The sequence below is a fragment of the Peromyscus californicus genome, unplaced genomic scaffold (genome assembly GCF_007827085.1).
Source record: "Peromyscus californicus insignis strain IS unplaced genomic scaffold, ASM782708v3 Scaffold_15__1_contigs__length_86483966, whole genome shotgun sequence".
In the NCBI taxonomy this organism is placed as follows: domain Eukaryota; kingdom Metazoa; phylum Chordata; class Mammalia; order Rodentia; family Cricetidae; genus Peromyscus; species Peromyscus californicus.
In genome coordinates, this window is record NW_026294447.1 from 62,258,526 (window position 1) to 62,311,574 (window position 53,049).

Consider the following 53,049-nt stretch of genomic DNA (forward strand, 5'->3'; position numbering starts at 1 on the left):
AGTCTCAGTTTTAATATAGGAAACTATAGAAATACATGCAAGTATATTCCTGCTATGGAAATGAGGCTACCTAGGGAGGGGAGGCATCCTACAGCCCAGATCAAGGTCTCTACCCATTACATTATTGAGAAGACCATTCCTCCTGAGAACAAACACCCAGATGACAGCTGAGAAAACCCAGTGTTGTATGCAGGAAGGGAAGTGGTGGCAGGTTAGACCAGTCAGAGAAACATAGACCCCAGCTGAAAGCACAGGTGGTGGACCTCCGGTGAGCCTGATTAGACACAGACAAGCGTGGACGTGCATGAACGCAGGAAGCAGACGGGGGCGGGGCTGATCTCATAGAGTCTATCTCAGATTCTCCCCAGAAACTGCTTAAGAAGTACATTAGTTAATGGATGCAAAATGTTTCCTGAGTAATCTGACAGTGGGATCTTGGCTGACCCACCTCACCCAGGTGAAGCTGTCATCACTATACGTCCATTGGTACCGTTGGTTTGAACATCACTGGAAATGTGGAAGTCACAGGAAACCAGCAACACTGAGGGGAGTGGCCTGAGTTGGAGACATTGGCTCTATGGACTGGATGGGCTTTGGCAAAAGCCTTGCTTCCTGATTACTGAGGTTGACTGTGGTTACTAAGTATCAGTGAACTTTCAAAGTACTTTTTTTTTTTTTCTTTTTGAAGACAGGGTTTCTCTGTGCAGCCCTGGCTGTCCTGGAACTCACTCTGTAAACCAGGCTGGCTTCAAACTCACAGAGATCCGCCTGCCTCTTCCTCCCGAGTGCTGGGATTGAAGGCGTGCACCACCGCTGCCCGGCCCTCAAAGCACTCTCAGAGGTGTCAGGAGCAGCATGTTGCTTGCCCCCTTTGCTCTGCTGGTGCAGGAAAACAAAATAACCACATGGGGATGAAAGAGGGAGAGCCATGTTAGGACACGCGTGATAAACTAAGTTCAGTGTTAGGAGCTATCTGTACCTGTGGAACCTGTATGTCACTTTTCTATGATTTGGAAATACAAATGTGGGTAAAAACAGCTGATCTGCAGAGAGCAGAAGTGTGAGCACTGTGTGAGGGCAGGATTGCAGAAGTGGGGCCAAGACACGAGGTATGAGCCTGGGGGCTCCACACACATTGGGGTTCAAAAGAACCTCCCACAAATCCTATGAGACCCAAGGAGAGGAGCATGGAATCAGTACCAGTGCAGAAAGGCACGTTCTGGGAGATGAAGGTTTTCAGCCCTCTGATCTAATCCTTAGCGTCATATCCAGCAGAGAATTTCCACACAGGATCTGCATATATATATATATATATATATATATATATATATATATATATATATATATATATAGTTACTACTGAGTTTTAGGGACTTGGGAGATGAATCTATGGGTAGAATACTTATGTACAAGTGTGAGGACCTGTGTTTGAATCCCCAGAACCATGTAAAACCATATGCAGCAGGGTGTCTGTGATCTCAATGCTCCCATGCCAGGATGGAGGGCTGACAGGGAGATTTTCCAGAAGCACTTTGGCCCGCTAGCCTGGTGTATGCGGTGGAAAACAAGAGAACTTATCTCGAACAAAGTGAAACTCAAGAAGTTTCATGCTGTGCTAAGGCAGAAGACGAAGAAAGAAGGAGGAGGAGGAAGGGGAGGAGGAGGAGGGGGAGGGGAGGAAGAGGAGAAATCAAATAATAAATTTACATTCAGAAAAAAAAAAGTATATGTAAAACAAGACTCCAGGCAGGTAGCTGTTTAGAAAATGTTTGAAAGGGTGTGTCACAGAAAGGAAAGGCATTGGCCTGCTCTGGCTTGGTGATGCTGCCCCCTGGTGGCCCCGGCAGGACTGGTAGCTTAGGGTTTCTATTGCTTTGATAAGGCTGCAAGACCAAAAGCAACTCGGGAAGGAAAAGCTTTATTTCGTCTTACAGCTTGTAGTCAATCATCAAGGAAAATCAGGACAGGAACCTGAAGGCAGGAAACTGGAGACAGGAACTGACAGGAAGACCGTGGAGGAGTACTGCCTACTGGCTTGCTCCTCATGGTTTGCTCAACCTACTTTCTCAATAGCATCCAAGACCACCAACCCAGGGGTGGCACTGCCCACAGTAAGCTGGGCCTCCCCACATCAATCGCCAATCAAGAAAATGCACCCAGGCTTATCCACAGGCAAATCTGGTGGGGGAATTTTCTCAACTGAGGTTCCCTCTTCCAAAATGGTCCTAGTTTGTATCCAGTTGACATAAAACTGGCCAGCACAATTGTCAGTTTGATACACAGACACATCACTATTCAACTAGAACCTTTCCTTTCTCATTTATCCTCAAGATGGCATGTTAATATTATATAGTAATATAAAGCACAAATAACTTTAAAAACCCTACAGTCTTTAAAAGCTCAGTCTCTTTAAAACAGCCAAAATCCCTCTCAAAGTTTAATCCTCTCTAGAATATCCATAGTTTCTCTAAAACTCCAAAGTATCTGTAAAATTCCAAAGTTTCTTTAAAAGTTCAAAGTCTCTCAACTGTGGGCTCCTGTAAAATAAAAATAAGTTAAATAGCTAGGCATGATAGCACATGCCTTTGGTCCTTGTGCTCCGGAGGCAGGGCCAGCAGATCTCAGAGTTCAAGGTCATCCTGGTCTACATAGTGAGTTCCAGGACAGCCAGGGCTACACAGAGAAAACCTGTCTCAAGATGATGATGATGATGATGATAATGATGGTAATGATGATAATGAGCAGGAGGAGGAGAAGGAGGAGGAGGAGGAGGAGGAGGAGGAGGAGGAGGAGGAGGAGGAGAAGAAGAAGAAGAAGAAGAAGAAGAAGAAGAGGAAGAAGAAGAAGAAGAAGAAGAAGAAGAAGAAGAAGAAGAAGAAGAAGAAGCAGCAGCAGCTACACACTTTCTTACTCAAAGAAGGTAAAAAACAGGAAACAGTTACATTCAAATAAAAACAGACCCAAAGTCCAACAGCATCAAGATCAGCACCAGACTTCTGAGACTCACAGTATTTTAGGCTCCAAAGGGTTTGCCACAGGACACAAATCTCCTAGGCTCAAGCCAGCTCCAGTACACACATCTGCACCTTCCCCTAGAGGTCATCCCTTGGTGCTGGCGTCTCCCAAATGGAGTTTCTTCTGCCCCTGGCCTGCATCTTCACCAACAGCCTCTCCAGGCCTCTCTTCAGGGATTCTAGCCCCGATACACAGTGCCACACAGTGCCAACCTCAGCTGCTCTCCATGACCTCTCATGTCTTCAAAACCAGTACCACCTGGGAAACTTACACATTACCAAATTCTGCTGCCAGCACAACGTAAGTGAGGCCCCCTGTGGACCACAGCTTCTGTGTACTGACCCTAAGGAGTTGCCAGGCATGATGCTGCATGTCTTTAATCCCAGCACTTGGGAGGTGGAGGCAGGTGGATCCGAGTTCAAGGCCAGCCTGGTTTACAAAGCAAGTTTCAGGACAGTCAAGGCTACATAGAAAACCCTGTCTGGAAAAAACAGTAAATGAATAAACAAACAAACCAGTGAATGAATGAATAAAGGAAGGAAGGAAGGAAGGAAGGAAGGAAGGAAGGAAGGAAGGAAGGAAGAAGCTGAACAAATCAGGTAGAGCAAACCAGTAAGCAGCATTTCTCCATGGCCTCTGCTTTAGGTTCTACCTCTCGGTTCCTGCCCCGACTTCCCTTCATGATAGACGGTGATCAAGACACGTAAGCTGAAACAAACCCTTTCCTCCCCAAGTTCCTCTTGGTCATGGTGTTTTGTTTCAGCAACCCTAAGGTACTCCCCATTGTCCACCCCTCCTGCGTGACCCCAGGACGGCATGATGAGCTTCACCACGTCCCGCCTCCCTCACTACTGGACTGCAGCGGCACTTTGTGGAGTGGACGACGGACCAAAGAGGAAGGAGGGAAGGGGAGAAGGGAGAGCAGCAGTGTGCAAGAGATAGAGGGAGTGAGGAACAGGGAGAGAGTTAGCCAGAGAGGGAGGAATGGGGAGAGAGTATGGTTTGTGAGAAAGGAAAGAGGGACGGAGTAAGTGAATCAATGAGTGAGTGAGTAAGTGAATGAGTGTGTTTGTGGTGAGTGAGGAGTGAATGAGTGAGGGAGTAGCTGAGTAGGTGAGGAGTGAGCAATGAATGCAGAGGAGGGATGGCGGAAGTGAGTATCTGACCCACTCACTAGGCTCTTAATAACCCCGAGCTAACTCCGGAAGTTTCCACGACCAGATGAAGGTGTTTGAAAGTTTGTGGTCAGTGATGACAAGACGCTGACTTGATCTTTGCTAACATGAGGGGGAAGAACAATAGACAAGAGGCAGGTGAATGGGCTGAGCTCACACTCCCCACCAGCCCCTCCACACACCAGCAGGACCAGGCACTTCACAGCTTAGCATGCAACAGGCGCTTGGCTTGCAGCCTGGTACATTCCTGGATGGACCAGGCCCTTGGAAGGTGGGAGGTTCCGCCGGCTACTGCCCCCTTGGGTAAGCACCACCCTTCCTGCAGGGTCTACGCTCTTGTCTCCAAGCTGGGGAGGCCCAAGCTGGTTGGTGTGTAGAGAGCTCCCGTGTCCAGGCTGCCCAGGTCCATCTGGGTCTCCTCAAGCACCCATTTTCTAACTTCCCCTGCCTGCCCCACACACCCCTCATAGGAACCTCCAGAGACACACCCACTCCAGGCCCCTTCAGGCTGCCCTCTGGGCCCCACCCTCTGTCTGTCTCCAGCCTCCCTCCCTGTTGACTTTAGCTACTTCCCTGATAACCCAGCAAAGTGGGGATTCCCAGCTGGGGATTTAGCTCAGTGGTAAAAAAATTAAAATGTCTGTATTCAGTCACTCACACATGTGCTCACTCATACAAAAGTGGGGATTCCCACCCTGGTTGAACAGGCAGCCGTGGATCTACTGGGAAATCCCTTCGGTGGAATGTACGGCAAACACCCACACGGTCGGTAGCCATGGTGTCTCCAGTGGGAACATTCTCTGGACTCTTTTGTCTTTTATTTATTTATTTTTATTTATTTATTTATTTGTTTATTTATTTATTTATTTATTTATTGGGGGGGGTGGTTCGAGACAGGGTTTCTCTGTGTAGTTTTGGAGCCTGTCCTGGATCTCGCTCTGTAGTCCAGGCTGGCCTTGAACTCACAGAGGTCCGCTTCCCTCTGCCTCCTGAGTGCTGGGATCAAAGGCGTGCGCCACCACCACCTGGCCATCTTTTGTCTTCTTAGTCTTTCAAGAACATGTGCTTTCCTTAGAAGTAAAATAAACTCCATTGGCGTTTCCTGGTTTAGCCCCTCCCCACTGTGCGTATTTTCCTGATCAGGGTCAAGATGAAGAAGACCACAAGGGTGGGAGCCACCCGGGAATCACCTCTGGTCACCTGCCTTCCCACAGAGCCTGCCCAGGCCAGCCCATATGGAACGTGCAGGATTCCAACGATACTGTTTTTCTGGAGTGCTGGAGGGGATGCTGGCCCAGGGGTGATGTCAGAGCCCTAAGGCTGAAGGGAGGAGAGGGGCTAAGGCAGGTAGAAGCTGCCAGAAAGGGCACCTGGGGCCTGTGGAGGAAGGATGGAGGAGGCCCCAGCCCAGAGTGGGGTCAGATTAGTGCTTTAGAGAAAACAGGGTGTCCGTCCCTCGCCATGCTCTCCTTTGTGGATGGCTATGGGAATGAGAGACTGTTCAGTTTCACTTTGCTAAGGGCAATACAAAACCATGAGGCCCCAAAGCCTGCTCCATCTGCCTGCCCTTCACCACTGCTGGAATACACTTAGAGTCCTTGATCCAGGTCCCCATATTCCAAGGGTTCATCTTCCAGTCCTAGGTTTGGCCCTCCAACAGGAAAAAATGTCTACCTAGAGAGGTAAAAATGTCTTATTTTAAAAAGGAAATAGGCCAGGTGGTGGTGGCACATACCTTTAATCCCAGCACTCGGCAGGCAGAGCCAGGTGGATCTCTGTGAGTTCGAGGCCAGCCTGATCTACAGAGCGAAATCCAGGACAGGCACCAAAACTACACAGAGAAACCCTGCCTTAAAACAAACAAACAAAAGGAAATAGAGAGGCTGGGAATATGGGTCAGCTCAAAAAGTGTTTGCTTCACAAATGAGGACCAGAGTTGGGACCCCAGCACCCACATAAAAGCGGAGACGGGCCCTTTCCTGTGCGGCTCGTGTGGTTGAAGCGGCGATCTCGGACCCGGGTCTCTCGTTTTCATCGAATAGACACCTCTACTGCAAAGATGGTCAACGTACCTAAAACCCGGAGGACTTTCTGTAAGAAATGTGGCAAGCATCAGCCTCACAAAGTGACCCAGTATAAGAAGGGCAAGGATTCCCTGTACGCCCAAGGAAAGCGGCGCTATGATCGGAAGCAGAGTGGTTACGGTGGACAGACAAAGCCAATTTTCCGAAAGAAGGCCAAAACCACAAAGAAGATTGTGCTCAGGCTTGAGTGTGTCGAGCCCAACTGCAGATCCAAGAGGATGCTGGCCATTAAGAGGTGCAAGCATTTTGAACTGGGAGGAGACAAGAAGAGAAAGGGCCAAGTGATCCAGTTCTAAAACTTGTGTTTTCTGAGAGGAAAATACTGAAGCAGTAGGAAAATTGCCTGTTAGAAAATAAAGTTATTGTTACTGATAAAAAAAAAAAAAAAAAAAAAAAAAAGCGGAGACGGGGACTGGGTGTGGTGGCGCACGCCTTTTACCCCAGCACTTGGGAGGCAGAAGAAGGTGGATCTCTGTGAGTTTGAGGCCAGCCTGGTCTACAGGGACAGTTCCAGGACAGCCAGGGCTGTTACACAGAGAAAAAAAAACAAAAGCAAAAAGCTGAGGCACGAGGACATGCATGGTGGCCTGCCTGGACTGCCTTTCTGCTTGCCAAGCAGAGATAGGGATTCCGGGAGCAAATAGGCTGACTAGTCTAGCCAAATTGGTGAGCTCTGGGTTCAGTGTGAGACCCTGTCTCAATAAATACAGTGGAGAGCAATGGAGGATGACATCAGGTGTTAACCTTTGGCCTCCATACATGTCTCACACACACACACACACACACACACACACACACACACACACACACACACACACACAAGCAAACAAAAAAAAAAAACCACAAAAGAGGAAGTTAGGAGCTGGTGCTTGTGATCCCAGCCCTTGGGAGGTGACAGAGGAGGATCAGGAGTCCCAGCTCATCCTCTGGTAGTGAGCCGCAGGAAACCCTGTCTCAAAGACATAAAAGATAAGCAACAATAACAAAAGGAGGCTAGGATCAACGTCTGTTTTTGTGTTTTTATTCTCAGGTTTTCTCAGTACTTCTTACAATGAAGAACAAAAGGTAACCTCGGATGTCACTTATCACCATCTCTGAACAACCCCTGTGGGGCGTGCGCGCTTCAGCGGCATCGGCTCCAAAGCCCGCTAAGCTCGCTGCCTATAGCCCTTGTACTCCAAGTATGTTGGGAGTCTCTTGGGGAAGAGGGTGGTCAGCCCCAATGGTGAGTGACCCGGTGAGGTAGCTAACAAAAGTATGCGTATGACTGGGCTGAGACAAGGCTCTTAAGGAGTAGCTGGGATTTGACTCAGAGCCCTGAGGTCTTTGTCTCTGATCCAACGCTGGAGAAAACGGGGCAGAGAGGCTTGCTCCTGACTTGCCCTTTCTGGAGTCCCAGCCTACTTCCCCTGCGACGCCAAGGCCAGAAGTCGCAAGGCACAGAAAGGCATGCCAGATGCCAGATGCCAGATGCCCCCTTATTTGCTAGCAGCTATGCCAACCTCTTTCTGGGGTGTCCACTAGCATTTCCTAAAGTAAATGGTAGAGGGTTCCCTAGGGAGGATATATGGGGCTACCAGGAGCTGGAGCAACTGGCCACCATGCCCCATGGCTCCCCTAGAAGACAATTATGTCTACGCAGAACAAGCCCCACTGGGAGTCCTCGGGGTTGGACTCCTATCCCCCATGGCTCTTTGGCTGTGTCACAGCCCCTAGGCAGCATATTGATAACCTTAGATGCAGGTCATGTCTACCTCTGTGGAAAGCCCCAATATATACTGCAGTAGCCACTGGACAATGCAGGAAAGCATAGGAAATAAAGTCGTCATCCAGTGCTCTGCAAAGTGCCCTGCCGATGGCTCTCCTTCCAGCCACATCCTGCCTGAGTCCCTGGCAGCCTAAGGTGCTCTCAAAACACGGCTGCTTTCCACATAGGAGAGCCTGGAGGTTCTGGACATCCAAGGAGTAGATATCTACAGAGTTGAGTGGCCTTAGGAAGGAAAGATCAGCAGTGTATCTTCCAGAAAGGCATCTACCATGTGGTGGACACTCCAGATGGTGGCTCAAAGGACCAGGAATATGTGACTGGTGCTGGTTTCGAGGCTTAGCATCCTCCCCTGAGGCATAATGGGCTTAGCAGAATTCCTCAGGCAGTCTTTCTGGGGAGCACTGTAAACCCGGCTCAGCCGGCTGTGACCCTGGAGGATGCACAGGCTTGGGGAAGGTGTAGGTGTGTGCAAGCGCTGTGGGTGAGCGTGTCTCCTCTGAGTCCTTTAAGTATATAACCTCCGTCTTTGTGGACCACTTTTTCCACCCCGTGTGGATTCTGGACACTTCTTGTCGAGAATGGTCTGTCGTTAGCACATAGATGATGGGGTCGGCCACACTATTAACTGTGGACAGGCACAGGAACACCACGGAGACGGTGTACAGTCTGCCTTCAAAGGCACACACAGCATCCATGGCTCCTCTGAAGAAGGAAAAGCTGACAGCCTTGACGAGGAGCACCAGGTGGTAGGGGGCAAAGCAGACCAGGAAGATGGTGACGACCGCGATGGCGACGTACTTCACCTTAGCCTTCTGGGCCGCGCTCAGGCTCGTGCTCAGCTTGATGCTCCTGAAAACTCGGTAGTTGGTGAACGCTAGAGTGACAAGAGGGACGGCAAAGCCAAAGGTAAACCGCAGGTAGTGGTAGGTGGCTATGGTAGCGTTCACCCTCAGGGGCTCAAAGCAGGAGCTCTTCTCCATCGGTAAGTTAAACACCGGGTAGTTCACCAGTCCAACAAGAGCAAACACGCCGGCAGAAATGAAGATGGCCGTCTTCTGGTGGCGGTGGCCTCGGCTCTCCAGTGCATAGACCACTGCCAGGTAGCGGTCGCAGGAAATGCAGCACAGCAAGAGGATGCTGATATAGATGTTGCAGAAGAAGATGTAAGCCGTCACTTTGCAGGCCTGCGGACCCAAGCTCCAGTTGTGCTGGTTCCGGATGTAGATGATCCAAAGCGGCAGCGTGCTAATATAGAGCAGCTCGCAGAGTGACAGGCAGAACAGGTAGACTGCTAGCACGTTTCTCTGCAGCACCTGCAGCAGTGTCAACCATGCCGTGAGGCAGTTGGCTGGCAGGCCCAGCATGCACACTGCGCTGTACACCACCATCAGGACCACTCTGCTCTCCTCATAGGGTGTGTGGCAGGTCTCAGAGGACCCCAGCGTGGTGTTTCCTGTGAGACAGAAATGGCAAGGTGGATGGGAGTCTAGGGAAACCCCCAGGGAGATTCATCATACCAAGAAAAAGTTAAGACACTCGGTGGCGGCGGGAGTGGAGAGCTGACTCGGCAGGTAAAACGCACCTGCTGCCAGGCCTGGTGACCTGAGCTTGATCCCAGGATCCCACAGGAGAAGGAGAGGACCAACTCCTGGAAGTTGTTCTCTGACTTTCACATGTGCACTGTGGCAAACACACACACACACACACGCACGCACGCACGCACGCACACGCACACAAACGCACACACAAATAATAAATAAACATTTTAAATAAAATAGAAGCTCCATAGACTCCAGACTAGACACGTCAGGAGTTCAAAAGGACTCCAGCTGGAGGGAGCCAGTGGGACCAGAGACTGGCTAGCACAGGCATCAGCCCCAGGCCTTGACTGCTGTGGTTCTTTCTCTGGCCACAGTGGCCATCTGGTGGCAAAACCCTCAGCCATGCCCTGGCTCTGATTCAAGGGCCTCAGGGACACTGTCTTCTGGTCCCAGGTTGATATCTGTTGCTTGGCCTCCCACAGGAATTCAGGGCCCGTTAATCCCTTGACCTCTACATGGACATCCAACTGTCCAGAGAAATAATGTGTCCCACATGCTGGCGTGGCTCTGGGTGTTCTGGCCAGCTGTCGCAGACTCCCTGTGACCTCAGCTGCCCACGTCATCATCCTCAGCCTGGACAGATTCCATAAGGGCAACTTTGGCCATATGAATGGTCATATGAGATGTCACAGTGGTCACAGATGTCAGCTGAGAACTGTACTGTCCCTCAGGTGAGGGCTCCTTGTCAAGAAGGTGGCTTGTCCCCAGACACAGAGCCTGATACCTTCTTATTCAACTCATGTATTTTCCAGGCTTGCTTTTTAAAAATTCTGATGAAATGCACATAGTACAAAACATTCCATCTGAGGCATTGCCCGGCATGCAGTTCACTATCACTAAGTACATCCACAGTGCTGAACCCAGCCACTACCCACCTCTAGACACTTCTCAGTCTGCAGACCAAAGCTTTTCTAGAAACACTGATACTCCCATCCCCAGTTCCCTTTTCCCCCATTCTCCCTAACTCTGTAGAGGGGCTCACACAAATAGAGTCTTCATTAGTGCAGATTTACTCTACTGAGCGTAGTGTCCTCACGGTTCATCCACCTTGTAGGGTATGTCAGAACATCTCTTCTTTTTAAGACAGAATAGCACCCCATCAAGACACTCCATGCAGGATGACATTCCACAGTGCACATACACTCCACTATCCGTCATGTGTCCATGGACCCTAGGCTGCTTGCCACCCCTGGGCTATTATGAATAATGCTTCTGTGAACACGGGTGTACTCTGACTTCTGTCCCTGCTGTCTCCTTTTTGGGTATGCACAAAGGCAAGCTTACTTAGGTCACGTGGCCACTCCGTGTTTTCTCTTGAGGAACCCTGGGCTACTTCCCATAGTGTCTGCTCTGTTTTACGTCCCCACCCACAACGCTCAGGGCTAGCCAACATCTGTCTTCTTCTTCTAATTCCTTTTTGACAGTGGCTGTGAGATGCAGTCCTCTCACAATCCGGGTGCCCTTACTCACCACCCAAGGCATGCTGTTATCACATCTGGATAGAGAAACTGAGACTGAGGTTCCAGAGGTGGTGAGCTGCCCTGGACCCCAGTGTCAAATCTTGGCATCAGAACCAGCAGGCAGTGAGGGTGAGGACTGAGCCACGGGCAGCTACAGGTCTTTAGACGACTCCTCACCTGGACAGCTCCCTTACCACTGTGAAAGCAAAGCACCCTCAGCCACACATGGGAGTCTGTCCACTCCCTGGTTCAGTCACCCCTCTGTCCTTCTGTCCTGTCTCCAGTTCACCGCTTGATCCCAGTTCAGACACTCCATCTCTGTCCTCCACCCCTACCCACACAGTCTTACTGAAAACTACAATAAACACAATCTGGGACCAACCTGGGCCCTGGCGTTTCACAATACCACACAGTCCAGCCACAGATGCCCTGGTGTGGCTCTCTCTGTCCCTTGCCACCTGATCAGGCCCACCGAAGCCTTCAGGTCTTCTCTATGGACACTAGGTCCTGTCACATAGACCATCTGAGCATGATTGTGGCCCTCACAACCCCACACCCCTGCAGGTGACCTTGGTAAACAGACCTGGAGTAGGAGGAGCCTCTGGAGTGGAAAGAAGGATGAGAAGGCCATGGGAAGCTCCTGGTCAGCTGCTTCCTGGGACCTCCTGACGGCTCTCTTGGGCTACCAGATGGCTCATGACTCACCACTGGTCACTCTCATAGGAAGTAGACATTCAGAGTACCAAATGTCCCCTCACTCCTGTACCTGGCTTTTCCTAGCACTTATGAAGTGGGTGTGTCTTGAGCCCTATTTATTGAATGATTCACTGATGAACTGACTGACTAGGCTGGGCTCACATGCACTATTTAGCTTGCACCACTTACCACACATGGGTTTATGTGATGGTGGAGCTTGAACCCACAGCCTCATGCCTGTTCAACAGGCACTCTACCCAGCGGAGCCGCATCCCCAGCCCATTGCGTCTTGAGTTTGTTTTGTTGGTGTTTTGGTTTTTGTTTTTCAGGACAGGGTTTTTCTGTGTAGCCCTGGCTGTCCTAGAACTAGTTCTGTAGACCAAGCTGGCCTCGAATTTGGAGACCCACCTGCCTCTGCCTCCTGAGTGCTGGGATTAAAGGCGTGCGCCACCACTGCCCTGCTTGAGTTCTTGATGGAACATTTCTGAGTCTGTTTTTCAGTATATAAGTCTGCACATTGATTTTTTTTTTCTGGTTTTTCGAGACAGGGTTTCTCTGTGTAGTTTTGGTGCCTGCCCTGGATCTCGCTCTGTAAACCAGGCTGGCCTTGAACTCACAGAGATCCGCCTGCCTCTGCCTCCCGAGTGCTGGGATTAGTTGTGCGTGCCACCACTGCCCGGCTGCATGTTGATTTTTGAATGGTGAGACCAGGTATACCACAGAGGAATTCCTGCGGCCTTCTTACGTGTCAGAGTCAAAGGAGACTTTCTCACCTGCTGCATGGGTGGGCTCTGTTCTCATGGCAGCTCCGATGCGGGCTTTGTGCCCCTTGTGAAGGCGGCTCTGGCAGCAGCTTCAAGGGGCCTGGAGAAAGGGCAAGTTGAGAAGGATTTGGGTAAAAATGCAAAACAACAACAACAACAACAACAAGAAACCACCCCGCCAGCCAGCCAGGCATGGTGCTGCGTGCCTGTAACCCCAGCACTTCAGATGAAAGCACGCAGGCGAACTCATTCAACAAAGATGCTAGAGCATCCCACAAGCAACGAAAGGTAACCCAGGAGAGAGCCGGGCACCAGGGAAGCCAATGAGCATCAGTGCATCACCCCGGGTACCATAGTTAAAATTGTTGTTTGTCATAGTTGGCAAAGCTGGAAGGCACATGAGCGTCCACAGAAGAGTTAAGAAAAGCTCCCCAAAGGCCAAGAAATACAAAAATAAGCACGAGGAAGGGGGTTCTTGTTTTTGTTTTGTCTTTTCTTCCTGTCAGGTTGGCAAAAATAACTAAGTCGGTGTTCTGGAGACTGGAGACATGGTGCCCTGAAGCTCTATGATGGGATTGTTGGTGGGTACAAATATTTCACAGCCCAATTTTGCAGTCAGTTTCCAACAACCTTAAGAAAATTTAACTTTTAACTTGCTAAAATTCTTCCTAAGGGAATTTTTTTTTTCTGATTAAATAATGACCCAAAAAGTTAAGTATGTGTGACCCAAAAGCTATATTCAAGCACATCACCAGGGTGAAGGGGACAAGGACCCCTCCCGGACCCTCTGAGGGAAATACCATCAGTGCATGGAGCTGTGGACTGGGGAATCCAGTGGATCCTTCTCTGACTGGCAGGGGTGCTTCTGAACGGGCTCTGTGTCACCTAGGTGAAGAGGTTTCGAAAGGAGGCTCTCAGTGCATCGCCAGTGTTGGGGAAGCCTCATCCAGAAAAGCCCGAGAGACAACTCAGACCTGTCAAGACCCATGTGTTCCACAGACCTGCAGATGGAGGGCAGGGGCTGGGCCTCGAGGAATTCCTCACTGGATTCATCCCACCTGTTCCCACAACACAGACCACGGCTGCCCCTTAGTCAGGCAGATAACCACAGTATCTGTCCAAAGTACATTGGGCCTTCAGGAGTGGCCACTGGAATTCTCTAGAAGCCAGTCCAAGTGAAGCTGAGCCCACAGACATCCACACCAAGCCCTGCAGCTTCACAGGTGGAGCTACCAGTTCCCAGCTTCCCTGTTCCCTTCTCAAACCATTCACCTGAGATTACAGAAGTTCACCAACCTCTGAAGAAGTCTGAAGTAACACCTCAGCACCATTAAAGAGAGGCGGGGCCAGGAAGAGCAGGAAGGGCCATTGCCAGGCCATGTCCTCAGCAGGTTCCTTGCGTGTTCCCAACACACCTCGACCTGCTGGGCACAGAACAGGTGTCTGTCTGTCCCTCTGGGTCTTAGGCATGGTTCAAGGACCCTGCCAAGGGTCTCTAAGACCCTCACCTGAACTCTGGGTGCTGTGACAGAGGCTGTCCCAGGTGGGTACTGTGTGTCCACTCATCCTAGCTGCTGTGCCCAAGGCCTGGCAAGAGATTTGAGACTCTCTGGCTACTCCCAAAACTGGAGTTCCAGGGTGGGGGAGAATTGAGATGCACTACAGGAGTCCCCAAATCTTGACAACAGTTACATGGGCCAGGGCCCTCAAGAGAAGAGCTGAAGGGAGCCAGTCCTACCTGGGATCAGCACAGTCAGAGTTCTTTGGTACAGAGGGGAGACATCACCTCAACCGAGCACCACCCATCTGGGGTGCCACCTTGTCTGATGTATTGCTCTACCTAGGGTCACACCACACGTCACCTGGAGTCCCACTTCCTTGCCAGTTGCTGAGCCCCTGAGCCCCTGAGCAGGCTGTGGACCTTAAAGGCCTGCCCTATATCTGACACAGCAAGCTGCCCTCTCCTTCCAAATTCAAAATAACAGTAATCATGACCCTCACGCTAGTGAATGAACACGTGACCACACGGACCGGAGCCTGAAGCCCCAGAGTGCGCAGTGGGAGCTGCACAGCACCTGCCCTCCTCCCAACTAGAAATAGAGTTCTGAAGAGCCAGCAGAGCCAGCCTAGAAAGACAGGCCTGTCCCCTGCACCAAGCAGCCCTGAGGAGGAGGAAGAGGGTGGTGCTTAGCTTTCAGCCACTTTGCAGAAAGAAGCCAGAGGAAGCAGGGGCTCAACCGAAAACGTGACACACACTTTCCTCCTGCGGTGAGGACGCACTGGGGGAGACCGCCCTAACTGCCAGGCAAGTCCCAGTCACCTGTGGACAGAGCCTGGCCAGGGAGATCGGGTAGGCGGTTGGGACTATCTGCTCAACCTAGACAGGGAAACACAAGGCTCCCATATCCACATCTGGGTCATGTCCCTAAACCCCAGGGCATCAGCACCCATAGCAAAGGAGGCCAACCATGAGTCTCAGGCAGGAGCAGCCTGGGACACCACAGAGAGGGCGCCTCTTGAACCCCCATGCTATGATGTGGCCCCCTCACCATGGCTGGCTTTGGGTACCCCCAGCCCTGACCAGCCACTGGCCTTGCAGTCTGGTCAATGTCTTGCTCTCGGAGCACACTGTGCCTTGGGCTTGCCCCTTTCCCAGCCTGCCAGGCTACACGCCATTCCCCTTTCTGTTATCAGTCTTCTCCGTTATAAAAGGGGTCTTGCTCAGGACCCTCAGGGCTCCTCGCCTAACCTCCCAGGATCCCTAACCCAGCTAGATCAGTTGTTGTGGACATCTTGCAATAACTGGGCTATTTCTTCCATAGGAAGGGGCATGCGCCAATAGCCCCATGCTCCATGCTTGTCTCAGAGAGTATAGCCGGGCCAGGCCATCTTATGAACCCGAGCAGAGTGCTTAAAGTCCAGGGAGAGAAGGATCCCAGTGTCTGTCCACTTCAAGAAGTAGACACTGCCCTCTCAGCTTACTATGGGGTCTGGCCTGGCTGTGAGTAGTGAATTTTTTTCCTCTGGACCATCTTTAGGGCTGTATCTCATTTGTGAGGTGGTTGAGAATGGTTGACCCCTGGTGGGAGAAGACCGTGGCAGACTTTCATTAGAACTCAGCAACAGCATGCTCCCAAACATCATGAGACTCTGGCAGAGGAGGGTCTACCATAGCCACAGGGCCCACGACATCCACCAAGACCATGGCCACATGGTTTACCGTGCTCATGATGTCTGCTTGGACTTGGTGGACTCAGTCTCCCTCCTTGGTATGTACTCAGAGGGACCCGTGACAGACTGAACCCCACCAGGCTATGTGATGAACGGGCCCGCGTCACCTGGGTGTCCCTTTCTATCTGCCCTGAGTTCCAGCCACACCTCTACTTCCCCTTGTCCACCCTCATGCTCAGGCTGATGCTATCTAGCCTGCCTTCAAACCACACCTTCCTCCTGGTCACCTAGCTCTCATCATCCTTCCCACTTCTACTTTCCTGTCTCCAGCCTCCTGCAGAGTCATCCCCATCCCACGCAGCCTGTGGCTGCACAGCCCCTTACGTAAATCCACCTTCTGGGGAGAGTGGTGCTCTGGAGAGAGAGTCCCCGAGGCATGCACAGGCAGTATGCCCCATGTGATGGCCACAGCCCTTGAGCCCTGTGCTCTGCCTGCACTGATGCCCGTCCCTCCAGTCTTCAGAAGCATGCTTGTCACCTTTGGATTATGGAGCTTTCCAAACAGACAAGAAAGCACAAAGGAAGGACACACCTTGTCTCTGCCACCTGCTGGTTCTACCTGCTTGTTTCACTTGGGACTTGTGAGGTGGGTTGTAGCCGAGGGCCACTGGACCATCCCATCGAGTCACCAGCATGCGGTGCCCCATTTCTCTGCTACAGGCATGTCTGGTTGTTTTGGTAATTCGCTTTCCCATCCTCCTACAAGACTCTCCTGGGTGACAGCTCAGTGGTAAAAGTGCTTGTCGAACATGGGTTCAAATATGAGGACCTGTATTTGGATCCCTAGAACCCACATAAATGCCTGGTGGATGTGGCAGTCCACATTCCAGCCTTAGAAGGTGGAGATGAGATCCCCAGAGCAAACCAGCCAGCAAGACTAGCCATATCTGCAGACTTCGGGCTTGACTGAGAGGCCCTGCCTCAGTGAAGGAGGCAGAAGAGCAATTAAGATGATTTTGGGCATGGATCTCTGGCCTCCACATCCATGTGCATGTCCACTCACACGTGTCCACACACATGGAAACACACACACACACACACACACACACACACACACACACACACACACACACAAAGAAAAAGGCAAGAAAAAAAATCTCCAACCTCTTTCTGTTCTCAAATTCAGAGTGCCCGTTGGGCAGGAACTGTTAAATTACTGGTGTGGACCATATGTCATGTGGAGCTGATGGCCCATCCCCCACACCACGCTTCCCAATTTGAAAGGTTAAAAAAATGCCAATTTTAAATGCACATTTCAGTTTGACTGATGTCTAAACCGAGCGCCTGTGCCAGCTAGTCTTCCTCACCCTCCCTCGGTTATCTCCGTCTTCAGTCCTCTGCGTGGTTCACCCCCTAAGAGGTTGTGCCATGTGCCCTCGTCTGTAAGACCAGGACAACTGTTCGCCTCACTCTCCAGTCCTTGGTGGCTAACCTAAACACTTCATGAGTCTGTCCGGGTGGCCTCACAAACCCAGTAGAGGTTACAAGATCCGCTCTGCGGGGCACGCGGAATGCCTGGCCTCAGAAGTCTGTTAGTGGCTAGTCCCAGGATCTTGCCCCATGACCAGCTGAGCCTCCCCTGTCCTGTCCATCCCTCCTCAGAACCTGACTCCAACCCTAGGTAACTCCTGGAAAGAGGACCCCCCTCACCCCACCAACCATACTGCCCAGGATGTTCCCAAGGCCTTCGTGGCCCTCAGTTCCCTGTCAGAGGAAGTCTAGTCCCTCCACTCTTGTCTGTACCTACAATTGGAGTAAGGATCTTTCAGAAGTATCCAGGTAGGTCAGGGCATGGGCAGTATGATGTATGCTATTATCCCTGTGCCCCAACGTGGGTGAGTATGGTGCCCCTGCGTTCCCTCTTGGGGACAGACCTTGGTTAAACATTTCGGGCCAAGCCCCATTATTGTACATCAAAGCACATCTCTCTCAGACACCACTGTGGAGGGACTGGCTCCCCCAGGCCCACTCCCCAGACCCAGGACCCACTGACTTACCTAAGCCCGTCCTGAGGCAGCACTGAGCAGGCCCGTCCTGGGGCGGCACTGAACACCCCTCTGCAGGCCCAGCTGAAAGGTTTCAGGAAGTAGTGGGGGTCTGAGCATGCTCACTCTGAAACTCCCCTAACCACAACGCAGGCTGAGCCTAAAGGTTACATCACTGTATGACAACGGGTTGGGATGACAGGAAACAGCTCCAGACTGGTTTGATCTTGCTCTGAGGACACCCTCAGCAAGGCCTCACCTTCGCTCAGGAACTGAGAGCTCAGAGATCCAGGCTAAAATGGCTGGGCCAGGCCTTTCCATATGGACTGGTCCTCGCCTGCTCCTCAGCCAGACAGGGCAGGTCACATAGCCAGTTCTTTCCATCTTGGGCCTGGCATTGGGAGTTCCTGTGCCAGGAGGGCACTGATTGGACACACTGCTCCTTGTTAGAACACCCACCTGGTGCCCTGAAAGTACCCTACCATCCCAGCCTATCCCTTCCTGGGTGCAGAGCCCTGCAGGGGTACACCTCCACCCTGGCTCTGTTTGAAAAACCGTCCTTTATTTCAGAACAAAGTCCTCACCCAGTTGTTCTACAAGCAGTTTTCCTCATGAGGGCCCCGTGAAAGCTGGAGAGTAAGCAGGAGGCATTACTGGGGCAGCCTCCTACACTGAGAGCTGCCTGGGCTGGTGGGCACAGAAGCTTCTGGGGCTCATACATCTCACATCCAGTCGTAGCCCATTTTTCCCGGAAAATGCCAGATGGAAACTGTTGTGACCCACCCCAAACTCAACCGCCCTCCACCCAAAAGGCTGGCTCTGGGCCTGGGGATACTAGCCCTGTCCCTTGTCAGCCCTCGATGTCCCCAGTTCAGTCTTGGCTCTTCCAGCAGCAAAGGCAAAGTCGGCCCTGAAAGAGCGTGTGCAGGGGCAACTTCAGAAGAGCAGAAAGGTCATGACCCAGACATCACATCCCTGGGTGAGTCCAAGGATAGGAGTTTCTCTGCATCTCCACTCCCACCCCGCCCAGACCCATGCCAGGCTCCGAGGCCGTGCCGCTGGAGGCCTCTTTCTCTTTCACCCTACCCCAACAGACATTTACATATTTGTGTGGGTGGCAGCACAGTCCCTCGAAAGCTGGCCCTCGGGGGTGTGGGGCAGGCAGCTGACAAACGAGCACAAGACAGAGTTCATCGGAACTTTCGAGCTGCTCATGGGCTGTGACCTTCCAGGAATCTCATGCACAAGCAAGGTTCTCCTGGGTCACTGGCCACGACACCACTGCCCCCCGCAACAGCCCTCTCCTTGGAGGGCAAAAGGGTTCGGTGGCTGAGGCACAAGTGGACATGGCCTCCTGCAGCCTGATGGGCCTTCCCGGGAGCTCCACCTTCCACCTTCCACTCACCACGAGTAGTGGCAGCTGTCTTTTCTGATTCTACAGGTGGCCGTTAGCCTCCTTCTCACATTTACTAATTCTTGTGAATTGGGGTGAGCCGCACTCTTGCCTGCCTGCCCCAGAGGTCTCAGTGTGGCAAACCACACAGCTCTCACAGCATTTAACTTCAACAAGGTTGAAGTTCATTACAAAATGTCCATTTGACGACTCCGTTTTCTTTGTTTTGTCTTGTTTTTGTTTTGTTTTGTTTTTTCCCCCCAAGGTTTCTCTGTGTAGCCCTGGCTGTCCTGGAACTCATTCTGTAGACCAGGCTGGCCTCAAACTCACAGAGATCCTCCTGCCTCTGCTTCCCGAGTGCTGGGATGAAGGTGTGCACCACCACTGCCTGGCCCATTTGACCACTCTTGAATGAGTACTTCCAGTATCCACCGTCATCTCCAGGACTTTTTCACTTTGTAACGCTGGAAGTCCTCCTTCAGCAACACCACCTGTGGTAGTTTGAATGTGATTGGCCCCCATAATCTCATAGGGAGTGGCACTGTTAGGAGGTGTGACTTTGTTGGATGGGTATGGCCTTGTTGGAGGAAGTGTGTCACTTGGGGGTGGGCCTTGAGGTTTCCTATGCTCAGGATACCGCCCATTATCTCAGTCAACTTCCTGTTACCTCTAAGATATAGGACTCTCTGCTACTACTCCAGCACCACATCTGCCTGTATACTGCCATGCTCCCCGCCATGATGATAACGGACTGAACCTCTGAAACTGTGAGCTACCACCTCAGTTCAATGTTTTCTTTGTAAGAGTTGCGATGTGGCCGGGTGGTGGTGGTGCATGTCTTTAATCCCAGCAATCGGGAGGCAGAGCCAGGCAGCTCTCTGTGAGTTCGAGGCCAGCCTGGCCTACAAAGTGAGATCCAGGACAGGCACCAAAACTACACAGAGAAACCCTGACTAGAAACAAACAAACAAAAAGAGTTGCTGTGGTCATGATGATGTCTCTTCACAGCAATAGAACTCCTAACTAAGTTACCACCCTACCCAGTTGTGGCCACCATGATTCAACCTCCTGTGTCTACAAAGGCAACCAATCTAGGGACCTCAGCATCAGTATCATCAGATGCTCTTTGGCCCGTGTGCCTTGCTCACGTTGTTCATTACAGTGTCCTCTGGTTTCACCAGCTACAGCAGGTGTCTGAACACTTCTTCCTTATGACTGGATACTGCTCCACCATAAGATGAATGCATGCTGCTTATCTGTTGTCTGTAGACAGACACGTGTCCTCCACAGATGGACTCATGGGCCACTTCTCCACTGGGGCCTCTGTCTTTGTCAGGGTTTCTCTTGCTGTGATGAAACACCATGACCAAATGCAAGCTGGGGAAGAAAGGGTTTATCTGGCTCACACTTTCACGTCGTAGTCTGTCATCAAAGGAAGTCAGGACAGGAACTCAAGCAAGACAAGATCCTGGAGGCAGGAGCGGATGTAGAGGCCACAGAGGGGTGCTGTTTACTGGCTTGTTTCTTTTGACTTGCTCAGCCTGCTTCCTTGTAGAACCCAGGACCACCAGCCCAGGAATGGTACCACCCACAATGGGTTGCCCCATTACAGCTGGGTCTCATGGAGGTATTTTCTCAATTGAGGTTCCCTCCTTTCAGATGACTCTAGCTTGTGTCAAGTTGACATAAAACCAGCCAGGACAGCCTCTTAACAGGAGTGCAGGATTGATGGTTTTTTACTCTCTTGGTATAGTCTTGTCAAACAGTTCTTCTTCTTCTTCTTCTTCTTCTCCTCCTCCTCCTCCTCCTCCTCCTCCTCCTCCTCCTCTTTTTAACATAGGTGTTTTGCTTTCAAGTATGTCTACGTACCATGTGCATTCCTGATACCCAGAGGCCAGAAGAGGACATTGGATCTCCTAGAACTGAAGTGACAGCTCTTCTGGAACTGGAATTCAGAAGGCTGTCAGCCGCCATGTGGATGCTGGGAATCGAACCCAGGTCCTCTGCGACAGCAGCCAGTGCTAGTAACCGCTGAGCCATCACTCCAGCCCCAACAGTCATTACTTTCGATGATACTAAAGTTGCCCCACATTTGACAAGCTGCCTCTGTGCTGATGACCTTATGGTCTGTCTCCTTAGGTTCGTCATCATGCTCATTTGTTTCCAGACCCCTGGCTGTCTGTTGGGTGTGCTGTGAGTTAGCGGGGCACCTGATCCCACAGCAGAGATGGGAGTCCACAGGGTACAATCTCAGCCCCTCTGCCTTGTTCTTGGTATCATCTGTGCCCCCAAGAACAGTTCTGTTCTTGCTTTTCCCACCTTTGGGCCTTACTGATGCCAAGGGGCGAAGGTTAATGGAGTTTTCTGTGGAATTGGCCCTCTCATTCGCCAGAGGGCAGCAAGAGGTCCCCTGTCTCAGCAAGGGAAGTGTTGAAGGGACCCACCCAAAACAGAAGAGGGAGGGGAAGGAAAGGGGCTTTTGAGACACAAGGGCTTGCCAATTCTCAGCGCCCTGGTCCCTTTGAGATGGGCACATTCCAAGCAAGAATCACAAGTCACTGTGCTTTCGACAACATTCCACTGTGTCCCAGCTGGGCCCAGGCTGCCCTATCCCTTATCAGTGTTGCCCTGGTAGCTTCCGAGACCTTCAGAAACCAACCCCAGGTCTTTATCTCATGATCAAAGGCAGCTTCTTGAGTCCTGGCCTTGAGAGCTGTGTTCCAAGTGTTAGGAGAGGAGGGAGCCGAGGGCAGTAAGGCCTCTCCCCTCTGGGCTGGCCGGAATCTCTCAGCAGCTCTTCTGCGGCCTCCTCAGCAGAGTGGTTAAGGGGATCAATGGATAGGGGCCAGAGGAAGCATCCAAGGGCATGGAGTCACTGCCTGTGTCCAACCACACTCTCCCAGGGCCGCAGGGGTCAAGGGGCTCCAAGGCAGGCTGGAGAGCCCGGGGCACTCAGAAGGACTTAGGGCAGCTGGGGCTGGGTGCAGGAACCTGCCTTGAGGCATCTTAGAAGCAGTGTTCCCACCAGCTACCCTCCTCAGTGTGGGAATCTGGAACATTCCATCTCTACCTCTGGAAATAACCCAGGAAGATTCGAGGTTGGCCCAGTCAGGGTCCAGAACCTACCCCGACACCTGCCAAGCCAGGGCTGCAATGAGCAACCCTAGAGACTAGAGCACAACTGAGTCCTTAGCTGGGACAAGAAGGACATTCCTCAGCCTAGGCTCCAGCCCTGCCTGGCACCTGCTCTTCCTCCCCCTACACTCCCATCGCACTTGAACTCACCACTGGTCACCTCAGCTGAGGAAAGCCCGTGTCCATGCCTCTCCTGGGCCCTACTCTTGACTTTCTCCTTTTCTCCGCTTTGTGATGGAGTCAGCCTGTCCCTGAGAACTGGGAGTACCAGTCAGTTGTGTCCCAGGGACCACAGCTTTGGAGCTCAGCTTCCATGTGTTAGATGCAAGCCCTTGGAGGGCTGGAGGCAACAGGGAGGGTCTGGGAAACCTAAGTCTCCTTCAGGACCAGAGCCCTGGCTCTGTGGTCCCCTCATCTGGGTCCAATCCACTTTCCCGCACATCTCTTTTCTGTCCCTAATTCCATCTCTTGGCCACTCCTGGCCATCCTTGATGCTCTCTGATATGAGTATCAGCAGGGATGCTCCTACAAACAGTCTTTGGGCACTCTGTGCCACCCCAGCCTGAGACCCAAAGCTGTTTGGAGCTAGTGGTGTCTTGTAGGACCAGCTCCCTGGACTCAGGGAGGAGTGAGGCAGAGCACTTTTCAACCAGGTGGCAGGAGAGGCCTAATCAGTGACCACCTACTGTAGCTAGAGTTTTCCTGCCTGGCCCACAGTCAGGACAAATCTCTGTCAACCACCAGTCCCACAGCTGCTCAGACCCAACCAAGTAAACACAGAGACTTATATTGGTTACAAACTGTATGGCCGCGGCAGGCTTCTTGCTAACTGTTCTTATAGTTTAAATTAATCCATTTCCATAAATCTATACCTTGCCACGTGGCTTGTGGCTTACCGGCATCCTCACATGCTGTTTGTCATGGCGGCGGCTGGCAGTGACTCCTTCTGCCTTCCTGTTCTTTCTTTTCTCCTCTCTGTTAGTCCCACCTATACTTCCTGTCTAGCCACTGGCCAATCAGTGTTTTATTTATTGACCAATCAGAGTAATTTGACATACAGACCATTCCACAGCAACCTACCATGTGCCGGGCCAAGCAAGACACATGTTCTTTCCTCCCCCAGGAAAGACCACTGCCCTTTCCACCAAAGCCCATCTCTGGTCTCTATGATCTAGGCCAACAGCCCATCAGTGGACACCCTCAGCCCCCAGATCCATTCTGAGCAGCTTCCAGGAACTGTGCCTATTTACCCTAAAGTTCCCCTGAGGCAGGAAGAACCCGAACACAAAGGCCACCCCCAGACATTGGGACTGCCTGCTCCAAGGGTCTTTCCCATGACTCAGCTTGGAGCCTGTACTGAAATGCAGAAGTACACTCTAGAGTACATGCCCACTCCTGTTTACCCAATCCCAGGCCACCTGGAGATAAGCACACAGAGAAAGCAGCCTTCAGCATCCTCTGCTGGAGCAATCTGGCCATGCTCCAGACCTGCAGATTCAGCTTCTGTGTCATCTGGATGTCAGCCATGCCAAAGGCCTGAGGCAGACTGGGATTCAAACACTGGAGGCACGGGCAGCCCGACCTTCTTCAGCCGGTCCCTCTATGCCCTGGGAACTTCCCTCCACCCACCCCCACACCAAAGCCACCCAACCCTCACCTGAGAGCACAGCCGGTGGCCTTCACCCAGCGTGGGGTGACCACCATCGCCTCCACCACCAAGGGAGCATGTAGCATCTCCGGAGATACAAGGGGAGGTGCTGCTGGTGTTGGGTGGAGACCAGTGACACTGCTGAATGCCCTGCACGGGAAGTCCTGCTGAATGTCCACACCAATGACTGTGAAGCCCAACGGCTGTTGGCGGCTGGCACGAAGTTTGGTGCAGGCTCTACAGATGACCCAGGTAAGATGATGAGACCTGGGAGACTCTTGCATCATGCCCTGCCTCCTTACCACACCCAGCCAGGGGAACCCACAAAGCTGGGGGACCTCGGCTGGAATTTAAGGCCAGAACAGCCGTAGGAACGCGCAGAGGGGAAGGCCCAGCAATCTGGGACAGTGTCCCTTCTCTCCCTTTACCACTGAAAGCAGAAGTGACCTGGGTTGGGGAACTCCAAGGCCCAGGGTTGCCCTGCTGTAGTACTGTGGTTTGGCCTCTTCTCTACACCACATACCCATGACACCACCCCAGACATAGAGACATGGTAGTGAGACAGTCCATAAAGAAAAGCAGCCCAGCAGCGCGACCTCTCTGTACTCACCAGAAATAGGTTGTTGGAGCTGTGGCCACCTCAGTTCCCAAAGCTGGGCATCACACAAGGTTGTTGTCTGCTGTCTTGTGGGGTCCCCTCACCTGTAACTAGCAGGGGAGGTCTAGGGCTGAAGTCACCAAGTACCCCAAACACTGCAGCTTCTGGAGCTGATGAGCTCTCTGCCCTGCAAGAAACCCCCCACCCCACCCCAGTCACATGGGCAGACCTCATCCTAAACCTGGAGTCTTACACCATATGCTCATGAAGCAATCCCTACTGCAGGGACTCATGGGCTTCGGGACAGCAAGGGATACACTTTCCACCAAGGAGAAACATTGATCAGGTGAGCCACCTCTACTTCCTGCCCCCTCACCTACAGCTAGCCAGGCTCTGACACTTCCTTCCAGCGTGGTGGGTAAGTCATGCACCCCAAAGTCACACCTTCCTCCCTGACTCCCACTAGAACCCCAGCTGCTTCCACACTTGCTCACGTGATCAAGATGGTGATGGATGAACATGTGAGCATAAACAGACACACACCTGTCACTCACACCCACAGCACACCCACCTGCAGAAGCCTCCCACGTCACCAGGCCAACCGAGAGAGTACTCAGTGCTCGGGACACAACCCTGGGCTGACCTTACTGCCCTGTGACTTCAGACAAGTTGCCTTATTTCCCTGGGCTGGCTCCCTGGGGACAGAGTAAATGGGTGCTCAGCAGGGCAGGCTGTGGGTGCTCCTCCCAGCTACACCACCTCTCCAGGGCTGCCCTCTGGTCAAACCACCATCTTGCCAGAGGGCTGCACTTGGTTCTTAGTCCAGCATGCTGTAAGGTTGCAGATTGCTGTCTGCTAAACCTTCCGCTTACAAAACAGGTCCTTCCAGCCTCCAAATTGGGCCCAGGAATGTTTGAACTATTACTTCAGTCTGTTTGATAGAGAACTGTTGAGGTGTTGTGTTCTTCTGGGAGCCCTGTTTCTCTAGTGCCTGGTCCATTTCATCGGCTTCCTACAATGTGGATATACAGTTGTATACGCTAATATCTTTCTTTGGGATTTCTTTTTGTTTAAAAAAAAACAATTTGGTATTTATTTATTTATTTATTTATTTATTTAGTGTGTGTGTGTGTGTGTGTGTGTGTATGCATGCCACAGAGCTTGTCAGGAGGTCAAAGGACAACTTGCAGGAGTCGGTTCTCTCCTTCCATGATGTGGTGTCCCGAGATTGAACTCACGTCATCAGGTCTGGCAGCAAGTGCCTAATGTACGAAGTCATCTCAACTGGCCAGTTGTTCTGCATTGTTTTATTTGCACAGAGAAAACCCACCCTCCAACACTCACGTCTACAGATTTAACAGTGACAAAGCTGTGTATCCCCTACCACGGTCTTAAGAGTTCCACAGGCCCCAAATGCTTCCACGTGCTCAGTCCTCCCTAGCCCCGGTCGTTTTTTCCCTTCTCTCTGGTTTTGCCTTTGCAGAAGCCTGTTGGTTCTGGCTTTTTGTGTAAGAGAACTGCATTTAAGAGCTGTCCATGGGTGCGAATTCCTAGATCTTCCCCCCACCCTCTAAGCAGTGCTCCATTTTCTGGATGGACTACGGGCCTTTAGCTACAGTTGAAAAGGTAGTTTCTAGCTTGGATCAGTGAACTGCTGTAAGATTTTCAGCACCATCTCTGGGTAGTAAAGGAGTGGCAAACAGCTCCACGCTCTTTCACGGCACTCCTTTTGCGGCATGACTGTCCGGATGGGCTGTGTCTGTTGATTTGGATAGTAATGGCTTAGCCATTCTAACGGGTGGTTTGGCTTGATGATGATGTCTTCCTGTCACTTGTCACCTGTGTACCCTCTGCGGTGCTGGGTTTGTGCAGATCTTGAGCCTATTTTAAAACGGGGTTGTTTGTTTCTTTATTGTTGAATTCTGAGAGTTCTTTACATATTCCCCATAACACTCCTTGATCTGATAAAGGGTTCATCCTCTGTCACCGTGGCTTATATATCTTTTAAATCTTCAATCACAACACTGATCTCTTCTACATCCTATTTCATGGAGGGTGTTTTTTTTTTTAAACCTCTTGATTTTTATCTTTGTTTTTCAACGTTCTTGGGACTTAACCTACTTCTTTGCCCTATATGTGATTTTTTTGTGTGATTTTTAAAAATTGAAGTATAATTTAAACAGTGCACTCCAGCTCTCTCAGGCGTCTGGTGTTGAGCAAATGCACCGAGGCATGCTTCCAGTTGCTAACCCTCCCCCTGCCGCAGCCCTAGTGACCCAGGACAGAGACCACACTTCCAGGTCCTGAGGTACTGTCTTTGCCACACACGGGGTTGGAGCTGTTTCTCAACACCCCAGTCTTTTGTGGCCACAAGTCTGCAGGGTGTGTGTTATATTTGTTCTCCATGCTGTACATTTATTATGACCTCTGCTTTAGCTCATGAGTTATTCAGTAGTGTGCCTGTGTTTTCCAACATGAAGCAATGTTAAAAGGATCATACAGTGTGACCACACGCTCTTGCCACTCACGTTCTACAGCTATCCATTTACGATCCCTGCCCTTCAGTCCTTCTCCACCGGCCCATCTGTCCCTCTGTAATCCCTGCTCACCCCTCTACCCATCCATCTATCCCTCTCTCCACCACCTATCCCTCTACTGTTTCTCCATCTGTTTTTCTACCCATCCTCTATCCATTCATCTGCCCACCCACTCATCCCTCCCTCCTTCTCTCCCTCTCTAACCCACCCCTTCTGTCCTTCCTTCTGTCCTGCCAGCCATCCTTCTCTACATCTACCTATCTTCCATCCATTCATCCCTCCCTTCATCCTTCTATCCATATACTTATTTCTCTTGCTTATTTACCCACCTAAATCTCTCTATATCCATCACTTTCTCTCCATCCACCCATGTACCCCATCAGTCTCTTCTTATTAAATCCCAAGGCAATCCCAGCGTCTCGTACTAAACGAGGCCTCTATTCTCACTCTGCCGTTCCTCTGGCAAACAGAGCTGGGAGAGGCTCAGCTGGGAGAGGCTCAGGAGGGAGCTGGAGACTTCCTGGGGACACAGGCCTGACCACCCTCCAGATCTCCACAGCTGCACGATCTTCTGGGCTCTAGGCCTGGTTTTCCCACACTCTTTGCCCTGAACTACCCACAACAACAGCAGCAGAAGAGGGCCCTGACATGGCTGAGTACATTCACCATGGAGGACTGTGTGTGCTCCCTGAGCAATAGTGGGTTATGTTCAGGGGGTGCTACCAGGCTGAAGAAGATGAGGCAGGTAACTGACAGCACCCACTGGTGGGAGAAGCCCACTTTGAACTTAGGCCACTTTGGCTAATGCCTGCTGCTGAACCTTGGAAACCAGCATGAAAGAGGAAGCAATAGGGATACTGGTTTGCCCTCTCCCCAGTAAACGGCAACTAGCCCGAGGTAGGTTGTGCATGTGTGTGTGTGTGTGGGGGGGTCTGTTTGTTATTTGTTTGAGTGAGGGCCTAGCCATGTAGCCCAGGCTGGCTTTGAACTCAGGATCTTCCTGTTCCTACCTCCCAAGTGCTGGCATTATAGGCATATGCCACCATGCAAGGCTAGGTTAGTTTCTTGATACAGAGACACCAGAGACCTCAACCAGAAAGTCTCTCAGGTCATAGTGACAGAAATTTTCCCAAACTCAAGCTGGCATGTTCTAGGCCCCTGGGACTTGTCAAAGCTCCCAGCTTACATGTCCCATAAGGGTGGGAAGACTGCTAGAAGGGACTGGGCACCCTCTGTTCAAACCTTTTTCTCACTGGCACAGGTGAGAAATTTTCAGTCACTGTGCCCTGGGCTTCCTGTACCATCCCTCCAGGGTCACCTCTTGGTCCTCTCTCCTAACAAGCCTTAGTACCTGAACAAGGAGACACATCCCATCCATAGGAGTGGCCACTGGGTATGGTTGCTTGAGCATGCTCAGTGGGAAGGAATCCTGAAGCATACCAGGCCCTGCTGGGGGATGTAGCCTCTCAAGTGTTCAGCCCCAAGGACCCTCGACTGGCTGAGATATCCACAGTCCCTACTCAGGGAGCTCTGGTCCCATGCCTCTTCCTGGGGCCAACCACAAGCTGGCTCTTCTTTGGTCCAGATCTACCAGCTTCTTCAGATGCCACCATCTCCGGGGGACAAGGAGGATGAGCCACCTGGGAGCACTCACCACCCTGCCTATATTCTCTGTGTTGTCTTAGGAGCTAGAATCCGCCGGGCGGTGGTGGCGCACGCCTTTAATCCCAGCACTCGGGAGGCAGAGGCAGGCGGATCTCTGTGAGTTTGAGGCCAGCCTGGGCTACAGAGTGAGTTCCAGGAAAGGTGCAAAGCTACAGAGAAACCCTGTCTCGAAAAAAGAAAGAAAAGAAAGAAAGAAAGACAAAAGAAAAGAAAAGAAAAGAAGAGCTAGAATCATCCAACTTTAATAACTTACAGGAAAATGCTAATACACACATCAATAATACAGAGGACACACAAGGCTTATAAAAAGGGCTGTCTTTCTACAAATTATGGAGGATCCTTGGCACTTTCACACAGGCACAAAATGAAGATTATGGTGACCGAGTTCCTAGGAGAGCAGCTGAAGAGACCCCATCACTACTACCCCCACCCCCCATGCATGCCACAGTGGGGAAAGGGGAGATACTTCTCATTCATCCTAAATGCATCCTGAGAATAACTTTTTTTTTAAAAGACAGAGTCTCACTATATATAGCCCTAGCTATCCTGGAATTCACAGTGTAGACTAGGCTGGCTTCGAACTCACCGAGATCTACCTGCCTCTACCTCCCTAATCCTGGGACTGAAGTTATGAGCCACCATGCCTGGCTTCTGAGCAACTTTCTATACACCTTCACCAAATCCTGGGGAGGGGGGAGCGGGGAGAATCCAGATAAAACACCAGAGAAGGAACAGGAGGACCCTGGTGGGGGAGAGTGGGCATTTGCATTTACATCTCTGTTCAGTAGCTCCTACTTCCCTGGAGTGAAGGTAACAGCTGTGGGGACACCTCATCTCCCTTTCCCTCCCCCGTGTGACACCAACACAGGAAGCCATACTCTTCAGTTCTTTTAGGGGGACAAGTCCAGCACTTAGGCTGGGAAGTCACAGACGCTGCCTGCTTCTCCACGTGTACGGACCCCTAGTAGGTATGGAGGGTCCCAGGGTCACTCTTGAGGATCATCTCACACAGGTGCTCCAGGTCTGGTAGAAGTTCCAGCCCACCCACAGCCCTGCAGCCCTGTGCATGAGTGAGCATAGCAGCGGCCAGCTCTTGGGTGGATGGCTTTTTCTCTACCAAGTCCTGCTTGTTTGGCATCCACCAACACCAGCACCAGCACCAGCACCAGCACCAGCACCAGCACCAGCACTCCCTGGAAGCTCTGCTGATTCAGAGCAGTCTCATCTCAGCCTCCTCCAGCCACTCAGTCTCTGCCAAGTCCACCACAAACACCACCGTCCATCTGGTGGGTGTAGGAGTCCCTCGGTGGTCTCAGCTTCTCTGGACCCCCAACATCACACACTTGGAAGGTGATTCCAAGAGACCCCGTCAAGGGCACTCTGAATTCAGTCCTGAAGCCTTGGGTGGAAACATTCTGGACGAACTAACTGCTTGAACTTGGGGCAGTGAAGGAGAAAGGTCTTTCCAGTCCAGTCCAGTCTGGTGACACAGCACGCAGAGCCTTCCATTAGCTGCTAGCTGGCTACACAGCCTCACCAGCTCCGGGAAGCTCCTTAGCCACAGAGCACTCTGTGTCCTCATTTGTGACCCCAAGAGGCTGCTACCCGGAAGAGGTGGTGTAGTGCAGAAGGACAGACAGACGTTAAGACTTAATCTGTTTAGATTTCCAACCGTGGTCTGCCGGCCTGCCACCTGGTGGCTGTGACAGTCCTTTCAGCTGCTCGTAGACCAGCGGAGGGCTCCCGCTTGGCTCCAGTCTAGTTTCCCAAGCCGGTGCCGGCCTCGGGAAGGGCAGTAAGGAGCACTTTGGTGCGGGCTGGAAGCGGGCTGTGCTCACCCCCACCCCCATACCTGCTCACCCAGCTTCCAAGGTTTGCTTCTGTCCCCAGCACGTCAGCGATCCCCTATCAACTCTTCTGTAGGATCACAATATCTGAAAGTCCCCACAGCACCGCACCCCCGCCAGACACACGCAGACCTGGATAGCGATTTTTCTTGCAGATAAAAAGGACTCTCCCTGCCTCCGAGGTCCGTGACACTTTCTTTCCCATCCCGGATCCTGAAACTTGCTGCCCTTTCTGGCCCAGATCCAGAGTGACTTTAACGCACCCCCACCCCCACCCCGCTACGCCGCTCTTTGAGCTGGAGCTTACAGTCCGGTCCCCTCTCACTGGGAATGTCACAATCCGCTCCACGACCCTCCCATACTTCCTCCCTGTTCTACAGGCATCTGGTCCCCGGGCTTGGTACCTCCTCCGTCCCCTGGGCAAGCTCTTGGCCGTCGTCTGGCAGCCTGGGGCCAGAGCCCGCTCCCACCCACACCCTGCGGGGAGTGGAGCGCGCCGGGGCCTGCCGAGGCGGCAGCGGGGGAGTCCGCATCCCTGGAGCGAGCCTCAGCAGGTAGGGGCAGAGCCTCGCCTCCGCCTTAGCTGTCTGGAGCGAACCTGCGTGACCCGCTCTGGCTTCCTGCGGTTCCCGCTCTGGCTTCCTGCGGTTCCTGCACGCGCGCGTCTGGCGGACCGCAGCCAGGTATCCAGGCAGAACGGCCACGCGCGCACAAAGCCTTTGCCTAAGTCGTATTTGCCCAATAACCCGATGAAATACGGATTACTATTGCTCCCACTTCGCAGATTCCGAAATCCAGATGTAACACATTCTCGCCCAAACGCACCCCTCCCAACGCAGGGTTTTGCACGGAAACGAGTTCTTCGTGACCTTGAAGACTGTATGAGTCCAGTTTCACAGGCCTTCAGCAAGGGGAGGGCAGGGCAAGATCTAGAAGAGGAGAGATTCCAGATCGACCCACCAAGGGACCCGCTCTCGGTCCCCTTCCTAAGAAAGAGCCTCATAAGGGGCTCTGACTTCCCTAACCCCAACCACGCCGTAGGTCCTGGAAGAAGCCCTAACTCCCTCCCTCTTGGGAATCCAGCTCTGCCTGTCAAGTTGCTGGGTTCATCGGAGGAGACACGCAGAGCATGTTTGTGTAGGCATCTTGAATTGGGGGAGGGGGCTGCAACTCATGCCCTAGGCCTGCTGGGCTACCTCTTCCCTTCTCCTGGGCCAGCCTCCTCAGAGTCCCTGCCATCACTGAGCAGGGCATCCATCTATGCCAAGATGCCAGGTGGGGGTTACTAAACCTCACCCACAGTGACTAGAGAAAACCATGGGGGCAGGTCCAGCCCAGCTCTTACCTCAGGCCCCTGGGCTTGAATGGCAGCTACCGTGGACACTTCACCAAATGGTCTGTGCCTTTGTCTCCCTGTCTGTGCAAAAGGTTTTATTCTCATGTCAGGACGGTTCCTAGATCTGGAATAGTGCCTGATAAATGCGTCATAGTCACAGTTTCTGGGAGCAAAACTCACAGAGTCACATTTCCTACCCCCCTCAGCACCTGCTCAATTGCTCCATCGTGATGCTCTGGGCTCTGAGAACAAGAGAGTGTCCAGCTGAGAGCGTGGACAAAGTTGGGCACACGTGCACGCACTCATTCATTCATCCACCAAAGTCTTTTCTCAATGTCTCAAACCATAACTATAGATATCCAAACCCAGAAGCCCTAAGCCAGGTCAGTGTGGGTCTCCCAAGTTTTGTGGCATGGTTATTGAAATCTCCAGGACTAAAGACCTCAGACTGACTCACACTTCCTTCAGCGTGACCACCTGAAGGTTCAAACTGTTCATATGAGGCTAGGCGACCTCCTCTGGTACATACACTAGGGAAAGCTAGCCTAAAACCTAAATCAACACCGTGGCCACCAGAGGGCGCCCAGCTCCAGAGGCAAGGTTGGGCACCATGTCCCCAGAGCCAGAGAGGCTCCTGAGGCAGAGTATCGGCTCTGCCCTCCCAGCATCATGAGAACTCAGGGAGGTGATATTGTGATCCCATTCTCCCACTAGGGACACATGCCAGAGAAAGGGGCACCACTGGTCCTGACACTTAGGAGTGGAAGACTGGGTTTCTAAAATCTTTCCAAGTCCACTTTGAACCTGCTGATTTCTTCCAGCTTGCTGTGTGAGTAGGGGGAATGTCAACTGACCTCTCCTGGGCCTGTTTCTTACCTGTAAAATGGTGCTGGTGGTGGGTGGTGGTGCTGGTGGTGGGTGGTGGTGCTGGTGGGTGGGTGGTGGTGCTGGTGGGTGGTGGGTGGTGGTGCTGGTGGTGCTGGTGGTCCTGGTGGTAGTGCTGGTGGTGCTGGTGGTGGGTGGTGGTGCTGGTGGTGGGTGGTGGTGCTGGTGGTGGTGCTGGTGGTGCTGGTGGTGGGTGGTGGTGCTGGTGGTGGGTGGTGGTGCTGGTGGTGGTAGGAAGTCACACTTGGGTCCTGGGAAGAGGGGTCTACCCTCACCCAGCAGGGGCTTCAAGGCTGCTGTCTACGGGCATGTGCTATGGGTCAGGTTTGCAAGACTCAAGACTAGTAGAAGACCCTCTCAGGTGCCTCTGGGGGCGGTAAGGAAGCTGCCTTCATGAAAGTACCTCCATGTTGGCAACCATTTGTTTTAGGCTGTGGGCGCTTCTGAGCGGGTCCTAGTGTGCCAGGATCCTGTACCCCACGCAACTGCAGAATGTCCACGCAACAGGACCCTCTCCCTACTGAGCCCTGCCAGCCTAGGAACGCCTATCACTTCCAGTTCTCCCTACAGTGGCCTGGCGATGTGGAACCCCTTTAGTCCTCCTGCCTAATGCCATCCAGAGCAACCAGAAGGGGCAAGGCCACCGCCTGGGCCTGGCAAAGGCTGCCTGCCTCCCAGGCAGCTGGGGCTGAGGGCTGGTAGCAAGGTCGTTCCCACGCTGCGTGATGCCCGGCTTGTCACTCCAGCTCCGCCCCACCCTTGCCGTGCTAGGCCCGGGGCACCTGGAATGTGGTGGTTGAAGATTCTGTCCCCCGGGGCCACGGATTCCTGTCTCAGTGGGCGAGGGCGGAGGCCCGCTTTCCGCCCTTTGATCCCGGCCAACTCCGGCTAGCGGGCCACGCCCCAATCCTGCCAGCCCGACCCAGAAGTAAGCTGGGGGTGGGGCTAGTCGCAGCTCCCCAGCCTCTCGAACTCCGGCTCCCGGAGCTGCGGGTTCTGGCTCTACCCAGGAGTTCTGTCCCCAGCAGTGATTCCTTACTACGAAATGGGCAGCCTAGTGCTGGGCAGGGCTGCAGCTGGACAAGTAGATCGAGACTCTTCTAGCCCCGTGCCTTGCGTAGTCCCTGTGAGCTGGGTAGTAGTTTGCCTATTCGCTCCGTTCGCCCTCAACAACCAATTCTTGGGACCTGGGGTCGACTAACAAGAAGGGGGGGGGGCACCCTCTAAGCCCAGGAAGGCAAGGGCAGGGTCTCGGGACCCAAGTGGATGTCCTGAGTCCACAGAGGTGAACCCCAGAGGTTATGGGAGATCCTGAGATGCGCGGGCATCTGGGGAGTTCGCTGGCCTTAGTTTCCCCCTTTGCTGGATAGAATGACAGTAATGAACATCCCGTTTCCACATTTGTGGTGCTTGGAGTGGACCTAGGACTTGCTCCATCCTTCTGAGTGGCCCGACTCCGCTTTTGTAGGGGAGCCACGGAGCCATCTGGCATTGCCTAGAGCCTTGAAGGACCGGGCCTAGGTGGCTTTGCTTCTGTGGACTACCTGCCGGGTGGGGTGCCCGTCACTACTGGGCAGTCATTACTGCCAATTTCTGCCTGACCACCGAGTGCCAGAGTCTTGAGATCTCCGTTCACAACAGCGTCTTCTTGTGGAAACTCAGAAGAGAGGAACTCCACAGGGTCCTTCGATTCCCAGGTTGGGGGATGAGAAGGGAACAAGGGGCTCACAGACAGGGAGAAGGGAGCCTGGAAGGCTCCACTAGGTGCAGGAAGTTTCCCAGGAAATGGAAAGACTGTGTGGCGGGGCCCCTGAACCGTCCGGGTCCCGCGTGGTCTCTGACTCCCTCGGGAGAGGATGGAGTTGGAGGGTGGGAAAGGGCCACAGGTAGATTCCAGCGCGGGGGTCAGACAAGCCCGCGCCTGCGCGCCGCCCTCCGGGTAGGGCGCCCGGACTGGGGGCAGGGCGGGGAGGAGGGGACCCTGATCGCGACACACCCCCAACAAGAGCGGGGAGGGGCCCTGGGAGGCAGGCGGGACACCGACAGCGTGGGGCTGGGAGGAGGGGTGCGGCGGAATGCGCCTTTGTGCGCGCGGTCCTTGAGCTTGTTCTGGCGGGCCCAGCCGACCGCGCTGCGGCGTCCGCCCCCGGCCCAGTACATACCTGGCGAGGCTGGGGTGCTTTGGGGCGGGGTTCATGGGCTGTCTCAGGCTTGTGCCGCGCCGCTGCAAGCTGGAAAGGTGGAGGATCCCTTCAGCAAGGACTGGAGCCCCTGCCAGGAGCGCCTCCGATGGCTGTACCCCTCGAATTCATGCTCCAGTTCCTGGCCAGCATAGGCACAGATACCTATCATGATGCAATGTACTGAGAACTTCAGAAGAGTGGCTAGGCCGGGCTAGACTTCAGTTAATTCCCAAACGCTTGGGGTGTCTAGAGCCAGGTAACAGCTACAGCTCACCGTGACAATAGAAAGCGACCAACGGGCCCACTAAGGTCACCGCTGAATAGAGAGAATCTAGCCGAGGTTCTCTGCAGTTCTGAGGGAAGAGGAGGTGTAGGTAGCCCGTGTAGCTTCGGAACTCAGAGGTTCCCGCAGGGGGACAAGGGCTATGGGGAGGCAGGCCAAAGTGACAGGTGCTGGGAGCACCTAGGAAGCTTGGTGATTGAAGAATCGTATTTTAGGATCGTGTACTTCATCTTCGTGTGATTACAAATCCCTCCAGAGCCTCTGTTATTCACTTGACAAGTTGTGCACACCCTGTTGTGACCTGGGCTAAACATACCCAGCCTCCGTGCTTCCATGGGCCTAAGGGCTCAGCTGTAGGAAAACTGGTGGGCTGGGCTCCAGCTGCCCCCTCCTTCCCACAAGCTGACTGTTGGACAACCCATCTGCCGGCAGGCTCAGGTTTAACACTGGATAGATCAATACTCCTCAGGGGGACCCTTTAACAGGAAGTATGGGTGGCAGCCGGGGCATAGGAGGGCACAGAGGAGGGAGAGGCAGGAAGCACACACAGGGTGGGGCCTCTGGGTTGAGTTAAAAGACTGGTATTCAAGGCAGAGAGTAAAAAGGAACAAGGGTGGCCCCGGGAAAATGTATGGAATCCTTACGTGGAAAATGGGGTGCAGGGTGGGGCCCGGGAAAATGTATGGAATCCTTAGGTGGAAAATGGGGTACAGGGGGACCCCGGGAAAATGTATGGAATCCTTACGTGGAAAATGGGGTGCAGGGTGGCCCCGGGAAAGTGTATGGAATCCTTAGGTGGAAAATGGGGTGCAGGGTGGCCCCGGGAAAGTGTCTGGAATCCTTAGGTGCAAAATGGGGTGCAGGGGGGCCCCGGGAAAATGTATGGAATCCTTAGTTAGAAAATGGGGTGCAGGGTGGCCCCGGGAAAGTGTCTGGAATCCTTAGGTGCAAAATGGGGTGCAGGGGGGCCCCGGGAAAATGTATGGAATCCTTAGGTAGAAAATGGGGTGCAGGGTGGGGCCCGGGAAAATGTATGGAATCCTTACGTGGAAAATGGGGTGCAGGGGGCCCCGGGAAAATGTATGGAATCCTTACGTGGAAAATGGGGTGCAGGGGGCCCCGGGAAAATGTATGGAATCCTTACGTGGAAAATGGGGTGCAGGGTGGGGCCTGGGTTTCACAAACTTTGGGAGGCAGCAGGGAGCCATGAAGTTATCGGAACAGAGGAGTGTAGATCGGATCTGAGGTTTGGAATGATGACCTTGATCAACCCTCAAGCATGGTTAATAGTCTGTGAACCTCCTGTCTTCAGGATGGATCTGTGTCTACGAGAACAGTCCTCGACTATTGCATACTGGATGTTTCCAGATTCCATCAATGGCCTGCAGTGAGACTCACTACTCATGGAAGCAAGCCATGGAAGCCAGTCTCTAGAATAAGAATTGTTTGATTCCAAGGCTGAGTCTCACGCAGCCCAGACTGGCTTCAAACTCACTGTGTATTCAAGAATGACTGAACTCCTGCCCCTCCTGCCTTCTGGGATTATGGGCCTGCAATACCATTTCCAGCTCTCGGGTCTCTTGAAGGGCACCCAGTGATGCTGGTGGGAGGTGAACCTTCACACACACACACACACACACACACACACACACACACACACACACGACCATTACAGATACCCTCTTGGTTTGTTGACTGACTTTTACGACAATGCTTTTATTTTTAAACTTGAATTTCCTGGGAAAATGATGAACATGAACCCCTGCGCTTTGTGCTTCTTGGTGAGTTTGCTTCTGTTCCAGTGAGCAGTCCACCTCCTGATGGTGATGGTGGTCAGCTGTGTGCATCCAAGCAGCCGGAAGCCCCTAAGGATCTCGCCACAAGAAAAGCAACAGCATGTCCACTAACTCGGAGCCCCGCCCCTGAGGAGTCAGAGTATTGCTGTCTCCCTCCCTGCGGGCACTGAGTGTGCTGGTGACAGGAACAGAGGACCCAAGGCCTCAGACCTCAGCAGCTGGAGCTGCTTTCTCAACCCTGGCTCTAGACCATCCACGGCTCCAGCAATCCTGCATGGAGTGTACGTACACACTCAGTACCTCATCGTGGACACGGCAGTTGCAAGCCTCCAAAAAGCACCGCTGTACTTTACAGGCATCTGTCCACAGACATGTTTGTTGCATGTATTCCAACTGGCGTTCAGTGTTCTGACAGTCACCCTGGGCACAAATGGCTCTGGGGTCCTTCCTGTCATGGTCTCTTCTTCAGACTCCTCTGTGAACTCTTGGGGAACTGAGTTCCCATGTGCCTTCCTGCCTGATTCTTGGCTAATCTTCTTCCCATGTCCAGTCTTCTACATAGATTTAAAACAAATATAATCAAAGTGGAAGGTAGGGGCACTATGGCCGGGCTCCAGCCCTCACTGTCTATGCCAGGCTGTGCCAGCATTTGGGACAAAGGAGCTGCTTAGAGAGTTATTGGGAAACTGTCTCTGTGAGCTGCAGACCTGTCTTCACAGACAGACCTTTAGCCTCTGCCTCCTCCTACATTGCGCCCCTCTCCACCAAGCTGGCCCTACATGGGCACAATCCTCACCTATATCTCTGTAGCCTGCTGGACTCCCAGGAAGTCTTCTTCACCCTCTGCCCCCAGACCATCCTTCTCTTCCGGGGCCACCTCCCCTAGACGCCCTGCTAGGCCTCAGCTCTGGCCTCTGTCTTGTGCTAGCAATGCTCACACCTTTATCCCCAGCCCTGCCTCCTGACCAGTAGGAGTCTCCAGCTGGCCTCAGACTCTTTCCAATCTTCCCAATCCTCATCTTTCCAATCCTCCCTATCGGAGGCATCCCTCCCAGACCTCAGGCACAAGCAGTCTACCCTCTCTTCCCCGCTGCATCAGCCTCCTAGACATTTGTCCACTGAGCATCTGGCCCTGTCTTTCCTGTCCCCATCCCTCCCTGATGGATACCAAGCTTCCACTCGCCCCTCCTGCATCCTGCTGCTGAGTATTCACTACTTTTCGATACCTCGTCCACCCTGGAGCCTGCCTGCCATGCCGCAGCCTCACTGGAACATCGGCTCCACCCTACCCCACGCTGCCCTCCCAGGGTCTGCCTCACACCGGAACTCAAGCATAAGACTCTCTGCACCCTGTATGACACGGACCTTCCTCCAAGTGCCCCAAACCCCGTGCTGCAGCTCCACACCTCCTCAGTGCCCCTGCCTGGGTGTGTCCAACAGCAGAGGAGGCTTGTCTCTCTGTCTTGTCCTTGTTCTCTGATGCCTCATTATCTTTTTGTTCCATCTTCAAGCTCGGGAAAAATCCTCTATGTCCCCGAAGCGTGGCAAGGCAGTCCATGCTGAAAGCCTGCAGAATGAGAGCTGTGTCTGGGCCCTGTGAGTGGGATCAACACTCCCAGAGAGGTTAAGCGACAGGCATGGTGTCACACAGCATATCCAAGGCCAAGTGACTCAATGAACAGGAGGAACGCTTTGGAAGCTGAAGACAGGCCACTCCTTTCCTGCCAAGGGAAGAGCTGGCTCTTATTGACTGTCCCCCTACACACACACACACACACACACACACACACACACACACACACGCACACACACACACGTGCAAAGCTGAGCACCTTGTCTGAACCAGGCAGAAGACATGCTGCAGCATGCCTTGAATTCCCGCCCGATGGGCTGGGAAGAACTCAGGTAGGCCTGATCACCACTTGATGTCTCAGGAACTCAGGCCACAGAGGGCTGGATAGAGGCCCCCAGCACAGCCCTTTGGCTTGTGACTCAGTATGCAAGGCAGGGGCATGCTGTTCACCTGTGGCAGGGGCATCCTGGGAACAACCTGGGAGTGGCTAGGTCTTGCAGCCCAGGTAGAAAGGGCTGAGCCTAGCTGTAGGAGCTCCAGGCTCTAGGACAAATCTCTCCAGTGAGGCATCTTGAGTCAAAGGCAGACCCACGGGGCCAGCGGTTTTCTTGTTCCCAAGTCTGCTGCTCAACGCTTCTTTCAGGCCTCCAAAGCCACAGGAATTTGGGCAGAGAAGCCAGCACACTTGGCTAAGGCAACCGTAGCCTGGAGTGCACCCTGGCAACCTGGCCCCATTCACTCAGGAGGCGGAAAGGTGCTCCTGTTCCAGCTCTCCCTCCGCCGTGGGCCTGAAGAGAGGTTTTTAGTTGTTTGTTATGGTTTTAGATCAATGCCTGGATTTTAAGTTTAACTCCTTAATATTTTACATTTGTGTTCTTTCTGGAAATAGTATCACTTACATGTGTTTTAGTTACAAGTGCTTTTTAGTACATTAAAGTTTATTGACTTTTTTTAGTTTGACAACCTTGCTGATACCACATTAGGGCTGATAGGTAATGGGATGGTCGCTTGTGGGACTTAGCACAGTAACTAAAAAGGTCAGTAAAAACAGTACAACTTTGTCTTCCCTCCTGATTTCTTTTTCTTGTCTTGTTGCATTGGCCAGGACTGTTGCACCAATTCTAAATGGTATAATAAAAAAAAACCTGGAGCCAGATATTGGGGTAAATGCTGAAAGATCAGAGAGACAAAGGAACAAGCCACTGTCTCTTCTAACCTCACCAACTCCACGTATCCTCTGACTGAATGCCTCTGAGTCCTCAGGCGAAAGGCTCTAGTTCCTGTCTCCTCACACCTTACATGCCTTTCTCCACCCAGCCATTTCACTTCCTGTCTCAACCTTCCTAGTGCTGGGATTGATGGCGTGTGTGCTTCCCAAATACCGGGGTTAAAGGTGTGTGCCACCACTGCTTGGCTCTGTTTCTCTCCTAGACTGGATCAATCTCATGTAGTCCAGGGTGGCCTTGAACTAACTCAGAGATCCAGACGGATCTCTGCCTCCTGTGTACTAGGATTAAAGGTGTGTGTCATCGCTGCCTGACCTCTATGTTTAACTCTGTGCCTGGCTCTGGCCTCTGATCGTCAGGTGAGCTTTATTTCTTAGATTACAAATATCACCACACAGAGCATCCAGAATGATGCTGAGCACTGAAGGTCAGCATCCATGCATACCCTGTGCTGCTGGCCGTACGTTTGTTCCATGGGAACATTCTCTCCATTTCTTATCTTCTAGGATCCCTTTCAAAGTCCCATGTAGGGATTATGTGTCATCAAACATTTTACTCTTTATTGATGTAATAGTTTTGTTATTTTCCGTCTTGAACCTGGTGAGTTGCTATGATATTTTTAAGATTTATTTTTATTATTTTTAATTTGTATATGTGGTGGGGACGGTGCGTGTGTGCATATGAGTGCAGGTGCCCTTGGAGACCAGAGCTGTCAGATCCCCCGGAGCTGGAGTTGTAGATAGTGGAGAAGCACCTGACATGGGAACTGAACTCGGGTCCTCTGGAAGAGCAGCCAGTGCTCTTAACCACTGTGCCATCTCTCCAGCCCAAGTTTGAGATTTTTAAAACAGCAATAAGACTGGGTGACAGTGAGGCCTTTTCTCTTCTAGCTCTGTACTGGCTTTGTGAAGTGGGTTCTGCTCTCCTCTGTGCTTTCCCCTTTTCACGGAACAACTGTGCATAGACTATCTGTTGATAGGAGGCTGGTAAGTACCCTATCACTCCTGCAGGCTGGCCTGTAGACATGTCTGCGTATAGGTGTGCATGTCTTCAGGCGTCTGTGTGTGTGCACGTGTGTGGTGGGAGGGAATTTACCTCACTTAACTTCTTAAATAATTGTTAAACTCTGTATATTTACACTTCTTGTCCTAATTTTGGCACTTTTTTACCCTGAATTTTGAGGTGGGGTTTTGCAATGTAGCCTTAAAGTCACTGTGTAGCCCAAACTCCCCTTGGAATCCCCCTGCCTCAGTCTCCCGAGTGTCAGGATTATAGGTGTGTACCACCGTGCCTGGCTCCAAGCTCAGTGTTTCAGCTTTCTGTGACCCTGTGCGCTTTGCCTAGGTTTTCCAATGTCTCTGTGTGTGGTTGTTCAGTGACTGTCTCACAGCTGTCACTGTTTCCTTGCCACCCTGTGTTTTGTCATTTATTTTTTCCTCCCGAGACTTGAAATAAGCTTTTAGGACCTTCAGCTGTGCATTATTTTTCCTCTAACCTTTGTTTTCTCAATTTATGTCTTTATTTTTATTTTCTTCTTTTCTATTTTTGTATAGTATATGTGTGTGTGATGTGCGTGTGTGTGGTGTGATGTGTTTGTCTGTGGTGTGTGTGTGTACATGTGCACGTGAGTGCTTATCTTTTGAGACAGGGTCTTTCACTGGACCTGACATTCACCAACTGGCTGACCAGCTTGGGTCACCAAATCCGGGGTCCCCCTGTCTCCACATCCCGCTGTTGTAGGGTTACAGATGTGTGTAATCACATCTACTTTTTTTTAATGTAGGTGCTGGGGACCTGAACTCGCTGTGGTAAACGGGGTCCTTTCTGTGCTGTCGTTCTTGCTACTGGATTCTCACATGTCTGTATTAATGATCATGTTGCTCTTGTCCTGGTGCAGAACGGAGGTTGTATTTGCAACAGAATCTCAGTTCTTCTTGCACTTTGCAGGGATTTAGTTGGCTTTTCTGCAAAGAATGATAGTGCATTTCCTCCCTGCTCTTTGTTTGTTTGTTTTGTTTGATATAGGGCCTCTCAGGTTCTGGCTGCCCTGAAGTTCATTATGCAGACCAGCCCGGCTTCAAATGCACGGAGATACTCCTGCCTTTGCCTCCTGTGTGCCAGGGGTGTGTACCACCAGGCCCAGCCCCCTCCCTGCTTTTTTTGATGTTCATTTCTTCCCTTTTCCAGCTGCATGAATGTTAAGTAACAGTGGCATCAGCAGGTGCTTTCCCCATGTCTATGTATGGTATCATGGTGAGAGAGAGGATTCTGTGGAGAACGCATGTGGGTGCTAACCACCACAGGGTGCATCACTTCATCTGACCATCCTGCCAGAAGAACTGGGGACTTGGATCAGGTGTGTCAGGAGGTCACTCACATGCTAGACAATGGAGCACAAGGCCTGTGTCACCACATTTTTTTTTACCTCTGGTGTCCTAATGGAAGACACTGGAAGTCAGAGCAGAATTCCTGCAGCAGAAGTGGCAGGAATGGGTAGAGAAGGGCTCTTTCTAGAATGAGCAAGAACTCTGCAGAAGCCTGTGCATGGCGCCCCTCCACAGAAGCCTGTGCATGATGCCCTCCACAGAAGCCTGTGCATGGCACCCCTCCACAGAAGCCCATGCATGATGCCCTCCACAGAAGCCCATGCGTGGCGACCCTTCACAGAAGCCTGTGCGTGGCACCCCTTCACAGAAGCCTGTGCATGATGCCCTCCACAGAGCCCAACAGACAGAGGTCGAAGGAGAGAGACCACCCACCACACAATGCCATTCATTGTGGCCCTGAGTGGGGGAAACTTCAGCAGCCAGTTGGGAGCTGGTTGGGAATAAGAGCCATGCTCAGGAGGCGCCAGATCCTATACCCGCCCTCACAAAACCTAGAAGCCAGCCTGGGCAGCAAGACCGCATCTGGGGCCCCTAGCCATGAAAGGTCCTCTACCAGGAAGCTGAAGAATAGGTGAGAGACCTCTTCTTAGCACCACGTTCACCCAACCACCGCACTCTGGCACACACAGTGTGGTAGGTGGGTAAATCTCCAAACGGGGAAAGGGGGACTGTGTATGGGCACCCCAGCCTCTCAGAGGCCCCCCTTGACTGGGTGCCGTCTAGCTTGTCTCGGGACTGCTGCAAGTTGGCATAACCAGTAAGAGTTGAGACAGAATTAGCAAAAAAACTGAGCATCAAATGATGCATTACAAATATATCTAAATATGTTAACTGTGTAAGTGGCTACCAAGAGCACATGAGCAGGAGACCCCAGCAGGGAGGGAAGTACAAAACCAGACCAAGCGGACGCCAGCATGGCAGCACACACCCAGCGTTTGAGAGGCAGAGTCAGGCGGATCTCTCTGGTCTATACAGAGAGTTCCAGGACAGCTAGAGCTGCTTAGTGAGACCCTGTCTCAGAACAGACAAACAGACTAATGGGGCTGCCCGTGGTGGTGCATACTGTAGTCTCATCATCGTGGAGGCTGAGGCAGGAGGATGGTGAGCCAAGGCCAGCCCGGACCTCAGATACACAAAGACTCACCTTTCTGTTCCTCCAGAGTGCTAGATTAAAAGCACTGTCAGCAAGACCAGATCTAAGAATTAGAATTCGGCCGGGCGGTGGTGGCGCACGCCTTTAATCCCAGCACTCGGGAGGCAGAGCCAGGCGGATCTCTGTGAGTTCGAGGCCAGCCTGGGCTACCAAGTGAGTTCCAGGAAAGGCGCAAAGCTACACAGAGAAACCCTGTCTCGAAAAACCAAAAAAAAAAAAAAAAAAAAAAAAAAGAATTAGAATTCATCAAATTAAAAACTCTCTTGAGTTTTCTGAGACAGGGTTTCTCTGTGTAGTCCTGGAACTCGATCTGTAGTCCAGGCTGGCCTTGAACTCAGAGATCTACCTGCCTCTGCCTCCTGAGTGTTGTGGAGACAGCTCAGTGGTTAAGAGCACTGACTACTCATCCAGAGGACCTGTGTTCAATTCCAAGCACAAAAAGCAACCAACCTGTAATTAAAAAAAAAAAAAAGCCTCTTACATCCATACTGATCACAGAGTATTGTAGCTAAACACATTTTATGGGGAATAGGCACTCACACAGTGTGAAAAGATTTTACAAAATCCTAGGTAGGTGAGACAACAGATAGGAGGGAGCTTATCTGAGTGGGACACAGGGCAATCATGTGTCTCATGATACCAGCTGTACCAGGAACCCAGCTTCCCACCTGAGATGACCTAACTAAGACATCTGCCTTGGATCTACTGACGAGAAAGCTTTAGAGGAATCCAAACTGAAAAACCCTCTAGGAAGCAACTGACACCTTTGAAGTATCAAGGACATAAAAGCCAAGTTAATACATAGGCATCTGTCCTGGGGCTGGAGAGGTGGTACAGTGGTTAAAAGCACTGGCTGGTCTTGCAGAGGACCTGAGTTCAACTCCCAGCTCCCCCACACAGTGGCTCACGGCTGTCTGTAACACCTGTTCTAGGGAATCTGATACCCTCTTCTGACCTCCATAGGGACCAGGCACACATCTGAGGAAAATACATACATACAAGGCAAAACATTCATCCAGTTACAACAAATAAACATGTAAAATTAGAGGGAAAAAAAAAGAATTTGTCCAGATAAAAAGCAGTGATGGGGAAGGGTTATCTAGCAAGGAGGGACCCTGGATGGGTCCTTGCTTGTATAAGGTGGCGCTGGGGACTCTGATAACACTTGAGTGGGATTTGAGGACCAGAACAGCCACACACATGCAGTGCTGATTTCCTGGTTCTGATAGCTGAATTCTGACCGTGTTGAAGATCCTTGCATGGAAAATACGCCCTGAATGCTTGCAGGTGATGGACCCTGGATCAGCAATGGACTCTTAAATAGTTCGGAAAACACTTCAAACCTTTCTGACACTGTAGGAATGTTTAGAAAATTTAATGCTTGTCCATTTGACCTTACGTAAACTTCACCTCAACAAAAGAACACATACGTAAGAAGTTTCCAAGCGTCCCACCAAGCATATTTTCTCTTAGTGAAGCAGCATCCTTCCAGCCCAGGAGCTGTCCCCACCCCTCCACACTCTCAGGGTGTGATTTTTCCCCCGTGTTACTTGATCCTACTTACTCCTATGTGATTTCATAGTTTTGAATTGAAGTTAATCAATGCAAATTTTTACAGTATTGTTCCACATTTTACACGTTTTAATTAATATGTATCAAGAAATATTTTTAAAGCTGAGTGTGATGGCACATCTGGAGACAGAGACAGGTGGATCTCTGTGAGTTCAAAGCCAGCCTGGTCTACATAGTGAGTTCTGAGGCAGCCAGGACAATATAGAAAGACCCTATCTAAAAGGAAAAAAACAAAACACAACTTAAAATATGCATAGCTCCTAACTGTTGTGTGTTCTGGGATGTAATACTTCATGTTGTAGTAAGATTAGCCTTCTTTACAATGTACAGCATTCTGGGGACTCAAGTTCACTTCCCATTGCTCAAGTCAGATGGCTCATAACTACCTGTAATTCTAGCTTCAGGGCATCCAATGCCCTCTTCTGGCCTCCCTGGGAACCTATACTCTCAGGTACATGTGTGTGCACACACACGAACACACACCATTTAAAAATAAAAATAAATATGGTAAGACTATGCAACATTCATGTGAAATTGCCTGGGTCTGATGAATTTTATGGGCTTGCTCTTTGGAAATGGTCTGCTTAATTGGTTTGCTTAGATTTTTTAGGTATCTTCAGGCATCTGTTGTAATATAATTATGATTTTAATTATAATATGTTTCTAGAAAATCGTCTGTTTGAACCAGGCTTTATTTATTTGCTTGGCATTCAAAATGTTCTCTGCCAATTAACCTTTCTCTCTATGATCATTTTCTTCTTTTATGTGTTTTAACATTCCTCTTTCCTTCACTGGGTTTTCTAATTGTTTCCCTATTTTGATTTTTGTCCAAATAATTAGCTCTTAGATTTGTTTACCAGCTCTAGTCATCTTTTTGTCTTCAAATTTATGCATTTTTCTTTTATCTCTACTATCTGACCTTTTTAAAAAAATACGTGCCCAGTGTCCCCATTGCCCACTTTGGTACACCCATCCTCATCTGCATTAGTCCATTGTTTGTGATGATAACAGAGCCCCTGAGGCTGAGTGCTTTATTAAAAACATTTATTTAGCTCATAGTCTGGAGGCTGTGGTTAGTCTTTGTTTTGTATTTTTTAATAAATTTCTGTCACTTAATTTTTATTAATTTATTTGTGTGTATGTGTGTTTTGTCTGCATGTATGTATGTATGCCTGTGCACCATGTGTCTGCCTGGTGCCCACAGAGGCCAAGAAGAGGGAGTTAGATCCCCGGGGACTGGAGTTACATACAGTTATGAGACATGTGGGTGCTGGGAATCAAACCTGAGTCCTCTGGAAGGGCAGTCAGTGTTCTTAACTGCTGAGCCATCTCCCCAGCCTCGTGTGATGGTTAATTTTAATTGTCAACTTGGCACAATTTCCAATCACCTAGATAGAGAGTCTAAATCAGGTTTGCCATGAGTGTGTCTGGGAATCGTCTGATTGTATGAATTGATACAGGGAGAATCAGCTGAAAGTGAGTGGCACCATACCCTGGATTATTACAAAAGGGTCCTGGATTACATAAGAGTAGAAACACTGGGCTGAGCAGCAGGCATGCATGCTCTTATTCTCTCTCTGCTTTTGACCGTGGATGTGATGAGCTGTGTTGATTTTTCCCACGATGATGGGCTGTGACGAGGGATGGAGCTGAGTGAAGTTTCTCTCCTGAGTGACGTTTTGTCTGGTGTTTTATCACAGCTACAGAAATGAAGCCAGGGCAGAAACTGAAAGTCCAGGGTCAGGCAGTGTCATTGACTGGGCCTCGGGTGAGGATTCACTTGGTGTACTGTGTCATGGGGGCAGTGGGATGTGGGATGGGGCTTGAGAGGAGATCACAGAGTCAGAAAGCCAGAGTGAGAGATTGGGGCCCCATAAGAACTGCGGTATACCCCAAATTGCCTAAAAGCCTCCCATTGAGCCTCACTTCTTAAATGTGACACTACCTCTTAACATGGCCACTGAGAACCAAGCTCCCAATTCATAAACCTTTGGGGGAGTAGACCATGGCCAAGCTCTAGCCACTCCTGTTGGCACCAACCTGAAAGACAGCTACTTAGCTGTCAGAATGTCAGGTGTTCTACACCCCGTGTGTTCCTCACTGTTCCTGGAATCCTCTCGGAGCAAAGTTGGGCTGAATGACTCCTCTCCTCCTCCTCCTCCTCCTCCTCCTCCTCCTCCTCCTCCTCCTCCTCCTCCTCTTCTTCTTCTTCTTGTTCCTCCTCCTCCTTTTTGTTTGTTTGTTTGTTTTTCAAGAAAGGGTTTCTCTGTGTAGTCTGTAGACCATGCTGGCCTCGAACTCACTGAGATCTGCCTCCCAAATACTGGAATTAAAGGTTTGTGCCACCACCGCCCAGTCTCTTTTCTGCTTCTGGAATCCTTTTCTAATAAGCCACAGCATCCTTAACAACTCACCCTCACCCCTGGAGGTCACTGGCACCAAGAAGAAAGATAGCAACACCTCTGATAACTTCAGCTAAAATCATTGGGTGAGGAGAGAGAGAGAGAGAGAGAGAGAGAGAGAGAGAGAGAGAGAGAGAGAGAGAGAAAGAGAGACAGAGAGAGAGAGAGAGAGAGAGAGAGAGAGAGAGAGAGAGAGAGAGCGCACTCCTGCACAGAAGGGCCCTGAGCCCACGTGCCCCTTCTCCCCTCCCACGCAACTCCATCTTCTAACCCTATAAATGGCAAGCCTTGCAAAGCTTTTGATGTGGAAGCCTTCTTTTCCCAAACTAGGTTTGTACTTATCCCCCTGGGACATGCTGGGATCTGATGCTAATTGCAGGTTTGCAAGCAGTGAGGGTGGCAGTGAGGAAGTGTGGGGAGGATCAGCACCTGCTTGCAAAGTAACTGCATCAGGTGAGGTCATCGTGAGGTCGTCTGACAAGCCAGGGCAGGCTGGGGGCTCGGGAGGAGGTTTTGAGGCTCCCTCCTTGCTCTCACAATTCTGGAATCCCACTCTGCCAGCCAGTACCCAAACTCTCCTAAGGGACTGGCGGAGTGTGTGTGTGTGTGTGTGTGTGTGTGTGTGTGTGTGTGTTGTGTGTGTGTGTGGGGGGGGGTGTGGGTAGATCAATCTGCATCAACCCTGCATCCCTCCTGCATGTGCCTCTGGAGCACAGGCGCTCAGCAGCCTTGAGCTACAGTGACTATAGGAACATGTCTACACCAGGCTGCCTCAAGCTAGGCTCTCAAGACCCCAGTTGCGTCACTGTACTTCCTGACACTCGGTGCGGCTCAGCAGAGCCAGTCCATCTTCTCACTCTGGGCTCCTAGTGTCCCTGTCCTGGGCTCTCTCTCATCACCAGCTCCACGGTGTGTCAGGTGCACTAGATGATCATTCGGGTCACTGCCTCACCACTGTATCCTGTGGGTTCCGGGAGCCCTGACATCTGCAACCACCGCCTGCTGGAATCCAGCTCAGGAGTGCCTACAGTCACTTCTGGATCCACACATTGAAGAGTTAGGCTTCAGTTGGGTCTAACACCTGGCCTCCCAGGGGCCTGTGACTGCCACATAGGACAGAAGGGCCCAGGCTAAGACAGGGAAGATGGGAATGAAGAGCACCATGCTTTCTGTAAGAATAGGGGCCTCAGCTGTCTCTCAGAAATGGCCAATGACAAGCCATTTCACTTCCCATGAATGGGAACCAGTCTTGTGAAAAAGACCCATTTGAAGGACAGCCGAACAGCTGCTGCTTTGGTGCTCGAAGGGGCTGGCAGCATGTGAGCAAGCCCCAGCCAGCCCCAGCCAGAAACAGCAAGGCAGTCCAAGGCTAGAGCCATGCACCAGGCCAGCAAGAACCAACCAGACCCCCCACAGACATCCTGACTGACAGCAGAACCAGCAGGGGCCTCAGGTGAGCCCTGTGAGAATCTGAAGGTGCCTAACCCGTGGTCTTCAATCATCATTCCCACCAGCCCTAAGGTTTCAGAAACAGGTGTAATCTCACCACACCCAGGATCCACACTCTCTGCCTTGCACAGACATCTCCCACCATCAGGTGCAGCCCAGTTCCCCACTTGGATCTACTGGGTGTACCCCAGAACTTTATAACAAATTTCAGTGAGCATGTCATGTCCCAGTTCCAAGCCTGGGCTCTTTAGGCAGGAACATACAATCACACAGAAAAGTACATGTTGATGTGAGAGGCTGCTGTTATGTAACAGTTTTCCTCTGAGATTGAAACATTCCATCCTACAGAGAAGCTCCTTAAGCAGGAAGGCAAACAACTCAAAATAGCTTCAGGAAGTTCCTGAAATTGACCAGATTCACTAGGCCCCTCCGTTCTAGAGTAATCAATAAAAACGGAGAATTCTGGGCTACCAAGTGAGTTCCAGGAAAGGCGCAAAGCTACACAGAGAAACCCTGTCTCAAAAAAAACCTAAAAAAAAAAAAAAACGGAGAATTCCCCTCAGATTTAAGAGAAGCAAAGCTGCAAAGAAGATTCTGAGATCACACCAGCTGCCCGGAGGAAGCAGAAGCCGGCTGAGCTGCCTGGAAGAGGGTTAGACCAACTGAGGCATCTGGAAAGAACACTCTTCAACCAGTTGAGCTGCCTACAGGCTGTGTGATGTGTTCCACATTGCCAGCTTTGTGAGCTGTCATCACCCATGCTGGTGTGTGCTTTGGTGGCAAAGCTGTCATTTCTGCTTATGTAAGTAACACCATTACCTATATTCCTGTAAGTAACCCCAATAAAACTCACGGTTCCCCAAGTTGGACTTCAGTAGTAACCATACTTTGGTCTGTCGTGGGTTCCCCTATCTGGGGTGAGTAGAAGTGTGTGTGGTGTCTCCCCAGGAAAAGTTTTGTCACACAGCATAGGCAAAGGAAGATGTGGGTGGAAAGGGACCCTATGTTCATGGATTGATATACTGATAAGGTGGCATGAATACCCACATTCATCTGCAACGCATTACAGCAATCCCCAGCAGCTCTTTTTGGTTTTGTTTCCTACAGAAATTAGCAGCTGATCCTAAAATTCATCTGAAAGTGCCCAAATACTCCAAATGAACAAGAAAAGAGCTTTCTGACTTAAGAAACTTCTGCAGTAGGGCTGGGGAGGTGACTCGGTGAAGTGCCTGCCGTGCCGGCAAGAAGACCTGCGTTTGGCTCTCTAGCATCCATGAGAAAATCTGGACATGGCAACATGCCGCTGAATCCCAGGAAAGGGGAGGCAGGCAGATCCTGGAACTCGATGGCTATCAGCCGAGCCAAACTGGTAGCTCCAGGATCAGTTTAGAGTTGTCTCAAAACATAAGGTGGAGCTGGGCGGTGGTGGCACAAGCCTTTAATCCCAGCACTCGGGAGGCAGAGCCAGGCAGATCTCTGTGAGTTCGAGGCCAGCCTGGTCTACAGAGTGAGTTCCAGGAAAGGCGCAAAGCTACACAGAGAAGCAATGTCTCAAAAAACTAAAAAAAAATCAAAAACAAAACAAAACAAAAAACACATACACAAAAAAAGTAAGGTGGAGAGCAATTGAGGAAGACACCAAATGTCTTACTCTGGCCTCCGTATGCATGTACAAACGTGTGTGTGCGTACACGTGCACACACACACACACACAGAAATGTATACATGCATATCACACACAAAAACAAATTTACTATAGTAAATTACAGCAATCAATACAATGTGATAATGAAAAAAAGACAATAGAAATCAATGGACTAGAACTGAGAGTCTGGAAATAATCCAACACATTTATGGTCAATTGATTTTTCACTGGAGAATGCCAGCACACAAAATGGGAGATATAGTCAAGTCATTGTCTGATAAAGAACTTGAATCCGTAACTGTGTGTATACCATACAACTCAATGATAAAAATAAAAGGCCAGGAGCTGGAGAGATGGTTCCGCAGAACACTTGCTGCTCTTGTAGAGGATCTGGGTTCCGTTCCCAGAACCCACATGGTAGCTCACAACCATTTGTAATTCCAGTTCCAGGGCATCCAACATCCTTTTCTGGCCCCAGGCACTACACACACACACACACACACACACACACACACACACACACACACACACACACACACAGTAAAATACTGTGCTAGTAAAAACTAGTATACATTAGATAAAAATAAATCTTGTTTTTAAATAGCTAAACTGGATGTGGTGGTGCACACTGTTAACCCAAGCATTTAGGGGCAGAGACAAGTAGATCTCAGTGAGTTCAAGGCCAGCCTGGTCTACAGAGTGAGTTCCAGACCTGTCAGTACTACTTAATGAGACTCTGTCTCAAAAACTTAAATAAAAATGGCCAACAGATTTGAACAGATATTTCCTCAAAATACACGAACAGATGCTTTTCCAGTGGCAACATTGATGGAGAAATGCAAATCCAAACCACAGTGAAACCCCACGTTGCACTCGGGGAACGGCTGTAGAGAGACAGACAGCGATGAGGCGTAGAGAGGTTGTGCAGAGTCACTTAGGTGTTGCTCGTGGGGATGTGAAGGCACGGAAGCTGCTCTGAAATGTTAGGCACAGATTTTCCACGGTTACATCCCTAGGTGCTGAAAAAGGAGAAATGAACTTCTACTCCAACATAATCTTGTTCATGAGCACTCATAACTGTTCTCAATGACCACCCACGCTAGAAATGTGCTTCTCTTGGGGATGGATGATGTCTGGTCCACCACACATCGGCATCCAACAAGGTTCTGGTCCTGGTGCCACGTATCATTATGCTGAATGAAAGATAAAAGTGATTCCGTTTATACAGAATGTCCAGAAAAGGTAAATCCAGAGACAGGAAGAATATTTGGTGGTTCTGGATCTGAAGATGGACACAGAAGTGACTGCCCATGAGCAGGCATGTCCTCTGGCATGTAGAGGTGATCTGAGGTCAGATTACTGTTAGCATGTATGACCCTACGTTTATGAAAGATAATTTAATTGGCTACCTAAAACAAATTAATTTTATAGTATGTAAAATATACTTCAATAAAATTGAGGAAGCAAGCAAGGAAAGAAGAAAAAGAGAAGGAGAGAGGGAAGGATGGAGGACCTAGCAGCCCTAGCAGCCCTGAAACTTCCCTCTCCTTGCCTTGCTCAGCAAACCCAAGCCAATCGACTGGAGGGTGGTTGAGGTAGCTCAAGGTCAACCAACTCCAGAATTGAGGTGGGGTCATCCTAACTAAGGTCACAAGGGCCAGCCAGGCCTGGCCCAGATCAGCAGCAGCAGCAGCACCCAGCAAGCCATAACCCTGTGCTCAGCCATACCTGCTTATCTACTATGCCAGGGTGAGGCAGTCTATGCACTGCACCTCATGATGGGTGTACCGCCCTCACAGCTGATTGCAGCCCTTTATTCCAGACACTTGAAGATGATAGCTTTGGTGACTGCAGCATGATACGGGCTAGCCAGGTTGTTACTCCAGGCAAGTCTAATTGATGAGGACCGCTCCCAAGCAGAGTAGAGTCTGGCTCCACTTAAGATGTTTGCTAACCATGACTGGTCCCTCTCTTCCCCTTTTGGCCTGGAACCTGAGTAAGCTAATGAGAAATCCCACTGTTGAGCCCTCAACAGGAAGTTAAAGTCATACAGACTCCAGTCTGAGAGAACTCACCCTATTCCAGCATCAATTCCCCACCTTCCGAACATCAGCCCATCTCTCTGCTGGAGCCATTCTGGACTTGTGCCTGCCTGCTCCCTGGTAAAAGGCATCATGGAGGTGACCAACCACTGCACATACCTTGGCATGTCCTCCCTGGTCAGTGTCAGTGCTGACACCGATGACAGGTAGGGCTGCCATCCTGTCGGCTGGACTCTGTTCAGTATATAACCAGTACTCCTTCCTGCTCAGCTTGGTGCAGAGGGATCAGTGATGACTGGTCCAGAGAAGTTTGATGCCAAGTTTGTGCAGAGCTCAGGAGGCCTGGACATGCTGCCCAGGGACTTTCAGCTATAGGTAGCCACAAGGGCTACAGAACGGAGCTGGTCACGCCCACCCTGTGGCACAGCCTCTGCAGGGGGAGGGGAGTCACGACACCTTGCCCTGTGAAAAGTCAGTCAGAGCCTGGCTCTTCTTTCAGCTCCTGAATTCCAGTC

General features: G+C 51.3%; 2 protein-coding genes and 1 pseudogene across 2 annotated transcripts; 1 reads left to right on the forward strand and 2 right to left on the reverse strand.

Moving 5' to 3' along the window:
* Window positions 1-6,181: 6,181 nt before the first annotated feature.
* Window positions 6,182-6,655, forward strand: LOC128110546 (60S ribosomal protein L36a). The gene has a single exon (XM_052738225.1). It carries the CDS (start codon window positions 6,250-6,252, stop codon window positions 6,568-6,570), a length of 321 nt encoding a protein of 106 aa, XP_052594185.1. The 5' UTR covers window positions 6,182-6,249; the 3' UTR covers window positions 6,571-6,655.
* A 713-nt stretch (window positions 6,656-7,368) lies between these two features.
* Window positions 7,369-25,796, reverse strand: Gpr132 (G protein-coupled receptor 132). The gene is made up of 4 exons (XM_052738133.1): window positions 25,792-25,796; window positions 23,965-24,192; window positions 12,573-12,652; window positions 7,369-9,495 (listed from the first exon to the last, which is right to left on the reverse strand). The coding sequence occupies exons 1-4, from the start codon at window positions 25,794-25,796 to the stop codon at window positions 8,408-8,410; spliced, it is 1,401 nt and encodes a 466-aa protein (XP_052594093.1). The 3' UTR covers window positions 7,369-8,407.
* Window positions 25,797-28,981: 3,185 nt separating this feature from the next.
* Window positions 28,982-30,754, reverse strand: LOC128110547 (ADP-ribosylation factor-like protein 4D; annotated as a pseudogene).
* Between the last annotated feature and the right edge of the window lie 22,295 nt (window positions 30,755-53,049).

What these genes read in the sequence shown, in the direction of transcription:
- LOC128110546 (XM_052738225.1), top strand. Translation starts at nt 6,250, where the DNA reads ATGGTCAACGTACCTAAAACCCGGAGGACTTTCTGTAAGAAATGTGGC.
- Gpr132 (XM_052738133.1), bottom strand. An exon ending in GCCACCGGCTGTGCTCTCAG is followed by an intron (nt 12,653 to 23,964) that starts GTGAGGGTTGGG and finishes GGCCCCTTGAAG; the next exon opens with CTGCTGCCAGAGCCGCCTTC. An exon ending in AGAGCCCACCCATGCAGCAG is followed by an intron (nt 9,496 to 12,572) that starts GTGAGAAAGTCT and finishes TCTGTCTCACAG; the next exon opens with GAAACACCACGCTGGGGTCC.